Source organism: Homarus americanus, unplaced genomic scaffold, assembly GCF_018991925.1.
Source record: "Homarus americanus isolate GMGI-L3 unplaced genomic scaffold, GMGI_Hamer_2.0 scaffold6317, whole genome shotgun sequence".
NCBI classification, from domain to species: domain Eukaryota; kingdom Metazoa; phylum Arthropoda; class Malacostraca; order Decapoda; family Nephropidae; genus Homarus; species Homarus americanus.
The window spans coordinates 3644913-3717001 of NW_024730668.1; the positions used below are offsets into that span (position 1 = coordinate 3644913).

The 72089-nt window shown below is 40.8% G+C and overlaps 3 protein-coding genes across 4 annotated transcripts; all 3 read left to right on the plus strand.

Moving 5' to 3' along the window:
- Positions 1 to 24905: 24905 nt before the first annotated feature.
- LOC121867190 (extensin-1-like) lies at positions 24906 to 33060 on the plus strand. The gene is made up of 3 exons (XM_042366993.1): positions 24906 to 24940; positions 31402 to 31665; positions 31987 to 33060. Exons 2-3 carry the CDS (start codon positions 31402 to 31404, stop codon positions 32536 to 32538), a joined length of 816 nt encoding a protein of 271 aa, XP_042222927.1. The 5' UTR covers positions 24906 to 24940; the 3' UTR covers positions 32539 to 33060.
- A 15614-nt stretch (positions 33061 to 48674) lies between these two features.
- LOC121867189 lies at positions 48675 to 51634 on the plus strand. 2 transcript variants are annotated; one of them, XM_042366991.1, is made up of 4 exons: positions 48675 to 48776; positions 49475 to 49653; positions 49757 to 49897; positions 50256 to 51634. In XM_042366991.1, the coding sequence occupies exons 2-4, from the start codon at positions 49477 to 49479 to the stop codon at positions 50853 to 50855; spliced, it is 918 nt and encodes a 305-aa protein (XP_042222925.1). In that variant the 5' UTR covers positions 48675 to 48776; positions 49475 to 49476; the 3' UTR covers positions 50856 to 51634. The 2 variants fall into 2 exon arrangements, with proteins under 2 accessions (XP_042222925.1, XP_042222926.1); XM_042366992.1 differs by lacking the exon at positions 48675 to 48776 and adding an exon at positions 48800 to 48897.
- Positions 51635 to 53267: 1633 nt separating this feature from the next.
- Positions 53268 to 56365, plus strand: LOC121867188. The gene is made up of 4 exons (XM_042366990.1): positions 53268 to 53337; positions 54240 to 54511; positions 54824 to 54964; positions 55274 to 56365. The coding sequence occupies exons 1-4, from the start codon at positions 53322 to 53324 to the stop codon at positions 56063 to 56065; spliced, it is 1221 nt and encodes a 406-aa protein (XP_042222924.1). The 5' UTR covers positions 53268 to 53321; the 3' UTR covers positions 56066 to 56365.
- Positions 56366 to 72089: the final 15724 nt, after the last annotated feature.

Genomic DNA, 72089 nt, shown 5'->3' on the forward strand with positions numbered 1-72089 from the left:
CTCCGTCTCTTTTGTCTCTCCTCCATTCATTATCTCTATAGTTCTCATCAACATTATCTGATTTACCTTATTTACTTATTAACAACACTCTTATAATTTATAGTTGTAGATTCAGCGGTGGTGACTTTCATACCTTTACCCGGACCTGGCACAAAGGAATACAGTTATGTCGACTAAATGTTTTTGTTTTTAAGGTAGAATGTTTATTGGTTTATTATAGATACAATATAATCTCGTTGTTTTAATCATTTTTTTTTTCTGACGCTGTTAGTTTAGTTGTTATATTACATAGTGTTAAACATAGGATAAACAGATAGGTTACATTTAGCATGGAAGCGTTGTTGTTGGTTTTTTGACACACAGATGATCTTTGTGTCGACACGGATCAGCCAAGTGTTAAGAAAGCCTCACGGACTTAAGATAATGAGTGTATATCACCTTCCTCTCACCTCGCCCTTACGATGGTCCATAGCGAAGGTCCAACTACGACTAAATCTATTATCTAGTCAACTGAACCTAATTGGAAGAAATAATCGATGACCGGGAAGCTTGTTACTCGGCAAATACTGAGTCAAAGTCTTAATTTGTCCAAAGGAAAGGGATCTCAGTGAACCTAAAGAGAAAAGGTCAGGGGTCAGAGGAGACACTGAGGTCAGTTTTAAGAAATTATGTCATCAGGTATCATGTAAGGGACGCGGGTAAGACGACAGGTTAAAGAATTTTAGATTAACTTTAATAGACTTATGAATAATAGTGTTTACAATAATTAATCTCGTCAAATGCTTTAGGACCATAAAACAGAATCTATCAACAACACGAGAATTAATTATCTTATTGTCCACCGAGTCAAGATGCCATAAAAACAGTAATAATAATAATAATAATAATAATAATAATAATAATAATAATAATAATAATAATAATAATAATAATAATAATAATAATAATAATAATAGTAGTAGTCTCAACACATTGGCCTATAAGTACATTACCTATATGGAAAAACAAATATATTTACTACACATCTTATATTATTAGTTAGAAGCCATCAGACAACACAAACAATATTCTACTTCAGGGTTACATTGAGGTAGTGAGAGAGCTTTACTTCTACCATTTTATTAATATCTTTACTCGTATAAGCAAATGAATTCACTGACATATAATTTAATCCAAAGACTCAGCTGGTGTTTCCTCTATAAAAGGAGGCATTGAGTCACCTTATAGCGGCCACCGTGTTGACAGGTGCGTGGAGTGATGTGGAGTATGTTAGTTGGGAAGACGTACATGTTGCACCCCAAATTTAAGTAATTTTTATTTAGGTGAACTATTATTCTCATTATTGTTATTGTTTTTTTTTACTTATTGTTACTATTATTATAATTTCTTTCTCTTCATCTTCTTATTATTCTATCCTATTATCATTTATCATAATATACTGTGCTTGTTACTATAGCTACACGTTCTTGGTGCTAACTTCCCCTCCCTGGCGTCTGGTACCGCCCACAGAAAAAGATTAAGATTCCCCAGACTCATTACCAACTTCCTGTGCAGCAGTGATAAACTATCTCGTCTTACTTACACAATTATAGCTTCTCTTATAGTCATTGTACTTTCTCTTTGCCTGAGGTCAGTAACTGGGTATAGTACCCAACCCAGCCAGGGTCGAGCTACAGACAGTAAGAGAGCGTACTGTCCTCCTTGTCTGTATCAGGTGTGTGTGTGTGTGTGGGGGGGATCTCCTCCGGGCGTAACCAGGGCACACGAAAAAGAGACAGAACCAAGTGCCGCTCCCAAAGAAGGTCAGCAGGTAGGATGATCAAACGCAGAGAATACTTTCACTTTTACTCCTCCCATGACCTGACTTACTGAGTGAGGTGTGTGCAGGTGTACTTGATGTTCCAGGTGTGCCACTGTACGCTAACTGTAGTTTGTTGAGTTCACATAGCGTACACTGTGTCTCTGAAGCTATAGTAGTACATTTCAGCAGCTCATATATAACACATTACTCGGGTTGAAGGAAAGATCTTAAGGTTCAGATACTTATTAGATGATATTCAAGATGCGGTGTAAGTCTTAGTAATATTAAATACGACACAATGACAAGACTCTGAGGTATTTTTCAATCCACAGGTATCAATCACATTCCTGGAATTATATGTTTTGACCTATAATTTTACTCTTGGAAAATCTTGATACTTTACCCCATTTATCTAATTTCCCAGATTCTAAGCGACAGACTCTGGAACATAACATAAGCCAAACAGCGACCCTCCCTCTGAGTTCCCCCTCCCCTTCCATCACCACTGTCTCTCACCCGACTCAATATCAGTTCAGAATATTTTAGTAATATTTTATCCGATAGCATCATAAAAATCCCTAAATTTCGTATAATAATTCAAAATTTGATTAATTTTTACCCGACTTATCCGCTGCAGGTGTTGGGAGTAAAATGGTAAATTCATACACCACTAAAACGAACCCCCTTCATATTACTAATGTCCCTGGTCTCTAACTTAAGACTATTGTGTGGGATTTAACTCATGAGCGACAGCAACAGCATCACTAACAGGAGACTGGAATAACCTGTGATAAAGTGTTAATATGCCTTAATTACCTCAGCTAAACAGACTCACGTTGGCTGCAGGTGATGGGAAAGAGTCTTGGTAAGGTGAGGGAGAAGATGGTACTATGGTAGATTCACGACCTTGAGACTATACGAGTAAAGTGAAAAAGATAAACAAAGGGGAATAAACTGAAGATAGACGTGGGTGTCGGAATGAGGGAATATTTAAGTGAGTAGGTCGAGTTGAGCGTTATGTTGGCGTAAATAAACAAAGAGAAGCATCTGGGTGGCCCTGAGAGAAGGAGGTATCATCATAAAATTTACAAGTTGAGAAAGGTTCATTGCTCTGAACTTAATTGTTTTGGCTCAACACAGCTGGTGATGTCATAGTTGTTTTGACTCAACACAGCTGGTGATGTCATAGTTGTTTTGACTCAACACAGCTGGTGATGTCATAGTTGTTTTGACTCAACACAGCTGGTGATGTTATAGTTGTTTTGCTGGTGATGTCTTGTTTTGGCTCAACACAGCTGGTGATGTCATAGTTGTTTTGACTCAACACAGCTGGTGATGTCATAGTTGTTTTGACTCAACACAGCTGGTGATGTCATAGTTGTTTTGACTCAGCACAGCTGGTGATGTTATAGTTGTTATGGTTCAACATAGCTGGTGATGTCACAGTTGTTTTGACTCAACACAGCTGGTGATGTCATAGTTGCTTTGACTCAACACAGCTGGTGATGTCATAGTTGTTTTGACTCAACACAGCTGGTGATGTCACAGTTGTTTTGGCTCAACTCAATCTAAGCAGATCATCAAAAGACTTTTGAAGATTTGCTCCTCTTTGTCAATCTTTTTGTCTGTTCCTGTCCTTCTCTTTACTCTTCTCTATTTCTCTTGCTCTCTCTCCCTCTTACTGTTACACTCTCTTCCTCGTCCTCTTCTCCACATTTTATATCTCTCTTATATATCCATACATAAAAACATAAGAATGGAGGAAACTGCAGCGGGCCTATTGGCTCCATACTGGGCAGTCCCATTTACACCCAACCCCTATTGCTCATATATCCATCCAACCTATGTTTGAAACTATCCAGCGTATTCGAGTTAATGATGGTGTTTGGTAACTTGTTTCACTCAACCACTACTCTATTTCCAAACCAATGTTTACCTATCTCACGCCTAAATCTAAATTTGTCTAATTTAAAACCATTACTACTCTCAAAATATTTATAACTTTCGTGTCTACCCTTTCCTAATTCTTCTTGTATCTTCTTCCTTTCTTTATCTCATTATTGTGGCCTTCAAGACAATCCTCATCTCCCATTATCCATGTAAATCCGTTTTCAAATTACTTAATCCAACTTGTTTGTACATCTTCATTATCCTAAATTATCACTCATGGCTAATCTTTGACACTTGCTGTTTTTGTGGTGTAACTGCTCCTTCAACCATTGTTATACACACCTGTCTACACCTGACTATACTCCTCTTAGACAACAACAGGAGTGCCTCTACGTGGTCAGTGCCCTCCTCCTTCGTCTCCTACCTTCTCCTTATTACAGTTTTTCTCTTGTTCTTTGAAATTCTTGGGAAACACTGAAGGATTTCCTCACAGTTCCTCACGTAAGAGTGGAGTAATACCGAGTGAAGGTATACGAACGTTTGTGGTTGATATATATCGCTGGACTAATTTTGATAATACGGTATCAGAAGTGTGGGTTAGAGACAGACGAATCGGCGCTCATTTAACACTATCATATGGTTAGGTTAGGTTAGGTTAGGTTAAGTTAGGTTAGGTTGTATCCTTTGGGGTATAGTCAAGAACAAATTTATGAAGTTGATATGTTAACCATGTTCTCGTGATCTATGGACATAAATTTCATACAATTGAATGTTTAAGGAGGTTTTAGTTTATTAAGACGAATCAATTATTGTATTTGAGAGAGAGAGAGAGAGAGAGAGAGAGCCAAGCAGCCTAGACACTTAAAGTAGACTATAAAGACAGATACACAATGGGTGCACACCAAACTTGTTATCAGCAAATATCTTTTTAACTTCCGCTAGCTTTTGTTTGGTCTTACTGTAGTGAAAAGACGAGTATGTTATATCCGCTATACTAAGGTGTTTACGTCACGGGGTAGGTGCCAGAGGTCGCAGGGTGAATGAATGTTGTGTTCTATGTGTTGGTGGTGCTCAGGGTAGGATGGTGGTGGTTGGTGGCATTCAGGGTAGTTGGTGGCACTCATGGTAGAATGGTGGTGGCACTCAGGTTAGGATGGTGGTGATTGGTGGCACTCAGGTTAGAATGGTGGTAATTGGTGGCACTCATGGTAGAATGGTGGTGGCACTCAGGGTAGGATGGTGGTGATTGGTGGCACTCAGGTTAGAATGGTGGTAATTGGTGGCACTCATGGTAGGATGGTGGTGGCACTCAGGTTAGAATGGTGGTAATTGGTGGCACTCATGGTAGGATAGTGGTGGATGACTTATACGATATCAAACCCGCAAGTAGAAAAAAAATACAAAAAACAGATCAATAACTAAATGAATAATGAACGAAGGGAAACATGATTAACCGGAGAGAAAATAAGAATAAAGTGGGAAGGAAGAATGAATTAAAGTAGAGTAATAATAACAACAGATAGTTTACAGGTCCTCTTGTGTAATTCTCGTCAGGTGACCTACATGACATAATAGCAGTGGTGTCATAACAAGAGGGAGGGTTATATGCAACTCAACACTGTCTGTCTGTCTGTCTTTCTCGTCACGTGTAGGTAATAACTCTGATGATCGTAAACAACAGGTCACACACACACACACACACACACACACACACACACACACACACACACACACACACACACACACACACACACACACACACACACACACGTGAAAAAAAAGAATGAAAGTAAACAAACCAATCATTGAAACATACTGATGAAAAATAATATATCGAAATGAAAGAAAATAATACAGAATTAACAGAACACAAAAGATAATATTTAACAAAGGCTAAAATAATAAACACGACATAAACATCACTCATTTAAATTTTCCTAACTGAAGTATAATTATTACAACGATGTTAACATTTCCGTTCATTATTTACCAAGAAGTAATTCCCGCTGCCGTCACCACCACCATCCCAGCCTCCGTCCCCGCCTCCGCCACCACCATCCCAGCCTCCGTCCCCGCCTCCGCCACCACCATCCCAGCCTCCGTCCCCGCCTCCGCCACCACCACCACCATCCCCTCCCAACACCCCACCACCAACCCATCCACCGCCCCTGCCCCCGCCCCCACAACCAGCGGCTACTGGGGTGGTTGAGGTCGAGTAACATCACCCCGTCAGCAGGTTCACGACTCCTGAGAGAAAGTTTCAGATGCGGAGTAAAAAAAAAAGAAAAGAAGATGTGTTAAATGTCCAATGTATTTTCTAAGTGCCAAAGGAAAAAGAGTAGGAATGATTACTTAAACAAAAATATATATGATGTCAAAATATAGGTAAATAGGTGTAATGGGAATAGAAAAAAGTGTTTAAATAAAAAAAAATAAACAAAAAGGTAAATGACAAATAAATAAGTTCCTTGTGGTGGACCTTCACAATCTAACCTAACCATACACGTAACGTAACCTAACCTAACTAGAGACGTAACCTAACCTAACCATACACGTAACCTAACCTAACTAGACACGTAACCTAACCTAACCAGTTACTCACAATAATACCACCAAACATAACACACACACACACACACACACACACACACACACACTTTTAATAACATGTTTAAGTTCGTTTATAAAATACCAATGTTCCTAAACCTCTGAATTACGCATTTTTTCCCTTCACGTCTAATTGAATTCGCTTTTAGTTTCCTTTTATTTCTTACTTGTTTATTGTTAACCTGCTGAGTCACCCTCGTTGTTGTCAGAGGCTCACTATGGTGTCAGGTTAGGTATGGTTACCTGTTTTAGGTCTATCATAAAATGTGTTCCTCCAGGCTGCATGGGTTTCTATTTTCTCTTGGGTAATACGAGTAATGTAAACCGAACTAACAGCCTCCGTCAGTGATGTCCGCTTCAAGAGACATCGTCATCAGGTCAGATTTCAACTAGAAAATAATATATACTTTTTTAATCCATTTTCCATCACACTTCTAATACAATATAATTCGATCGTCCATTCACCTTATCGTAACAAAATTCCCAGAGTTTGATATAAAAAGTTAAAAAAGAACAATGCAAGTTTTTCTAATGGACCCTGTCTTTTGTCCACCCTCTGGCTCGACCAAAATACAGTAATAGACAGTAACTTTGATGGCTATATCTTCCAGCCCCCCAAAAACAAAAACAGTTTTGTAACACACATGAAAGGAACGATTTTCTCAGGTGACGTAAAGCAAACAAGTGGATAACATGAAATCGGAAGTTGGTTGGTGACGCGCTCTTAGTTGACCGCAGCTCAGTCACTTAAACCTCTTCTGACTTTTATCACCGTAAACTAGACTATTACTATAAAAACACTATGGATTTTGACACGTAGAAAGACATAATTATACCCATATATTTCTATTTACCTGTGATAGTTGTTTATTTATTACGTTAATTATGTTACCACTTTACACCTGTACTTCACCTCTCACCTGTAATTTCTCACCTTGAGTTTACATTAGTCACTAAATATGTAGCGATAGGCTCTTTTTCCTCACAGTATAAACATCACACTAACTTTCCCGTGGATGTAACCTGACAACTTTACAGAGACCGGTAGATACAGGATCAGTCTGGACAAGTCTCGTTGCACGGAGTTGGTTATTTCAGGTAATATAATGATTACCTGGCGGCTAATGAAAACAGGTACTTAGAACAATTGGCAATACGTCACTTAACTAAAGGTTGAGCCACAAGACTGTTATATACAGAAGATGGAGGATTTTCACTTGAGTTACATAGATGGAGGATCTTCACGTTGTCTGGACAGTCACAGGAAACAGGTGAGGAAAACGCAAGACAAGAGAGAGGCCGGAGCCGTCTTGGGCCAGAAGAAAATTCATGATTTATATGACAAAGAGAAAGTGTTGTGCCCTGGCTAACATAACTGGCTTATGACCTGGGGAGTAAGAGGAAACGTCGGGAGGTGGAGGGGAGAACGAGGGGCGGGGAACCAGTGAAGAAATACATAGATATATGAAAAAACAATTATCCGTTTGAATTACAATTTACAGGAACTTTCATGACTCAACTGTTTGTGCATATGTAAAATTTGTGCTAAATTAGAATATATGTTGACCTTATATGAGGAATAATAAGGTCATGGCAGTAAGACACGAGTAATTACACTGCCTTGATGATAAACTTTCCCCTAATCCCTGTTCAGTCTTTACTTATCAAAAAGTAAATTAATTCTTATAACTACTGTAGCATGTCAAGGCAAGTTAGTACTCGTCTGATCACTTTGTTTGGCTTTACAGAACTTAAACTGATGCAGACCAACTCATACTTTCTGTTAGCTGTCATTAAGGCTTCCATCAGAGTCTTTAGCAAACCTTCTCACGTACTGTATATATCAATATTTTCATCTGCTGGGTATATATAGTGTGATGGTGCAACACATTTGCAACAAAACACAAATTGTTTCCTGTGGCACAATGAGACGCTGTATAATTCCCAGCTCTAAATTCGGCTTTAGAAATTTATTGACTATTACTGAACTTAGAGTGACGAGTCAGTGGGTACAACGTTGGTCCACCTCTAACCGACACACCTGTGAATTGTCAATTAACTTTACATTTGGGAAGTAAAGGCTGTCGAGTGCAGTCTTCACTATCTTAGCTGGTAAATACGTCTAACAAACACTATCAAGTTTTGAGCACCGATGAACAGATTTGAACTTAGAAGCCAAATCATCAATATTGAAAAAAAATTTCATAATAAAAAATAAGTTCAAGAGCTTCCTTACTCGACGCACAAATGACTGGCTGGTAACAACATCCATCCTTGACCACAGAGGCGGGGAGGAAAATTTTTGTCACAAGAATTACCGACAGGATTGTTATTATTGTAATTAAGGTTTATTAAATGGTAGATGATTCCTTCGTTAGTGAATAATCCCGGGTTTGATTCCCTGCCTGCGTAACACGGTGCCACACTATGTTTTAATAACCACAATGCGCAATTTTATGTTGAGGTTAAACTGTTATCATACCACTTGGACGATTCCCAGAAAGACTATTCACACATGGACGATTATAGTTAAAGATTGTCCATAAGCTTACATCACAAATTCTATTAAATTTACTGTGCTTATTATAAGAATACAATATGAATTATATTAGGTTTGTTATTTTAACTATTATTGTTGGGATTATTATTATTTTAACTGTTATTAATTTAATTATTTAATGTTATTCATTTATATATAAATAGTTCAAGTTATACCTGTATTCGTATTCATGAAAAAAATAAGTATTTGTAGATCCTTTCAGTAAATCAGGTTGAGAACCTTAATATTTACGAGGCCTGTGATCTTGCTATCAATGAGGTAAAAATATCTCGTTCAAGGAATATTTCGTAGTTATGAGTAGGTGAAAATTTTTTTGCCACGTTTTATAAACACACAACTTCATTGGTTCATGGGTGGGCGTACGTGCATGGGGGGTGGGGGGGGGGATTGATTTCCATAGGTGTCTTTATTACAAGGTCAACGACGTCAACATATCAAGGGCCTCGTGATAAGAACAGCGAAGGATCTAAGTGTAAATAAAGTATGGGAATAAATACTACAAAATCGAAGACCCCGAGAAAAAGCCTACAAACAAACCGGAAAAAAAATAAAGGTGTTTGAAAGAATTGGACAATATTGATATGAATCGTAGACACTCCAGATATTGACAGCCATGGATGAGTAAGCAAAAGTCTAGAATGTTTCATACTTGTAATGTTCTTTTTTTTGGGTGTGGTGGTGGGGGGTGTCAATTTCATGTCTTGTTTAATATTTCACAATCTAGAAACTTCACAATACCGCCTCAATCTTCCTTTCCTAATACAAGTTCTTGCCTGAAAATTTCCAATAAACTGGTTAGAAAAGTGCCAGGTCTCAGCGAGGGTGACGAGACGAGTCGGACTGAGCGTCTTCACCTCGCTACTTCCTCTTCCTCCCTGACCCCGTCGAGTTGAGGAAGTGAGAAAATTATCCCAAATTTCCCGTTTTTATTTATTTCTTCGGTTATTATGGTAAGAGAAAGGAATTTTTGTCCTATCTGGTAAAACTGGTTATTTCCTGTGGTGTGCTGAGAGAGAGAGAGAGAGAGAGAGAGACCAGGTTGTGTGATAACATGTAGCACCTGACTCAACATCTCTCTCTTTTAACAAGAACTGACTACTTTAGTTTCACGTACTCTGTTATAGAAGAACAAGTATTTGGGGGAAGTAAAGGACCTTGAATTAACCTCACTATGACGAGGCGAGTTTTATGTGAGCATCCGATGACAATTCGTACACAAACCAGAGCAAAATATCTCGTTATGTGAGGGACTTTGAGTAGTTAGGGTTGTACTTTTAAAGCAAATAGACGTCCTCTACTGGTGCAAGGGCTGTGGCTTATGGCAACGGGAAAATTTGATTGTGTGGTGGTAACGTAAAGATCGTGTCTGGAAATAGGAAGATTGTCCATAGTTTCAGTGAGGAAGATGAGACTTACTCTATGGTCGCTGGTAAGAATCTGGCGGCACCAATTTTTTTAACAAGAAATCTTAATTTCTTCAAAATCACGCCAAAAAAAAGTATTATTAACATATGTAAAATAAATATGTAAACATGTCCTATGATATCTGTGGTGTTTCCTTATAGGTCACGGAATTATGGAAAGTGTTAAGACTCCATCTCGTATTAAATATGTTAATTCTCCAAGATTCCTGCACGCAAATTCTATTAACATTTAGGTAGACACAGCTGACCTGGAAAGGGACGGGAGAGATAGTAGTCAGAGCAGAGTGTAGATTGACGATGTTAAAATTAAACGACTTTCACCCCTTTTTTGTAGATATATAGCTCGTCTGTAGGAAGGGCAGTGGCGCTATTATCGTGTGGATATTTCTGCCTAGAATTTACTTTGAATTCTCCAGTTACACGAGAATAACAGAACCGACGTCACTGAGAATTTTAGATGTCACTTCCCAACACACAACAAATGACCAGCGTGAAGTTTTGACATCATCATCATCACCCATTATTATTATTATTATTATTATTATTATTATTATTAGTAGTAGTAGTAGTAGTAGTAGTAGTAGTAGTAGTAGTAGTATATTATTATATTATATGGATATGTTTAAAGTTGACACCTAACCTAAATAGTAGACCATTCTGCACTCATAGTAAAAACCTGTGTTCGGATCAGTCTAAATTATTTTGAACATGTAGTCGGCTGGTAGTGCTAGACCTGGAGGGAAGACCAGTTTATGAAACCAAAATATTTTTAACTGTGCAAATAACGCTAACAGTCGTAACACCAAAACAAACAAAAAGGCAATAAATGTCTTAGAGTGTGAAGAACTTAAAAAGGAGAAACCTCTTTCGCCCATCTTATACAGAGAATAATAAGAGGGGTCAAGGCGATCGCTTTTAAGGTTGACTCGCCCACACCCGCGCCAGCTGACCTATAGAACCAGAGGTGATGTGAGGAAAATAGTTTTGTTTTGTATCACAGAGAACTTCATGTATCTCAGGGCGTAGTGCTGTATCAACAAGATCCTGCTTTATTTTTCTAGTTTGTGGCGTAAAACATTATGTAATATATGAGTTCTCTGTGTGTGGGTGTGTGTGTGTGTGTGTGTGTGTGTGTGTGTGTCGTTCTGCACGTTCGAGTTTATAATGTGTGATTATAATCGTCCCCCAGTCTGGATATAATTGTTTACAGGACACGTCTAATACCTGCGTCTACCTGAAGCTTGTCTAAGTCTGTCTGTACGTGCGTTTGCGTCTGTTTGTTTTTATGTCTGCGTGATTTTCTGTTTATTTGTCAGTGAGAGGGGCAGTGTATCCTCCGGGTCACCGCCCTCAAGGTGTTGGTAATTTCAGCATCAATGAATTTCAAATACTTTAAAAAAAAACTCCAACCCGGAAAAAAAGATTAAGGAATTTTTAGGTTTAAAGTCCAAAATTTCTACTTAAATATCTACTGAAATGTCAATTATATAGTTTCTAGGGAACGAAAATTAAAAAAAACCCTTTAACCTGACATAACTAGTGATCCTTATAAACATTGCTTATGAAAATGTCGGAACTTTCCTCAGGTTGCGTCATCCAAGGTGAATGTTGATTTCCCCAGACATGTTCCCCCTCCTCCCTCACCCCCAGTATTCATCAGGTTAACCACTCAACACTCGAACGCTGTGACTGCTGCTCCACTCAACACTCGAACGCTGTGACTGCTGCTCCACTCAACACTCGAACGCGGTGACTGCTGCTCCACTCAACACTCGAACGCGGTGACTGCTCCACTCTCCGCCTGCTGCTCCACTCAACACTCGAACGCTGTGACTGCTGCTCCACTCTATAGTTACACTTGCTACCTCCCCACATCTCATCTGGGCCAACTTTCTCATGACATTATTTATTCAGCTGACAACATCGTCTGTCTTAATTTTGGTTGTTTACATGACGATAAGTAAGACACACAGGTAACCAGCACACGAGGGTTGGTTGGCTTATCACAATGATCTTCCCAGTGGCGGTGTTGTGTATCGTCACCACCCTGTGAATGGTGGTTACTTAACTAGGAACACCACCGTTAGCTGACGACACACAGGGGGACGATGTGTAGTTTAGTATAATAAAAATTTCGTCATTACCTTACGACATGAGACCTCCTGCAACATTTGTAGCGTGGTGGAGGTGGTACAACTTTCCTTCTCAACAAAAACAAGTTAAATTATCGATAATTCATTTTACCAACACTGAAACACACGGGTAGGTACTCAACTCCGAGTCTCACCTCTGTTCCTCCCCTTGACCAACTTGTAAACTCACCAGTCAGCCCCTGTGTTCATATCTCAGACACCACAAGTCACGGTCAAAACTCCCCGAGATTCAGACTTGTGAATCCGAAGCAGCCGCGGATAGAATAATACATCGGTGTTATAATGCTTCGGGTTCACGGTTCTGAATCTCGGGGTTCGTGGAGCAGCAGGGGAGACGACAGGACTTTTGACTGTACTACGTTACGAGGATACTGATGGTATCTGACAGATACAAGTACTTCCCTCGTGGACTGACCGATACAAGTACTTTCCTCGTGGACTGACAGATTCAAATACTTCCCTCGTGGGCTGACAGATACAAGTACTTCCCTAGCGGCACAACGGTCACTGACACTTGCCAATTCTTTCCTCGAGGATGAAAGGAACAAGTCGCGTGACCTGATAACTCGCTTCCCATTTTTTTCCTTAAGCCGTCATTACCTCAGCATCATGAATAAGAAAATTATGACTGAAGATTACAGACCTGAATTGGACACTCCTTTCCAGATTACAGCCGAGGTACCCACATTGGTCACCCCTATCCAGTTAAATAATCTACTTACATTACGGTCGGTTACTTAGTCCACTACCTAACCTAACCAAATACAAACTAATACAGGGATAAACAACCCCAATTACAGTATTACAGTATATGCATAAAAGTTAGTTATTTTTTATCATGCATAGCTAAACAGTATAGGGTTTTCCCAGCCACACTGTTGAATGAAATTTCTCAGGTTATCTTCTGGAGCTAAAACACAAGAACGTCATTTTGTACTAAGGTAAAGTTAGTTCTTATGAGTAGATGGCACAACGTCGGCCAAGTCCTAAGTCCAGATAAGAGAGATGGGACATGACCCAACTGTATAATGAGAAATGATTCTTTGTCCTATATTTAAGGAATTGTAAGTTGTATGAAATGAAAAGACGTGAGATCAAGGAATTCCATAAACTAGAAGTACACGTAAGGAGGAAGGTGTTATGATAATATTTGAGACTAAATGAAACGTGCATAGACTTCTGGTGGGGTGGGGTGGGGTGGGGTGGGGTGGGGTGGGGTGGGGTGGGAGGGTGACATGACGGAAATTGGCGAGTGTTATGATTGGGAATGAAAAGAAAGTAGACTGGGATGCTGCCCATGGGAACTAGTGGTATGAAAGAGAAAGTGAAGAGACAGATCAGCTGACATGGAACGAAAAAGAGAAAGTGGAAGACTGGTTATTGGTGAAGTGAATGTTTAGAAGGGATTGTGTTTAATAATAATAATAATAATAATTATAATAATAATAATAATAATAATAATAATAATAATAATAATAATAATAATAATAATAATAATAATAATAATAATAATAAAAATAATAATAATAATCAGAACTGTAAACAACTATTTCCTCTTGAGGTTTATAAAATAATTCTTTTCAATATTAACATTTATAGTAATTCCGAGAGAGGACATTGGTCAGAACAAGAGAGCTATCATCTGGGGTAGTTTGTCTTTCAGTCAGGAACAGAACACGAGGATATGATGACTACGATGACTATGGATTAAAATTCTTAGAGGTTATGTTAGTATCAATGACCTACGCACTACAGAACTGCATCATTAGGTTTAAACGCAGTTGCGTGATTTAGCTAAGCAAGAGAGAAGGATTGTTCTTTGTAACGAGGTTTTGTATACTATATATGATTTATTATGGGATAAATTGTATGAAAATTATGGAAGAGAGAAGGTAAGAGGCAGATGATAGGAGAGAGTGTACTGTAGGTTGGCACAGAGGAGAGAGTGTAGAAGAGAGTGTAGGAAACATATGTAGTAAAAACAAGAAAAAAATCAATGTAAGGAAAGTACTGTAAGAAAACACATTACCATAAGAAACATTAAGCAAGTGAGTGTAAAAAAAAAAACAAGAAAGGAAAGACGAAAAAGGAAAAGAAAAAAAGAATAAAAATAGAACAGGAAAAAAAAGTTTGAGAGAACCTGTATAAACTGTCTTCAGCCGTGACCAACAAGCCGGCCGTGACCGCTACCAGCATCCTCGTCCCGTCACCGTGATAAACTCCAAACGTCTTCCCCTAGAAGAGCAGCGTCACTCTCAAGGCTCAAGTAACATTCGCATCATTATATACGTATACACGACTGTCCAAGACGTCCTTAACTGGTCCATTAGTGTTTCGTATTAGTCAGCTGCCAGCCATTACTAAGACAATAACAGTTTCAAGGTTTGGTGAAGATTTAAAAGGATTTTCTCTTGATAGATTTATACTTCATTACCCTGGTGTTCTTGGGACGTTTAGTTGTAATTCAGTGTAATGCACCAGTGTTAGGTTGATGTTATGTAGTGTGTATTTGATCATAGCCATGTTAGCAGGACCCCTTGCCTCTCTATAAAGGGTGAAAGATGAGGTGTGGCCATTTCTGTTAGTATGTATGTAATGTACTTTTGTCATTTAGTTCTTAGTACAAAATGCATCTCTAGATCAAAATATTACCTGGGCAAATGTTGGTAAAATTATACAAAAGAAGAAAAAAGTCTATAACCAATTCTATGACCGGAAAGGTTAGCAAAAGATGGCAGTGACCAAATCAAACATTGACCACATTGACCTATTTTGATATGTTGTGTATTTCATCTTGAGGTTTGCGATTATAAACTTTTATGATTATACGGATTATAACTTTGAGAGACAGGAATTTTTATCTTTGTATAGACGAAAGAATGAACTGGTGGATGCGGACGAGGTTGACGGTGTCTCTTCCACGTGTGGTTATGAGACAGAAATCTACTTGTTACTGGAGAGGACTTTCAGTACCATTATCAGTTCTTGCTTAAACTTCTCTCTGTTCTCAATCATTTCATCCTTGGTCACCTCGTGTTGTAAATAATCACAAAAGTTTCTCTTGCATCCCACTGTCAGTCTATTTCTTAATATACTGGGCCTATCACTTAGCTCCGTGTCTCATCACTCAACAACACAACCCACGTCTTAGGCTCTGGATCTGCCGGACATCGATGTCGACTTTATACCTTTCACTTGCCCTCAGATCACCTCTCCTTAACCTTAAACTTGTTTTGCTTAAAGTCAAGTTTCCAAGTTAATTTTATTTATCATTATATCACTCATTCTTTGCTGTCATCTTAAATACATTCACACAAGTTCAAACACCCAAGTTTTTTGTGTTTGTTTTCCTTCTAGTAATTTATAAACCGAACGTGAGGTTACTTGACCCAACCCCCAGTGGGCTGACCCATGGTTGAACGATAGAGAGTTTAAGCTCTACTCCACGATAGTATTTTTTTTGCTCATTAAAGCTAACAACTATCTATCCCTTTCACTAATCAACCCCAATTGAAAAATAGTTGATCACTATGACATTGTAATCCCGTAGCGTTGGTGATGGTTAAACCTCAGGTGGGGTATACTAAGGGGTGGGGGTGGGGGGTAACAATCTTCAGGTGGCTACAGAGATCCACCAGCGCCTGGAGATCTGCCCCAAAGTCACACATTCCTCAGTGGATCTTCACAAATGTCAACACAAGCAACCAGCAACTGACAACACGTAAGATAAATCCAGGTAATAGACGCTGGCCCTCCTCTGCCTATTATACAGGCACTTGTTCAGTAGAAGCCCATCATTCACTTTAATGAGAGAATGTGCATTATTTTGCATTCTTGTAACCACACTGCTTTAATAGCCTATTATGCATTCTTTGGTGTTGGGGGTGGTTGAACTTCAGGTCGGGTAAGCTAGGGGAACCAATCTACAGGTGAGTATTGAGGTTCACCATCACCTAAGATTAGCCCAAGCATCCCCCCACTCCCCACAGTCATCAAGTGAGCATTTTAGGGGGTTATTGTTCAGGTGATCTGCCTTTGGTTACAAGCTTGTGTGTAAGTCGTGTTTGGGGATAATTTTTAGTACGAAATTAGGGCCTAAAATATACAAGTAAAGATGGTCAAAATTATCTTAAAATGTATTAATAAAGTACCGTTTAAGTATCGTATTCCTGTTTTCCTTGGCAGTCTATACCGGCTGTTAAAACAATGTCCTAATTCTGTTTTTAAGCATCTTTTTTTTTAAGGTTTCAAGAGCTGGAGAAAAAGAAAATATCGAAATTTCAATGGTATTCTAAGTTTTCAGTTCCAGGTGTATGGAGACCTGAAATTGACACATAAGAACATAAGAAAATAAGGAGTCTGCAATAGGCCGGTTGGCCTGTGCATAGCAGCTCCTATCGAGAGTTACTACCACTCTCTATCATCCATGAATTTATCCAGTCTCCTTTTGAAACTTTCCCGCGTTCCAGCACTTACTACATAGTTGCTAAGCTTGTTCCACTCGTCCACCACCCTATTTGTGAACCAGTTTCTTCCTATCTCCCTCCTAAACCTAAACTTATCCAACTTAAATCCGTTGCTTCGAGTCCTATCCTGCTCGGGTATTATAAGAACTTTATCTATATCCTCTTTATTGATTCCTTTCACCCACTTGAATACTTCTATCATACTTCTATCATGTCTCCCCGCACACCAGTGACTATGGCATCATCCTCACTATTCCTGTGATCTATACATAATGGTCATCACCCTGGGTTGGGACACACCGTGGTATGGTGACCGTGGTGGTGACAGTGGTAATCATAGTGTGGTGAACGTAGTGACCGTTGTGTATTGACCGTGGTGACCGTGGTGGTGACCGTGGTAATCATAGTGTGGTGAACGGAGTGACCGTTGTGTATTGACCATAGTGGCCGTGGTGGTGACCGTAGTAACCGTTATGTATTGACCGTAGTGACCGTTGTGCATTGACCGTAGTGGCCGTGATAACCAAGGTGACCAGGGCGTGGCCTTGGTAACTGCCCCAGTTTAAATACTTTTACTCACATTCATCCAGTTAGGTCACAGTTAAGCAAATGGGCTACGTGAAAGGCAGTCATCTAGAACTCACTAGGGAGTGTTGGTTGATAAGAAAAACTCCTCATATCTCAGCTAAAGTGACGTTTATGGGTGATGGTTTATGGAGGAAATGAGAAGGTAGGGAGACGGTGACCCACGTTGATGTTAAATAATTCTCTCTCTCTCTCTCTCTCTCTCTCTCTCTCTCTCTCTCTCTCTCTCTCTCTCTCTCTCTCTCATTACTGTAAACTAACTGTACCACCAGTACTATTAGGTGGTGCCTCAGAACACTCGGAAACAAATGAGAGTTTCCCTTCTATTTTCTTCAGGTAAAAACACAAGTTATCGTGAAGTACTGTCGTGAGTCCTGTCTGTCTGTCTGTGTCTGTCTGTGTGTCTGTCTGTGTGTGTCTGTGTGTCTGTCTGTGCTCCGTCTGTGTGTGTCTGTGTGTCTGTCTGTGTCTGTGTGTCTGTCTGTGTCTGCCCGTCTGTGTCTGTCTGTCTGTCTGTCTGTTCGTTTGTCTGTGTGTGTCTGTGTGTCTGTTCGTGTCTGTCTGTGTGTGTCTGTCTGTGTGTGTCTGTGTGTGGCTCCTGGTCTGTGTGTGTCTGTGTGTCTGTCTGTGTGTGTGTCTGTGTGTATGTGTGTGTGTAATAATAATAATAATAATAATAATAATGAACGGTTTATTGAAAAAGTTCTGCAGCCCGAAGGCTGAAAATATACATTGGGCATAAATGACTTATTACATACATTGGTGGTTTAACAAAAGCCTTCATTAGAGAAAGGTAAAGGAACATACAGTGAACATACAGATTAATGTAGGTGTTGAACAGCAAAAACGTAGTGTAGTAGCTCCCTCCCAGATGGTGTTAGGAGGGACCTCACGTGGTGTAGTAGTTCCCTCACAGATGGTGTTATGAGGGGCCTCACGTGGTGTAGTAATTCCCTCACAGATGGTGTTAAGTGAGGGGCCTCACGTGGTGTAGTAATTCCCTCAGATGGTGTTAAGTGAGGGGCCTCACGTGGTGTAGTAATTCCCTCACAGATGGTGTTATGAGGGGCTCACGTAGTGTAGTAACTCCCTCCCAGATGGTGTTAGGAGGGACCTCACGTGGTGTAGTAGTTCCCTCACAGATGGTGTTATGAGGGGCCTCACGTGGTGTAGTAATTCCCTCACAGATGGTGTTAGGAGGGGCCTCACGTGGTGTAGTAATTCCCTCACAGATGATGTTATGCGGGGCCTCACGTGGTGTAGTAATTCCCTCACAGATGGTGTTATGAGGGACCTGACATGGTGTAGTAATTCCCTCACAGATGGTGTTATGAGGGGCCTCACGTGGTGTAGTAACTCCTTCACATATGGTGTTATGAGGGGCCTCACGTGGTGTAGTAATTCCCTCACAGATGGTGTTATATGAGTGAGGTGTGGTTCCAGGCCTTCCTATCGTAGACGGATTAACACATCGCTGGTAGTTGGGTCTCATGGGCCGTTATCACTGGGTACCTGGGACCTCACTGTGTGAAAGGTCAACTTGGGTACCACTGTTACTGTTGAGTTGTTCTCACTGACTTAAGCACTGTTCGCCACTGTTCACCTCTGTTTAACACTGGTTCCATTTCTTTCCTAAATGAAATAGTAACTTCTGGCGTGAACTTGTTGATATTCCGGTGGGGAGGAGGGTTCAGGGGAGGGAGTTGGTATGGGCCAACATAACAGTTGACCTGGCTGCTCTGAGAGGAGCGCCAGGTACGTCTTGACCCTTCGGTGGTCAAGGATGTAGTGTGTGTGTGTGTCTGTCTGTGTCTGTCTGTGTGTGTCTGTGTGTCTGTCTGGTGATGTGTAAAAGGGTCAATTCCTTAATGATAATCGTGGGTAATAAATACAATTTTACATCGTAAAGTTGATTTTATACTTAATATTGGAGTCAGACAAATACATAGCCATTATTATTTTTTTTTTTATTTACTTTTTTTTTTTTCGCTCAGTCTTTCATTCTCCAGTGAGTTATTTCGACAGTTTCGCTTAAAGAACTTTATACCAAGGGCTGGAGGGTTAAAGCCTGGCCACGCAACACGAGGCACATACCTCCATAAAGCCTTAACCACAGCCTTTACTCCGGTCACTTAGACGTCGAGTTTTTCCTTTGGTTAACGTGGGCCGAGGTTACGCTACATTTACGCTGTTTTTATATCTCACCTAACCTAACCTAACCTAACCTAACCCACTTTAGGAATAATTTGACTATCTTATGATGGTAAACGACGTCTTAAATGAAGCGGAGGAAATTTTTACCAAGTGGGAGTCAATTCCCATTAAGTTGTAGCAATAACAAGAAAAAGTTATCCCTATTTGGCATAAGCGTCAGTTGCTTCTTAAAACTTAATCGGCGAGTGTCCATATTTAGCGCAAAACACACACACACACACACACACACACACACACACACACACACACACACACGAGCAGATCTAGCAGAGGAACAGTTGATGGGCCTCACACATCAAAACATTATAGATGGATATTGATAAAACTAGATTATATCGTTTAAAGCTAGACAAGAGAAGACACAACGGCCGTATAGCTACATCATCGTCCACAAAACAAGAACCAGATTATCATTAGGTAAAGGGTGAAGGTCAAGGCTGCGAATAAAGGGTGAAGGTCAAGGCTGCGAATAAAGGGTGAAGGTCAAGGCTGCGGATAAAGGGTGAAGGTCAAGGGTATAAAGGTGTAGCTGATGGATGATGGCATGAACGAGAGATACATAAGCGATACAGGGATTAATTTGAGGCAGTGATGCAGATGAGAGAGAGAGAGAGAGAGAGAGAGAGAGAGAGAGAGAGAGAGAGAGAGAGAGAGAGAGAGAGAGAGAGAGAGAGAGAGAGAGAGAGAGAGAGAGAGAGATATCGGGGTAATAAAAATTCACAAAAAAAAATCTGAGTGTCGTAGTATAGGACCCACAGAAACTCTCATGATTTTGTGTCAGGGTTAGTGTGTGTGTGTGTGTGTGTGTGTGTGTGAACCATATGTCCCTCAACCATCCCCCCTTAGGACAGAACACTTACCTTTCACCTGTATTAGTAGCCTCCACCCATCTTTTCCCTCCTTAACCTTCAACCATTAACATCAACCTATCAACTCGACTTACAACCAAAATTATCCCCATCATTCGACAACCTCTAGAGACTTCAAGAGTTCCAACCAACATCTGTAGCTTTAAAAATTCCTCGATTGTCACACCCACATAATATCTCTGGTCTAAATCCTAATAAATCCTAATAAATCCCAATAAATCCCAATAAAATCCCAATAAATCCTAATGAATCCCTATAAATCCCAATAAATCCTAATGAATCCCTATAAATCCTAATAAATTCCAATAAAATCTAATATATCCCAATAAAACCTAATAAATCCTAATAAATCCCAATAAATCCTAATAGATCCCATTAAATCCTAATAAAGGTGTATAAAACAATAGAGACCTTCATCCCAGGTAACCATTTTAAGCGAACAGGAGACAGCGAAGAATAAGAAAACAAAAGCAGGATGATGGGGGAGAATTATAAGTGAAGGAACAGACCAACGAGCGGCTTGGCCCTGATGAAACAGATCGATGTATTGAAATTTACAACCAACAGGACTCCTTCATAACCTTTACAAGGGAAGGTTTATAAAGGTATCCTACATAACGAGTTGATCAGGAAAGTCGCTACCACAACTACAAAACCTTACTGGGATTAGATTAGTTTAGGTACGATTAACTATTAGTGAAATGTTTGGTTATCTATATTATATATCGTCGAAAATAGAGGGAACACGTGGTATTACTGTAGGGGATCTAACCTCCTCTACCTGTTGCCACATAGAATTGGTATAGCAACAGATATAAGGTCTACCAAAATCCCTTATGTGGAAGTCTGGTTTTTTTTTTACCGCTTTATGACCGCATCTTAAATAGGCAGCGGGTGATGTACGGCAAGCCTACAAAAAAAAAAATCCAGCCACCTTGAATCTTGCCGCAAAAACACGTTGGTATATCTTTTACACATACATTAAACTTGTTCTGTGTGTAGGTCGAGGACAAAACAACACACCATTATCCAAAAATTATTAGTAAAGGCTTTTAGACATAGTGAACAAAGACAATATACGAGATATATAGAGTATCTATAATGACGGCACAATATGACCCCTGTGGTAGATGAATTCCAGCACGAGTTTTCATTTCTCGGGCCAAGACTTAACGTTGAGTAATTAAAGTGTGTGTGTATGTGTGTGTGTGTGTGTGTGTTTGTGTGTGTGTGTGTGTGTGTGTGTGTGTTTTAATTTCTTGGCAACTATAAAACCCGCCTGAAGTGATCCACCGATGTATTTCCAGAACTCTCTCACTTGGAGGAGAACACAAGGCTAAACAACGAGTATTATTACGGTGGCAGTAAGAAGTGTATGGAGTGAAGAGGGGACATCCTACTTGTAGCCATCAGTGACCTGTAGCACCCTAATTATACCGGTGACCTGTAGCACCCGAATTATACCAGCGGCCTGTAACACCCTAATTATACCAGCGGCCTGTAGCACCCGAATTATACCAGCGGCCTGTAACACCCTAATTATACCAGCGGCCTGTAACACCCTAATTATACCAGCGGCCTGTAATACCCTAATTATACCAGCGGCCTGTAATACCCTAATTATATCAATCACCATTAGCACCTCATTTATATCAATCACTAATGTCAACAGCCTTGATAATTCCTTTCTTGGACCCATAATCATTTTACTTTCCAATAAAAGCATAACAAAAAGTACGGTACATTTTAATGGGTTCGTCTACATTTTTCTTGCTTACAACCTCTTGGTCTTGGAGGTATAACCATTTGTTTACCTTCACACTGAACTTCTATCTCTTGGGGTGGCGCTGTACAACTATTAAAATCAGCTCGTCTCTCCCCCCCCCCCCCTGAACCACGTACCCCGAGATTCAGACTCATAAATCCTAAGCATCTATGGATTTCACAAGTCTGAATTTCGGGGTTCGTGGTTCTTTGGGGAGAGAGGAACGGTCTTTAGTAGTTGACTGTACAAATTTGCTTCTCTTAACCCGTAATAGATTCTAAAGTCATTCCCCTTTATATATATATATAAAAAAAGTCCTCAAATGAACGGTTCTAATCACTTACTAGGAAAACACTATCAAATTAATAATCTTTTCGTGATATTCGGTCCAATAACTTTATGTGATTTCAGGACAGAAAAAATCCAATATGAATACCATGTTCTTGTAAGATATTGTGTTAATAGGAGAACTTTATTTTTTTTGTCGCTACATCAGAATGGAAATTAATTTATAGATGGTGAAATTTACTCCGTTTGATTTTTGACATCGTTTACCCCCCAGGAGAAATATTCCCTTTCGTTTTCTACAATAAAGCGCGGAATGAATTACGTTCCATGAATCACTATCAAGACAATGTGTGGATGTGAACCAGCAAATAGAAACAAAAAACCTGGTGACTTTTATCAACAAAACACGGATTTAATGTAAGTGTAAATGTTAATAGTAATCTTACAGAAAACTTGGTGAAAATATAAAACCTTTTCCCAGCCGCGCATTTCGTCAGTTTGATGACAGTCTGTGGACACTAGGATAGAGACGAACACAAAGCTGTGGTAATCCTGTATTTTCACCAAGTTTTTCTGTAAGATTAACACCTACACTTTAGATAATACTACTGATGAAAACATTATTATCTTTTTCCTATTGGTGGCTCATATCCACACATTGATTTGATAGTGGTAAACATAATTCAGTCCGCACTATGTAAAAAGGGAAGCACGCACTATATGTTTCCGGGATGAATCTGGCAACCAACGGGACCCGGCAGTCAGCCCCATCACCGCGACACTCCCCACTTAATAAAACACTCATTTAACATTTATATTACCATCTATATCACTCATCATGAATAATTACCAATGACGTGATGATCAAGCAGTGATGATCATGACTGCATTGATGACCGTAGAAAAATATCACAAATTAATTTAATCCATTTTGCTTGTAGTTTGTCATCTGTTACGTTGCTACCAAAAGCTTTCACTGGAGGGGTTTAATATCCGATTCGCTTTCAGTGTCGGGAAAATATGATATCAACGCCTTGGTTAACACGACGAGTTGCTTTATCTCTGAGAATTGGACTTTTTGGTGTGGGAATCGACCAAGATGCATAAGTTATTAAGTCTGTAAATGTGTTGAATGTATTTTTCTATCATTATGGCGATGGAGTGTAACGTACGTCGTGGTATTGTAAATGAGAATTGATGGGTTTAACTCTTCTAATAACTTATATCTGTTATTTACTGTATGTTAGTCCGCAGAGTGGGAAGTGTAACGGAACAACAATTACTAAGGTTGATATTTATATAGGTACAAGAACGTCTCTGACTTCAAACTTTATAACGTGACAGCTATCTTCTTTGTGTGTGTAACGGAAGGTGGGAGTAGCACGACCTCAGATCTTCACATAGAAAGTAAAACAGACACGAGTAAAGACGTAATCTGAAACAATTCATAACCTCGACTGCATTAGTTAGTTGTTTCAAAGTACATTATTCTATTTTTCGTCCTGAGCGATATCTGTTTAACTGATAGCAACTAAACCAGCAGTAAATCGAGAGTTAGGTTCCACCTCTTTCAGTCACAATAAGGTGCTGGAATATGATCACTGAGTCAGCTTCAATATATATTAAATAATATCATAATTTTCCTTTGACTATATGCGGTTCCTCTCTCCCCATGCCATTAGACAGTACTTGACAGCCGTTCACACCAGGACAGTGCCCAGATAAGCTACGTAAATCTATCTCTGTATTGATTAAAGATCATGAATGCCTTGGGTGTCGGCCGCATCTCTGTAATAAGTTTCCCTCTCACCATTGCGACTCGTGTTTGATATCCTCGCTTGATGTGAAGTGTTGTCCAAACATCTCTGGATTCTTTTTTTGCGGGTACTCTAGTTTCCTGCCGACCCTCACAGGGCAACTAGGGAGACTAATTAGACGTACCTGACAGACAGACGGGGCTATTCAGGTTAAATGCAGTCATTAATAATCACCACACACTCAGGGTCAGCTTCCCTGCCACCCTTTCCCGCCGCCGCCAGATGCCAACGCGCTAATATCATCTATGTATTGTATTACTTTACAACGTTCACTGGTTTTGTTTCTGCCACAACAATATATATATGTATATATATATATATATACAATAACTCTCACTGCATATTTTTTTCATCTGACAAAGAACGAAAAATAGAGTTATTATCGGTAAAATTTAGAAACTAGTTCCCAAACCTGTTGAATGACTGGAGCCAAGGGAGTATATAAGACGGCGTGGTGTGGTCGAAGTATCATTCGCTTACTTTCCACCCTCGACAGCTAAGGTAAGCTTGAGGTGACACACACTGACTGGAAACGTGTGCTATGAGTATTCTGCTTCAAGATAGAAGACTTCACCAGTGACGCCCTAACTAATACGTATTGAAATATCTTACAACTTTGTTTTTCGAAATTTAAAACATTTGAAACCCAGAAACTTCGGTATAGAATTCTTTCCTGAACAAATTTAGAGTAAAAGGGAGGTTTTCGCCATCACCGTGAGGTTTTTCTCTCAAGGAGTTCCCTCTGCCAGTACCTGTCTGATCACTACTGACGAGGTAATGTGTGTGTGATGTTGCGATTATTGTCAAGGTAACCGGGCCTTCCGTGTGTCAATCTTTATCAAACTGGTTTATTGTCTTTCCACTACGTCACTCTCACTCCGTTTTAATTTATCAAAGAGATCATTAAAGTCAGTTAAATTCTTGATAGCTTATAATTTACATTTTCAATAGACAGTGATTAAGGAGCTACCTATCAGCTGGACGACTCTAAGAGGACAGCCCGCCATCTTCCCTGCTATTATCATGTCAATAGACCAAGCAACGTGTCGATCCCAACTCTAGATTATTATTCTTTTCTTACATAATAATTTAATATTAGTTTTAAGCTCTACGTGTCAAAGCAAGAATAAACTCTGCAATATCTACTCGTGTGGGGCCATTGGTTGAGGTAAATGTTTGTATGGAATAACGTCGGGGCGTGAAGGTTGTCAGACGTCAGTGAGTAGTTAGATTATGACAGTACAGGACCAGAACGATCTCTACTGGTGATCTAACAAGGTGTTTACTTCGTGCGTAACAATAATAGGTTTTACGTCATAATAGTTGTAATTTAGAGACTTATATTCTATTTGAAACGCCAAACCCCAGATTTATTCATTAAAATCTGTACCACAAGCATTCTATTTACTTGTGTTTCTATTGGTTCAAAATCACGGGTGAGAAATATAAGGAATCTGTAGGTAAAGCCCTTTTAGCTAACACTCTCACTAATAGAATAGTTCATATTTAATTACTACAGTCTAGGAATATGGAAGATAATTTTCCATATATCTCGACGAAATGGCAGCGTTGAGAGAGACCACAACGCTGCCCTAAATAGTTATCCTATTGACATGTTATTGATACTGACGATGGCGTGTAAAACATCTCGCTTCTTATACTGTACTATTATACACTGAGTCATGACGAATACTCTTAACACTACAAAACTTCTCCAATAAGAACTACTATACTAAGACACCTGACGAGATCCTGAACGGCACCACCCACCCCTACCTCACTGTTACCAATTAAATTATCAACAAATCATTATCTCTAACACTATCGTCAAACATTACATTAAACAATACTTCCACCCATGAAAAAAATTTACGATACCTAACACTACTTATGGCTATCGTACCTCTACATAATTACAATGATCATAATACTACACGTAGGAACTAGACTTTACCTAAAGACAATATATAAACAGAACACAAAAGAAACGTAAGATAGTTCTATATTTTCTCGTATACTCACAACACTAAGTCTCATCTCTAGTACATAACTGTCTAGCCACATATAAGAACATTTTACCCATCAGGAAAAAAAAATAGACCAAGACTCAGCAACTATCCAATTAAAACGCCGTTGATATCGCATCCCTCTCGCAGGTAAAACATCCATCAACCACGTCAATAAAGAGCGGACCCTGACTTGATGAAACACAGGGAATTAAATATAGATCTCATAGCTTTCCTTTAATAAGTATATTTTAATAAGACCTTGACGAACCTCCCAAGCCTGACAGCTAACCATAAACTAAGCTAAATAAGGAGGAAAATAGTGTAAACCAACCAACTAGATGAGCTAGGTTAGACTGTAACATATTCTCTCGTCTCGCTGTGGGTGGTAGGAAAACACTTTCACTTTCCATATCCAAGCGTCGTTTTCCGTTTAGCTTATATCCTCCATTTTTTACCTACGTTGAAAGTAAGAGGGACTCAAGTGTGTGTGTGTGTGTGTGTGTGTGTGTGTGTGTGTGTGTGTGTGTGTATGTTTAGAAGAGAGAAAGAGGAATTGACAGTTTTGGTGCAGCGAAGGGCAGTGAAGCGAGGAGGTTTTGTGTCCAGAGCTCCCCTTTCAACCCTGACAACAACACACCCTCCCCTGCCACCAGCCCCTCTTCCAACACCCGCCCTGCTCCCAATACCCGCCCCGTTCCTGCCCCTCTTCCAACACCCTCCCAACACCCCCCTCCGCTGCAACACCCGCCCCCCCTCTGCTCCCAATACTTTCTACTTTTTGTCCACCATGAAAAAGTTGAAACATTTACATTCAGAGTCATTAAACTTATTTCATTACATAGCGTTCACGGTGTTCATTAATTTATGCACGAGAAGATAACGAGTTTTGTTTTTTCTTCAGCGATCACAATTTTAATCGGCTGTAAGTTTCTTCTTTCTTCACTGATGTACAAAGATAACACAGTTTCCCCTGCCAGCTCTTTTTTATTATTTAGTTTTTGCCACAGCCACAATATCTTACATTTCGTATCATTATTTCCTATTATCTAAACAGTGCCTTTCAATAACTCAGTGAGGACGGCATAAAATTTTCTCATTCCTTCATCATATTTCTGAAGTATTATATAAGATTTAAGACGTTAATGAACTGACTGACGCATGGTGGAGTCTTATGCATCAGAGCGTGTTCTTGTCTGAGGTGGGTAAAGGTATGAGTTAAGATCATCTTTCGTGTTCATCACGTCGCACGAATGCGTTCTCTCTCTCGTGCACCTGGCTCATGGCTTTTGTCTGATCTGATTTCTAATTCATTAATGTCAAAGGTTGTAAATAATGAAAACAGGAACACGGTGAAGGTAAAATTTGCTTCCTTGAACATATTGCTCTGATATACCTAGTTAAATAAAGACACTGAATATATATACTGTATATATAATAGTGTGTGTGTGTGTTCATTCCTGATGGATGTCCACAGTTTTAAGACAGATCGCTTGTGGCCTAAGACATGTCCCTCCATCCGGTCAAATACTCCTCCCCCCCTCACCCCACCCAACACCTGCCTGTCGCCCCCCAATCCTCTCCGTCTACTGTAACTAACAAGACATCGCTCACCTCCTAGCCTCACCTCTCCACCACGTTCGCAGGAGAGAGGCCCGCACCACAAGCAACTGTAGGTCAAGACAACAATACACACTACCGGATGTTTTGTGTCCCATTCATACTCACCTGGCTGTGTGTGTGTGTGTGTGTGTGTGTGTGTGTGTGTGTGTGTGTGTGGTTCATTCTTTGCCACTACATCATATTGTCAAATCTCCATTACAAATATAAATTGGTTCCATCATATGATATACAATTATCTACCGTATAAAAACATTACGCTGATCTATCTCGTCTTAAGGTAAAGAACGTGACAAATTATCATTTTTCAATTTAAAGGCCAAAACTTCCCACCTTTTTATCATGACTTTCCACACGATTTTAATTCTTGTACTTGTGTTGTGTTTTATTTTTCTACGTTTATTCATTAAGATCTATGTCTCTTTGAACGTGTGCTGTTTGTCCCTTCTGAACACTACATCGTAAACCTCACCTATTTCTCTCACATTAATCTCGCCTCAAACCTCATCCACCTGTGTGTGTGGTCACAGACAGCCAAGTTTATGGACATATAACATTTCTTAGATTACTCACAAGCAACATATGTCAAGCAGTTAGGTCTCAGATTACATTTAGTAGGAAGTATGTCTTCAGGGCTATGTGGCTTACTAAACAACATAGGTCGATATGTCTGACTCAACACATGAAGTAATATAATTCGAGCGTACTGAGACAGACAAACATGGCATCATATACAAGTTCGAAGAATAGTATTCAAGATGACGGTATATAATTAGGTGGGATGATGCAGTCACTACTTTCATCAGTAATGTTGTGGGAGAGTCGTATACTCAGTCAGTCCACGTGGTAACACTTATATTATACATCAGGTGTGGGGAGTGAAACGCTGTCACACTGTTACTACCTCCTCCCCCCCCCCCTCCATGAAGCGTTACTACCATTAACATGAACCATCAGTACCATAGCCTATACCACCTCCTGGACAGTCTTTACTACCACTACTACTGTAAGCAATCACCTATGGAACGAGACATATAGTTGTGTGAAAACCTCTTCACTCTCTCTATCTCTCTCTCTCTCTCTCTCTCTCTCTCTCTCTCTCTCTCTCTACTTCCTCAAACTACATTCTCTTTCTCTCCTTCATCAACTCTTCCCCAGTCTCGTTACATCCCCTCTCTTTCTCTCTCCTCCCCCCCCCTCCCTCTCTCTCTCTCTTCTTCCTCCTCTCTCTCTCTTCTTCTTCTTCCTATTCTCCCCCTTCCCTCATCCTTCCTTCTGTCTCCCTCCTCCCTGCTGCCCAGTAAAAGGCACTGATGAAAATAAACTAGTAAGTCACCGATACAACACGAGAATGTGAATGAGAGGAAGTGACCTGAGAACACTAGTGAGAGACATTGAGAACACCACCAAGAGAGAGAGAGAGAGAGAGAGAGCTATGACATCCCAAAATAGGGGAACGGGGGATGGACTTAGGTTAATTACTCCGTCTCGGCCAGCGGTCACAACAAAGGTCAAGAGAACTGGAAAGTAAAATTGACGCAACTGAAATGATTCTACAGGTTTTGTTTTGGACGATTTCTTCACTATTTCATTACCTTTTGATTATTGAAGGAATATTATCACATTATCACAGCACATAACTTCCACACTCTCACCTGCATCAATACACAACATGTGAGTCGAGCTGTCAGGTGAGGGAAGTAGCGGAACGTTTGTGAGTCATGGTGGCAGTGCTAGAGGTCTTATACCATTCTGGGACTTGTGATTATTACCTTGTGTACTTCCTTCATCCCTCACTGCTATCTCCCTCCCTCCCTCCTCCCTCACTCTCCTCCCTCCCCCTACCTCACTCTCACTCCTTCCCTCCCTCACTCTCTCCCTCCACCTCACTCACTCCTCTTCCTCCCTCACTCTCACTCCCTCCACCTCACTCACTCCCTTCCCCTCCATCACTCCTCCCCTCCCCCACCTCTCCCTTCCTCCACCCTCACTCTCTCCCTTCTCCTCCCTCACTCTCACTCCCTCCCTCCTCCTCACTCCCCCCCCTTCCCTCCCTCACTCCACTCCCTCACTCCTCTCACTCCCTCCCTCCCTCACTCCCTTCCCTCCCTCCTCTCACTCCCTTCCCCTCCCTCACTCTCACTCCCTTCCCTCCCTCACTCTCACTCCCTCCCTCCCTCACTCTTCCCCCTCCCTCACTCTCACCCCCTCCCTCATTCTCCCTCATTGCCAATTTCTTTATCTATCTATCCATCTATCTCTCTGTTTATCTGTCCACATAGATAAATTAAATGAATAACACAAACTAAATGATGTATATAATTAAAAGAATAATTTACCGAATGAACTTACGCTCAGTGAAAATAAACATCACGGAATTAAACTTATTTTTACTATGTTAAAAAGGTCCAACTCATTAACATGTTGTTCTTGAGACGAGGTAAAACATGCCAGGTGAGATCGTTACTACTATCATCTTATTGTTACTCTACTCATCTACACCTGTGCTTGCTACCCTGGCTCCCTGATTAGACCAAACGTAACCATCAGTAGGAGACTAAAATACCCTCTCCCTCCTCCTCCGCCTCCTCCTCTTCTCTCTCCCCCCCCCTTCTCCCTCTCTCTCACTGAAGCCATTACACCATGATAATTAATTTAGGTGGGTCAGTGTACAAAACCTGCACCCGCTCTACTTTTCATACTCTGAAGCCCTCCTCCCTCCCTCACTACGACCCTCAGCAGCTGGTGATTGTTGTTAGCGGACCTCCACCTTCACTTTCCCTCCATTATAACCTTCATATCTGTATTTAACCGCTTTTGTGACACCTTCGCCACCGAGCGACCAATAGCAGGTATGGCCTCTCACGTATAGCTACTGCACATTAACTTATTTATCATTCGTACATTGACACACACACACACACACACACACACACACACACTTCATACATAGGGCAAAACAATACACAAGAAATAGCTAATTGTATGTAGACTCAATAGCTAACCCATACGAATGATTAACTCAGAATTGTATACCTTGACCTTGTGTATAAACTACCATGAGGTATAATGCAGCATCAATTATTCACACACATGAGAATCTTAACAGAGGTGTCGTGATGAGCATAAAACTCACCTGTGTGTGGGCAGCTAATTACTGTACCTGTATACGTCAGCTAGATGGAGTTCTTCTGCCTCGATATTATTAACTTTTGTTTCTGATCCTTATATGATTCTGTAGGTCCTTCTCAACTGACTTCCAGGACTCTATATTAAAATCATTTTGTATATTATTCTACTCTGGGAGATGTTGATTGTATGTTCGTCACTCTACAGATGATCCGCAGTGTCGTGCTGGTGGTGAGCCTTGGGCTATGTTTTGCTGATCTGCCCCCGTCTTCAGGCTACGGCCCTCCACCCCATATCCCAAGCTACGGCCCTCCACCTGCCCCAAGCTACGGCCCTCCACCTACCCCAAGCTACGGCCCTCCACCTGCCCCAAGCTACGGCCCTCCACCTACCCCAAGCTACGGCCCTCCACCTGCCAAGTGCTACCCTCAGACTGAATATGTCACCCGGTACACGACCCAGATTCAGCAGGTCAGTCGACTGATTAATGATGATATATGACAATAGGATCAGTATCTTATAAACCTTACGCTCAACGTTACTGTTTACTGGATAATATTAGGGAGAAATGCCTCTTAACTATGTACCAGTTTTTGCAAGTCTATCTCTATTACGCCATTCAAGACTCTCTTGCTCTTCAGGATATTGTGTGTACTTTTTTACTTAATTTAATTAGAAACAAAAAAAAAGTCACCTGAACTTGGGATAATTAGTATGATTAAAGTTAGAGTATCCTTACATAGGTGAGGGATTACCGCTAGTGTGTTTTAACTGATGTGTTTCGCCCCACAGGTGCCAGTGTACACGACTCTCTACACAACACATGTAGTTCCCACCACCCTGTACCAGACTCACTACAGCACGGTGTACACGACACAGATCCAGCAGAAATATGTGCCACACTACGTCACCACAACCAAGTACCAGCAACAATACGTCACCCAAACGAAATACGTTACGAGCTACTCGACCTCTTACGTCAGCCAGTACGTCACCCAGACCGTCTACGACACTCAATACGTGACGGAGACGTCTTACCTGACAAAGTACGTCACCACGACACAAGTTCGGTATGAGACACAGATAAAGTACACTCCTTCATACGTGACCACCATCAGCTACATCACCACAACAGTTTACCACACCCAGAAGGTTCCCCAGTACAGCACCGTCGTGAAGACACAGAACCAGTACGTCACATACTGCCCTAAACCAGAGCCTGTGTACGGCCCACCACCACCTGTCTACGCCCCACCACCTTCCTATGGCCCACCCCCACCCACCTACGGCCCACCACCACCCCCAGTGTACGGACCTCCTACCATCACACCCAGTTATGGATAAGAAGTACCTGGAGTGAAGAAGCCCACGCGAAACGTCGAGCTTCCTAGAGTATGATATAGATCGACTTACGTATATATTCTCTGTGTGTCAAGTCTGAGTCTGGACAATTAATCACACGTAATAAGTCACCTAATATAAAACTTCTGAGTATATTTACAAAGAACCTCGATATAAAATGCGGCAGCCTCAAGTAAAGTTAAACCAGCAATAGCTAGTCACTCAGTGGATACACCAACAATAGTCAGACATGTGTACTGCTTCGCGTCACATCTCGGGGACCTGTTCAGACGTGAGGGATTAATATGAGATTACTCTTTGTTTTTCTACCCATTTTTAAAGAACGAAGCAACGCTTCTTTTATTTCTTAAACTTTATTTCTCTCTTTAATTTATTTTCCTTTTGTCCTGATCAACATCAAGTAACTCTTGAATCTCTCAGGACATTCATATTGTTGATTCGTCTATGAATATTTTATAATATTTGTACTAATGAAATTATTTAATAATAAAGTGAACAAAATAACTGTGTACTTCATTTTACTACCAATAACACCAAAAGGTCTCTACCCAACTATCTGAAACGTATTACATGGTAACTAAAGCAAACAGGCAATAGGTGTCTGGACTTAAATAAATAAATAAATAAATAGATAAATAAATAAATAAATAATAACAACAACAACTAGGGCCTTTTATATACAGGTTACATCTCAAGAACAACGTTATCAGACAGCTTTTACTTAATAATTGTCTTTATAATTCTTTTTAGACCTTTCCCCACTATGGCACAACAGCGTACATAGAATAAATAAAATAGCGACTGACATTCAATCACTCATTGTACACTATATAAACCACTCGACACTATATAAACCACTCGACACTATACAAACCACTAGATACTAAATAAAACCACTCAACACTATATAAACCACTCGACACTATACAAACCACTAGATACTATATAAACCACTCAACACTATATAAACCACTCGACACTATACAAACCACTAGATACTAAATAAAACCACTCAACACTATATAAACCACTCGACACTATATAACCCACTCGACACTATATAAACCACTCAACACTATATAAACCACTCGACACTATATAAACCACTCGACACTATAAAACCACTCGATACTATATAAACCACTCGACACTATATAAACCACTCGATAATGTATAAACCACTCGACACTATATAAACCACTCGACGCTATATAAAGCACTCGACACTATATAAACCATTCGACACTATATAAACCACTCGACGCTATATAAACCACTCGGTACTATATAAACTACTCGACAATATATAAACCATTCGACACTATATAAACTACTCGACACTATATAACCCACTCGACACTATATAAACCATTCGACACTATATAAACCACTCGACGCTATATAAATCATTCGACACTATATAAAGCACTAGACACTATATAAACCATTCGACACTATATAAACCACTCGATACTATATAAGCCACTCGACACTATATAAACCACTCGACGCTATATACACCACTCGACGCTATATAAACCACTCGACACTATATAAACCACTCGATACTATATAAACCATTTGACATTATATAAACAAACTCAATACTATATAAAAAACTCGACACTATATAAACCACTCGACACTCTATAAACCACTCGACACAATATAAACCACTTGATACTATATCAACCACTCGACACTATATAAACCACTCGACACTATATAAACCACTCGACACTATATAAACCACTCGACACTATATAAACCACTCGACACTATATACTTTCTCATCATACAGGTTCCCAAGTGTCATCTCTTTCCAATCTAGTACTTCCCTCACTTCTCGAATTCAATAGTTCCCACAAGCCTCCACAATCATCCAAGTCGTCTCTCTCTCTCTCTCTCTCTCTCTCTCTCTCTTGTACAATCTTTCTGTGAATCCTAACTCTCGTATTACCAACAATTCATCATCTACAAACAGCAGATGACTCACCTCCCATTTGCACCAATCAAACAAGCTGGTGTCCCTCCCTCAGCTATATCAAGGTTGTGTACAATAGTGACGCTTCTATATAACGTATTTCTATCTCTATATAATCCGTTAGATAGAAGTTTTACATCTAATGGACTTTGGATATAACAGACTTTCATCTCAATATTCGCTTAAATACAGGTTTCATTGTATTGTCATGGCTAGTTACATAAAATAATGAACAACTTTGACAATAATACACATTCTTCTCTTATTACTTAACATAAACAATCTGGCCACACACACACACACACACACACACACACACACACACACAGGCGCCTTTATATTAAGATTAACGAGAGATACTCTGTACCACAAGAGAGATTAAGGAAAAGTCACAGGTCAAAAATGAGGTCAAGAAAAGGGAGAACGTTTAACCTTTTCTGTGTGTGCCCTTAAGGCTGTAGCAAGTGATATATGATAGTGTGATAAAGACAAACAAGATGTACAATATATTCAGTACGACGAGATGAAACAGTTCATTAATGTTATGTGTTTATGAGGGGAAGGTATAGAGGGTGTAAAGGCTATGTTGGTATGAGACATTATGAAGGTGGCAGTGAGCTGGGCATGGACGCTTCCCCACCGGGTGAGTGACTGGCGGTGGTGACCAGGAACCTGCCTCTCACAACTCCACATACCTGTACCTGATACCGTAATAATATATTGAGAGAAAGTTAAGAGTAGGAAAGAATGAGAGAAGAAAGAGAAAGCGTGAGGTAGAGAGGGGAGGCAGAAGAGAACTGTAGAGAGAAAATGAAAAAAATTGACAGTAAAGAGGAAAAAAAAAGGCGGAACTGTTAAAGTAAAAAAAAAAAAAAAGAACAAAAAAGGAAAGATGGATCAGTAGTTTTAATGATTAAGTTCAAGCCACCGAGAGTACGTAATACAAAGAGAAGAGGAACACTGGAGATGACTCGGGTCAACCACGTGCCCAGTGAAAGTAAAAGTGAGAGAAAGGCAAAAATGTTGGATGGATGCCAGGCAGAAGGAGCTAATCAAGAACCCAGTAAACCAATACCGGGTTCGTTCCTGTCACACACAGGTTAAATAAAGTTAAGTTAAGTTAAGTTAATTTAAGTTAAGTTAAGTTAGATAGACGATTATTAGGTAAAATCTGCCAGAGAAAGCAGGGCGTGAACTAATCTTTGCTAGAATAACTTGTAATGAAATCTTATCTCTGTTTCTGACTCGTGAGGTAAGTTTTTGTGTGCATGACCCATTGCAGTTTATTCCAATTGTTTTACGTAAGTTAATGATACGTTATATTTTTACCTCAAACGAAGAATAGAAAGCTAGAAAGGAGTGATGGAATGGGTGTGAGGAACTTAGCGTGAGGGTATAGCGAGCAGGTGGAACTCAGCGTGAGGGTATAGCGTGCAGGAGGAACTCAGCGTGAGGGTATAGCGAGCAGGAGGAACTCAGCGTGAGGGTATAACGAGCAGGAGGAACTCAGCGTGAGGGTATAGCGAGCAGGAGGAACTCAGCGTGAGGGTATAGCGAGCAGGAGGAACTCAGCGTGAGGGTATAGCGAGCAAGAGGAACTCAGCGTGAGGGTATAACGAGCAGGAGGAACTCAGCGTGAGGGTATAACGAGCAGGTGGAACTCAGCGTGAGGAACTCAGTGAGGAATAACGAGCAGGTGGAACTCAGCGTGAGGGTATAGCGTGCAGGAGGAACTCATGTGAGGGTATAGCGAGCAGGAGGAACTCAGCGTGAGGGAATAACGAGCAGGAGGAACTCAGCGTGAGGGTATAACGAGCAGGAGGAACTTAGCGTGAGGGTATAGCGAGCAGGTGGAACTCAGCGTGAGGGTATAGCGTGCAGGAGGAACTCAGCGTGAGGGTATAGCGAGCAGGAGGAACTCAGCGTGAGGGTATAACGAGCAGGAGGAACTCAGCGTGAGGGTATAACGAGCAGGAGGAAGTCAGCGTGAGGGTATAGCGTGCAGGAGGAAGTCATTGTGCAAACACCATGATATTACACCCCTCCTCAACAAGCACCACACTGCCTTTCACTACGCTATTCGTATGCTAAGAACACTAACACTAATCACAGGTGCTCAGGAAGTCCCCATGTATGCAACCCAATCATGTGTGGCAGCTGTAACTTATCCCGGAAGAGAATAAAGACTTATTTACAACATCTTGGCAGAGGAACACGGTAGACTGAACCTTGAGTTGTTTATCTCGGGCAGGGGAGAGATTGGACTTAGATAGCCTCGATCATTGCCTTGTATACATTGATTCAGTGGGCTACAGTGCATACCAGAAGCAACGGAAACATACACCTGTGAATAATGTACTGGTCACATAAGGGGCTATCACTGTACAAGAGGTGGTCCATTGCTTGCAAGTAAAACATAACACAAGAGATAATATAGTTAAATTAAAAGAACGGAATTGAGATTATGAAACAAAAGGTTCTTAAGAAGATAATTACAGTATACGTCATTACTTCCCCAGCTTGTCCTAACAACTTAAGAACACAACCAGGCGTCGTTTAGTGTAAAGACGGTGTGGTAACGGGGATCTTTCACTCCTTGTTAACTCCTATAAGGGGCATTTAGCCTTTGACGTCATAAGGAAACACAAAAAGTAAACACAAACAAAAAGGAAAACAAATACAAAATGCAAACAAAATACAGAAAAGTAAAATAAGAAATAAACGAACAGCAACGACAATAACAAGAATAACATAGCTAATGATTTATTATTTAGACATACAAAGGTTTTAACACACACACACACACACACACACACTGCTTTATTCCGTCTCTACAAATATGAATACCTTCCAAATTTATCAAGATATTTAATGGCAGAGTAAATTTCCACGTTGAAGAAGTTTGTCTGTTACTCGACCTATTTTATCCGATTTATTGACCTCGTTACAACATTATCTAAGGAACTAATGTCTAATGAACAACTAAAATATTTCACCACCTTAATAAACTTTCTCATATATTTCACAGCAGATGATATAAAAGAGCTAGAATAATATTACGTTAAATTCAACAACACTTCCGGCAAGAAAATTCCTTTGTGAAATTTTACCCTCAACGTGACCACTGACAACGCTTACACCTCACACTGTGTTATGACATAGTATGTGTGTATGATGTTACCACCACACGATTCATTACTGACGTTTAGAGTAGTTGTTTTCGAGTTGGTAACATTGTTAGTTTTTCTGTGAAGTTCTTAAGTCTTAATCTAAGAACTAAACAATATTTTGACAGTATGTTTATTTTATTACCATGATTCATTCCATTTTTATGATCATCGGCTGTAAATTTATATGAAGAAAAAAATAGACCAACATTAATGACCATGTTTAAACTGCATCTTCAAGTCTTTCCTACTCGTATCTACTAAACATAAACATATAACATTCTTTTTATTAGCGAGTTACAAACATTGCATAAGGAGTCTTTATTGTTGTACCAGGAGGTAGGTTTTTTTTTCCCAGCTAGTATCTTCATGTCCGATTTACAGAAGCAACTACCACGTTCCCCCTAAAGCAAGTCAACGTTTCTCATGAACTTATTGCATCATCCTCAAGACACTATTCGCTTCTTTTTTTTTTTTTTTTAATAATCATAGTATTATATTTTGAGAGGTGATAGTGGGGTTGATACAGTACTCGTCTATTGTCCTTAGGTTCGTTAGTTTGCACACCCGGGGATACCGTAATCGACCGTACTGTGAATAGGGGTATTTAAATTCGGGGACATGATGTGTAGTATAGTGTAGTGTATTGTAGTGTCAACCATATTCTCTCTGTCTTGTGTACCGTGTGCTGTATCCAAATGACCACTAATGGGCTTTCAAGCTCTTATAGGCATATGACCCATTAACAGGGGTTTTCAAAGGCATATGACCCATTAACAAGGGTTCTCAAAGGCATATGACCCACAAACAAGGGTTCTCAAAGGCATATGACCCACTTATCACTGCAATTCGAATGTTACTGATACTTTCACTTTTTTATATATATAATCACACGTTAATTCTCACCTTCCCTCTCCAAAGTTCTTAAAAGTGTGTTGCTCACTTCCGCTCCTTTGTTGACATCTCCGATTACTGAATATTTCAAGTCTCGTTGTTGCTGTCATGACGTGTGTGTTGTGTCATTGTGCCGGTAGGTGCATAAGTGACCCTATTGTGTGTAGTGTAATATTCTGTTTATTTGGTCTTATTATGATTTACCATTTATTTCCTTGATTATTGTGGGTGTCCTACTTCTTTAATTATAATTGTTATTTTTTTCTTTCTCTTTGTGTTTTTGTCTTCTCAGTCTTCTTCCTTATTCTCTTCTTATGTTTTAATTCTTCTTCCTTTCTTCTTATTCTTCTTCTATAGTTTTCTTGTCTTCTATTTCCTCGTTTTTATTGTTGGTGTATATTTAAATTATTTTTGTTCTATTTAAATAACCTAACTTTCCGTAACCTAACCTAAATTAACTTAAATTAACCCAAGAAAAATCCACACGATAAACTTCTCATACAAATCATATCAAAATCCACCAAGAGTCACCATGGTAATGATTCTTGTAACACCATAAAAATTTCGGGAGTTAAAGAAAACGATGAAGTGATAAGTTTTACAGGGGTGACTATGTTAACTTAGAGCAACAGCGTCTATACTGCGATAATTTTTTCCCTTGAGAGAGTTACGCTTAGCTGATTTTGTTTATATTCGTTTGAGAAATGATTAATATTGCTGTGATTAATGTTGTTGTTTTAGTTGTTGTTCTTGTTTTTTTTTCTGTTTTCCTCCACTAAGTACTTTCTACTTTTTGTCTTTCATCACCATTTCCTGTTTTTCATTTCACTTTATTTGCTTTCTTCTGGCATTTCTCATCTCCTTTTGTCTTCCTTGTATTATTATTTTTTTTTACCATGTCTCATCAGCTTCCGCTTCTCTATCCTCTACAGCCATTTTATCTTCATTGTTTATTATATTCGATGATACTGTCAGCCATTGTTCCCTGTTCTGCTATTGTGTCTCTTCTGTTGCCTTTCTTTAAATGTACTTTCTCTCGTCTTTCCCATCACTGTGAGTTCAAACACTCAGTCGTCTTGTTATTTTGTTCTGTCTATGAATCCCATGATGTAAATAGATCCTCAGCTGAACCTTTTGTAATTCTTGCAATGTTGAGAATAAGATGTGTGTGTGTGTGTGTGTGTGTGTGTGTGTGTGTGTGTGTGTGGAGAGAGAGGCTAGATAGATTACTACACACGCCACATATATCATTTGAGTCCCCCTTGTACACTGCATGGAGAATATATGTATGATAATTTCTCGTACATTCAATGTATACAACGCTCCCCCTGCCATTCCATGAACAATATTAATGAGTAAAAACAAAATAAACTTTCTGAGATCTCGCCTAGGACTCAGAGACAGAGAGGGTAAAGGGGAGGGGAAGGGGATGAAAAGGTGGTGAACGAAAATTTATCGATGATGAAATAGAAGCACCTGGAACCAGTTCTTATGGAAGGTTAGTACATTTACAGGTCGTCTCAGGGTGTTTGGTGTTGGTTTTTACACTACGTTACAATCTCGGTCAGGCTGGCATGGTTCAGGCTTTGTTTTAGTTGTTGTAATAGGTTACGCGAACAAGGCACACAGATGGCTAGTACTAGTTTTTGTACTAGTTTTATAGTAGATTGACATCGGATAGTTAGTAATACTTCTTCTACTAGGTATGAGGTGGTGATATGGGTGACTCGTACTAGTTCTTGTGCTAGGCCATAGTAACATTGCTCAAGTAACTAGTGTTATTTGCTATCAGATGGAGTAGACAGGTTTGTTTAGGTGAGAGTAACACGATGAGAGAGGTAGTTACTGCCAGTCATCACAGCAGCGTGGCTCAGCTGGTGCATACACTTGGTCTTATTTCGCAAAGTTTACAACACATCTCGACCAAATTTAGCTGGCAGTTCAGGACACAAGTCAGCGTTCAGGTCAGTGTCTAAGGTCACAGCTAAAGGTTAATAATTCTTGACATAGACTTATACTTTCCAGCAGAGTTATATATATGTTGGTCAAAATGTTGATCCCATTCCTGCTCAATTTGTTTTGGAAATTCCACAGAAAATTCATCATTTCAAACATTATAAATTTTCTATTTTCTGTTGGGTTTATTTTATTTTCTTGTCTTCGTTTTACTTTCCTCTTTTTTTTTCTTCTTTAAAACATCTTCGGTTTTAGCCTCACGATATCTAGTTTCCTGGATATGGTCTGAGCCCCAGCCATTGTATACACTCTATGCAGTTCAAGTCAGTTTCAGAATGCTTGACTTCTTCTGTAAATAAATATATAATATATTCAACAGCAGCAGCCCAGAAGCCACGTTACAGCCTCGTTAAGATGTCGACTGCCCTTTTCTCTCCTTAGGTCTGCATTGGTTTACTTCAGGGAACGAGATCATCGGCCCCATAGCCAACAACAGTCGCAGAAATTGACTATGAGGCAACAGTCACTGAATGTCGCATAGATCTGCGGCTTAACTAACTCAACACAGCTAGGGTAGCTACTCATGTATTAGGATATTTAATTTTAAGGTAATAAAAGGGCGGCGAAGGTGTGGCTATTGGGCGAGGCTGGCGGCCACGTTAAAAAAGTAGTAGCAGTAGTAGTAGCAGTAGTAGTAGTAGTAGTAGTCGTAAAAAAATAATATTACACTATTATCAGCATCGTTTTTATTATCATTATTAATATCAGTAACAGTAACTATCTTGTTAAAGGTAATATTAGCAGTAGCAGTATGAGCAGCAATTATTATTATCATTACTATTAAGGTATGTATTACAGTAGCTAAAACAACTATCTGTGCATACTTTGTGGGAAACAATATGAGACCATGGACGATAAATATTGGTATATGAGGGCTGTCACTAATCACAAGGAAAATTTCGGAACACATCGACCCCCCACCTGCACAGATAGTAGTTTTAGCTACTGTACGTGAGTATGGAAGGTATAGCCTTGTATTGACCGACTGCTATTACTAAACCTGTCGAACCTTTCACTTTGATATTTAAATTTCAATCTATAATTCTATCGTTTTTGTCTTTCTTGTGAGGAAATTGTATCATTTGAGGTATTTTATAAGTGTTCCTTTTAATTCTCACATTTCAGCATTTTTGGACCATTTTTCTGTCTTTCTCTGACATTTTCTATTAAACAAAAATAAGAAAATAAAAATAGACGATCACCTCAGACTTGTTTTTATATCTCTATTACTTTCACATACAGACGTTGCTGCCCTAGACACGCCCCCTTTACTCTCATTGGCCAGTACAAACTCCGCCCAACAGCAAGGCCCAACCCACGACACGCCCTCATCCCCGCCCCTCACACCTGTTCAACCTCCTCCCTACTTTCTCCTCTTATTCTTGACTATTTCTCACTTAAGTCAATTTTTCTTATCTCCTCTCTGATACTTTCTCTTGCTTTCTTCAGTTTTGATTTCACTTTCTTTTTAATCTGCTTTTTCTATTATTTGTTTATTCCTTATTCCTTTCTTTATATTTTTTAATTGCTTTTATTTACTTCTTTGCATGTCCTCTTCTTCCTCCCATTCCTTCATTGCCTTTTTATTGTTTTTTCTCTTTATTTATTCCTTTATTTATTCGACTATTTATTTCCTATATTCGTACCTGTGATTTTTTTTTAATGTTTGTTTGTTTCCCTTTTCTTCGTTTCTTCATTTATTTCAAGTTAATGTTTTTTTCTGTTGTTCCCTTCTTTCCCTCCCTCCTTCCCTGTATTGTTCCATCCATTTCTCCCTCCACCCCTCCCTATACATCTTTCCCTCCATCCTACTCCTTCGCTCTACATCTACAACATACCCAGCATCTCTCTCCCCCACTCTCTCATTTCTTCCTTCCTATTTCCCTCACTCCTTCCCTCCACTCTTCTCTCGACCTCATCTTCCATCCTTCTCTCTACAAATCCTTCTATCCTCTTCCACCTGCCCCTCCCCTTCTCTCCACCCATCCCCTTCTCCCCGCCCTTCTCCTCTTCTCTCCCCCCATCTCCTCTTCTCTCCGCCCCTCCACCTTTCTCACCGCCCATTTCCCCTTCTCTCCACCCACTCCCCTTCTCTCCGCCCTTCTTCCCGCTCCTCCTTGACGTAAACCAGTCAGGTGTGGGCCGGTTCCCCGCCCCTCACCCACACCACCACATATATATATATGACACGACACCCCTGCCACCAACCATCAGTGCTCTCCAAGTCACCAGGAGGTCAACACGTCCGTGTCTCTCTCTTTCTCTCACTTTGTTTATGTCATTAAAATCTTCACAACAGACGGTTCATTCATAGAGAAAATAATACAATCTTTGTCGACCATGAAAGATTGTAGAGTACTTTACTACAAACATGAACACTATTGTATTACTTCATCAACAAACTGTACGTTGTATGTTTTGATAATGATTAGAAATGTTTACGTATTCTTATTCCTCTCAGTGATCTTTGTGTGTGTAAAAATAATAATATTAATAATAATAATAATAATATTAATAATAATAAACGGTTTATTAATAGAGTTGCAGCCGGTACCTGAAAATATACAAACTTACATGTGATTTAGACATAGTAATATACGCTCATTCGCTCAATACATTTACAGGGCTGTACAGTACATAAATCACGAGCTGGTTATTATTTTAACAATAGATGGGATGGTGCTATTCTTATATCTATCAGTAGCAGACTACGCGAGGTGGGCGGGGGACTGCAGGTGGCAGTAAGTGGCGATGACGAGGGTGGTGCAGTAGTCCACGGCCAAACCTTTCCAGTGCTTGGTGGTGGTCACTGAGAGCTGGCATTTCCAGGGTGGAGAGAGCGTTGTTGTAGCCGGAGTAGTCTGCGCCGAGCATGATTTTGCAGGCCCTCTTCTGTACCTTTTCTAGCTGACGTTGTTGGGTAGAGTCGAGAGAAGACGACCAGGCTGGTGACGCATACGTTAGTTTGGGGAGTATATATGCGTTGTAAATAGTCCTCAGCTCTGGTGTGGGTGCCCCAAGTGACCTGAGTCGTCGTAGTGTGTGTGTGTGTGTGTGTGTGTGTGTGTGTGTATGTGTGTGTGTGTGTGTGTGTGTGTGTGTGTGTGTGTGTGTGTGTGTATCTATCTATTTATCTATTTATCTATATATCTTTGTAAAACATAACACTTCCCTACCAACACCTTCTACTGCTGTGTCTCCTTCGGTACAAACGGAGGAACCAAACCCCACCTGAAGTGATCTTGAGGTCATCATCACCTAAAGGAAAGACATATGAACTCTGACCCTCCCAAGAACACGACAAAAACACAACAAAAACACATTAAAAAGAAAAAAACTGACAAAAACAAATCTAAATGGAATTAGTTAGTTAGTTAGTCTCAAAGGCCAGAATCTAATTTGAATGATAAATCTTGTTAAAAATTAGAGCTGTCCCTCTGCCCCCACTAATTATATCGACTGTAAATTAAAACGTTCGAAGGTTATGTAATATTAACAAAATTTAAAGAAGAGACAAAATTGATTGATTAAAACACCTGGTATCTTATCTATACCTGGTGTCTTATCTATAAGCGGCAGGTAAATAAAGAACGTTCATTCTTTGTATTGGAAGAGAAAAGAGAGACCTCCCCAAAAAATATATAGGAAAGATCATGTCACTTCTCTCTATCAAAGTAGAGACAAAGATCATGTCACTTCTCACTATCAGAGTAGAGACAAAGATCATGTCACTTCTCACTATCAGAGTAGAGACAAAGATCATGTCAACTATCAGAGTAGAGACAAAGATCATGTCACTTCTCTCTATCTAGAGACAAAGATCAGAGTAGAGACAAAGATCATGTCACTTCTCACTATCAGTAAGAGACAAAGATCATGTCACTTCTCACTATCAGTAGAGACAAAGATCATGTCACTTCTCTCTATCAAAGTAGAGACAAAGATCATGTCACTTCTCACTATCAGAGTAGAGACAAAGATCATGTCACTTCTCACTATCAGAGTAGAGACAAAGATCATGTCACTTCTCACTATCAGAGTAGAGACAAAGATCATGTCACTTCTCACTATCAGAGTAGAGACAAAGATCATGTCACTTCTCACTATCAGAGTAGACAAATATCATGTCACTTCTCTCTATCAAAGTAGAGACAAAGATCATGTCACTTCTCACTATCAGAGTAGAGACAAAGATCATGTCACTTCTCACTATCAGAGTAGAGACAAAGATCATGTCACTTCTCTCTATCAAAGTAGAGACAAAGATCATGTCACTTCTCACTATCAGAGTAGAGACAAAGATCATGTCACTTCTCACTATCAGAGTAGAGACAAAGATCATGTCACTTCTCACTATCAGAGTAGAGACAAAGATCATGTCACTTCTCACTATCAGAGTAGAGACAAAGATCATGTCACTTCTCACTATCAGAGTAGACAAATATCATGCGTCATCTCACCCCCACTGGCCATTAAAGCACCTCATGGCTGACCAAGACCAATGCTATAAGCTAAAGTAAACAGACACAAGACTTACCTATAACCACAAACCTCAGATTCTTATCAAGACTCTAAAGAACTTGTAAAGGAATATGTTAAAGAGTTTTCGGTTTTAAGATAAGTTGATGATAAAGGAAACCACAAGGTGATAAGAGGAACGATGGCATCAACAGACACATAGGCCTACGGGTTGAGACACAGTGGGGAGGAGTTGAATGACGAGCCCATCAGATTATACCGGCTGAGAGAGAGAGAGAGAGAGAGAGAGTCCAGACAAATGTAAACAATAAACATATAAACATCATGCATAGAGGGTAAGTGTATGGTGAGCAACAGCGACGTAAAGACAGTGCAGTGCCAGAGGATGAACGTACAGTAATGGTGCCAGGTAACGTTTCGCCCAGCTAGGTGGCCTATGTTAGAGATTTTTTTATTATCCCCTTACGTAAAATAAACTTGATCATTGGTATTACACAAGCTGGAACACACACACACACACACTGCTACACAGCGTGTGTCACAGGGACACGCTGGAACACACACCCTCCTATACAGATTCCTACACAATTAAACAGGCAAAAATACCCTTTGGACAGTGCCGGATTAACCATGAGACACTTGAGGCACTGGCCTCAGGCCCCCAAATCCAAACATTCTCGAAGTTGAAACATATAAAACATGAACTTGGGGCCCCCAAGTTGATCTGTGCCTCAGGCCCCTATTATACTTAATCCGGCCCTGCCTTTGGAGTAACTCTCACATGTTCCTGGCGTGACATTTACACCTTTAGTCTCTTCCACTGCCACCCCTAATGATAAACGTCACGAGGAATCAAACTTTATATCGTGTGGGGATGTGTGGCGCCACCCTGAGGACCTTCACTCAACACAGGTAGTGAGTTGTGTGGTTAGCTCAAGAGATGGCGCTGAGTGTAACACGGCGGAGGCTACAGAGACTCTCAGACTGGGAGTTGAACACCCGGGGACCTACACGAGATGAAACCTGTCAGAGATGCTTCATACTTCCTTTTTGTTCTGTCAGAGATTTTCCCTAAAGTATGAATATTATTTATGAATATTTATCACATCAGTAGTAGATAAATTCTTAACGAATCAAAGAATACTGAAATATAAGATTGATGTTAGTAAGATTTTTCAGTACATTCTCACTTTCTTTTATCCATTCTCTTCCCTAAAAAAATCCTCCCTGTTATTATCAGGTATACTCTTTACAGGCTGTTACTGTGTACTCTCTCTCTCTCTCTCTCTTATTGCTCTTACACTAAAACAACACGTAACTCCTGTGTATAAGACTTGGCAAAAGGTAGGTCGTGTCATCCCCTGAGCCAGCCTTCCCTTATGGCCTGGTAACACTCGTCCCATTATAACAACCATTCACTATAGAGTTAATGGGGTGGGCGTTTTCCTTTCACTCATGCTCACCTGACAAAGCTCACCTGGTAACACTCACCCGGCAACGCTCGCCTGGTAACACTCACCTGGCAACGCTCGCCTGGCAACGCTCGCCTGGTAACGCTCACCTGGCAACGCTCACCTGGTAACGCTCACCTGGTAACGCTCACCTGGCAACGCTCGCCTGGCAACGCTCACCTGGCAACGCTCACCTGGCAACGCTCACCTGGTAACGCTCACCTGGTAACGCTCACCTGGTAACGCTCACCTGGCAACGCTCACCTGTCATACCAGGATGCAGATGAAGCTAACACAATACAAATTAAACTCGAACATTATTATTACTACTCTAGGTTAGTTTAGGTTAGGTTATGATATTAAACGATATATTAAATAAATTAAAGAATGTTTTTACCATATATAAACCAATTCCTATAGTTATAATAATAAACACTAAAAGTCATCCTTATTTAATTCTCAATGGAATGATCATCAATAGTCAACGTGATGGCACATGTAAACCACCACGAATACCTAAGACACCTTGAGCGAGATCTTGTTTCCCTCCGTTGATACATAATAGTGAAGACATCATTTCAAAATAATACTTCATTCACAAAAACTTGATGCTGGATGAGTCACCTAAACACATCACAGTTCATGACTCGACCAGGAATGAAGTTTGACCTTATGACCGGGGCGAGGCGGGTCACTTCCCGTTTGTGCTGTACTGAGCGGACAGGTCACTGCCACAACCTGTACTGAATGTCTTGTAGTTTACGCTGCTGCCTATATAGAGGTCAAGGAAGCGAAGAATTATTATGTTTGCATATTTGTGTGTGTGTTGGGGGGGGGGATTGTTATTTTGTGTATACGTGCAATAACTGTCTGTCTCTGTAATTCAATGTGTTTGCGTATATTTAGGCGTATGGAATCGTTTTTGTTTTTGCCTGTGTATGTCTGGTTGGTATAAGATATTGATACAGCCACTTGACCGACAAGGCAAATACACTACAAGACTCTAATTATTAGTGGTACTTATATAAGACCATAGCAAATAACAGAGGGATAAGTTGGCTTAATGAGTAAGTACTTAGGTAATATTACTAACAGAGACACGTAAATACCAGCTTATCACTGAATCCAGGGTTAGTGGACAGTTAACAGTGAGGTTAGGTAACATTAAGTTCACTGTATCTTGCTCTATCCTCTTGTTGCTATGAAAACCAAATTTAATGTATCAGACAATGTTATCACTCAAGTTAAGGGTCAACAAGGGTCAACAAGTTCATCAGGTCACGTTACAATATCTGGCTGATGATTCACACTAAAGATGGCAATTGGATCTCTCTCTTCCCAGATACCATATTTGGGGTGAAAACGCGGAATTTCATGATTACAAGTGAATTAATTATCAGTTAAAAAATCCTTCCTTCAAAACTTTTAATTCCCGAACATAAATTGAACAGGTAGTCGGGAAGTCAATTCTCACGAGGTTGGTTGCACCGAGGGACACGGGAAGGGGGGGGTCATAGCTAGAGGTCCTATTATAATGCAAGGTAAAGTCTTCTACAACTACGAAAAATGATATAAATAAGTGTTCCTTGATAATGCTTCAGCTCCTCCTTCACCTGTTTATGGGGGTACTGCCCTAGATGAGCTGCGCCTCTTGGAGTGAGAAATAATCGTAGTATATAACACGACAATAAGGACAATACCAATTATAGGAAGACCAAAGACACTAAAGTTATAAACAAAACATCAAGGCTCCTGGGTGTCTGAAGGAGCCCGAATCAATGAATCATCGTGACTTGCATTACAAGAAGAATTCATACAAATGACATTAGCTATTAAAAAAAAAATCTATCCCACATTCAAAAATAAAAACAAACATCTATCACTTTCCTTCACAAGACAACAATGAGGGTCACTCGCTTTCTCTGGCACTTTCATATCTAACAACGTCGTGTTTTTAGCTACACTTCCAAAAGAATATGTGCTAACTCATCTACAACCTACTAGGAGACTGGTCATGTGGTATTTTGCTGCTACCTACTTTACTAAGCACTTGCCAAATAAAAGCAAACGCTGCTTAAGAGAAGGCGAAAGCGGCAGAAAGTGACCCGTAGTGCAAAAACTGGGTTGGAAAGAAGTTGTGGGAGAACGACACCCGGCCCGGCCCTGCCCTGCCCTTCACCACGCAACAAGCTTCAGTATCACGCTAGACGCCGTACTTGGAGGTGCACGGTGAGTATGCCGCTGCCTTGCCCCCACCTTAACACTATACAACATATACGCATGTTTGTGTGTTCATGTACGATCGTGTGTATGTACGTACCGATGTAAGAGTGTGAGGAAACAGGGGGAGGTAAGTTACCATTATATTTCATGACCGGGCACAAATACGCTTTTCACTAGTGACAAATAACGCTTATGTGTTACCAAAATGAATTAGCGCCTTTATACCCTTAGATTATACTTATCATCCTTGTCAACCTATACATATGTATTACTTTATACTATCACCAAACTAATACAATGTATATTAATCAATGACGACTTAAGAAAGTTGCAATATTTATAAGACTCAAGTTGTCTCCCTCCTTCTAGTGCCCACACCTTGAACTACCACACCTCTACCATGGTCTTGTAAACATTGACACTGCTGGCCATACTTATTACCACACTATGTTAACCCCTTTGTTGTAACCCAAGTGGAATCAGTGAAAAATCAATATATAGCAAGTTCCATCACGTGTGTGTGTGTGTGTGTAAACCTAACCTAACCTAACCTAACCTAACCTAACGACTTGTAGGGGAAGAGAATGACAGGGCATCTTATTTTTTCTCCAACAACTGAATATTTCTGCGGTAAACAACTTTAAGACTTTAATTTTTTATATCGTGTCTTATCCTGATGACTTATGTCCGGGCGTCCCCCACAGACATGGTTGGGGTCGCACTACTGCTGGTGGCTCTGGTGGCGGGGTCCCAAGCTGAACTCGCTGGCGTCGGCCCTGGAGGAGGAGGAGGAGGAGGAGGATATGGTGGATATGGTGGATATGGAGGAGGATGTTACCCACAGACGCATTACGAGACCCATTACCGAAAGAGACTTCAGGAGGTAAGTTTTTTTTTTTGTTACTAGATCATCAACACAAGTCAGGTGTGTCAGATGTCCACTACAAGGCATATATTCGTTAATCTATAATGTCTCTCTATCACAGGTGCCGGTATACGAGACAGTGGTGAGCCAGACTGTTGTTCTGCAGCCCTTTACTGAGGTCGTGTACAGCACCATCTTCAAGCAGAACATTCAGTACGTCACCAAGACTGAGTACGTCACCACCACTGACCACATCACTTTGGTGGGTATACGGAGTTGTGACGGTCGTGTATTACTCGGGTATTGGTGGCCCTTATGGGAGTTGGAGTTGGAGTTGTAGTAGTCGTAGTAGTTGTAGTGAAAATGTGAGAGTGGTTGCCAACGAAATAGCAGTAGTTATAGTAATAGTCGCAGTAATGAAGTAGTAATACTAGTAGTAATAATTGGTGTTACAGTAGCAGTAGTAGTAACAGTCGTTGCTCAGTCAATAAAGTATTTGTAGAAGTAAAATAAAATGGTAAAATACATTTCATTAACTATTATATATATAGAGAGAGAGAGTTTTCACATGTACAGTATAACTGGCGGACATAACAGCTTCACGTTGCTGCGGTTCACAGGTGTCACATCGGTACTACACGGAGACGGTGGAGAGCGTGATCTACGTGCCAGACTACTCCACCAGCACACGCTCCGTGACACAGTACCAACCCGTGGAGGTGACCAGCCACCTGTACACCACCGAGGTCTCCCCATACGACTTCCCCACACCTTACGTGGAGACCATCTACAACACCGTCACCGATGCAGTCACCATCACCCATAGGAGCCAGGTGCCACACCCCACTACTTACTTGGTCACGAAGACCTACACCGACTACTACACTGAAAAGGTCACTCTAAACAAGCTGCCTTACACCGCGCCTCAGGAAATTGTTGTTGTTACTAACAATATCGTCAACGTGAAGCCGACGCACGTCACGAAGACGTACCACGTCACGCAACGCATCACCACCACCAACGTCGAGCGAGTCCCTTACACAGTGACGCACACTGTGCCTGGGCAGTGTGGCCCTTCCGGCTACTCCTACCCCGAGCCCCACAACCCTCTCCAGTACGCCGGCTCCAACGTCAACTCTGTTGTTGTAGCGGATAGTGGCTCGCCTGTGGGATCCGGGGTGGGTGTGGGTGCGGGGTCAGAGGAAGGTGGTGGATACTGATGTGATAAAATCATCCAGTGGAGAGTTTCCCACTACACCACCTCCCTATAAACAACTCAGTCCATAACCAGTCCTGCTGGCTGTTCTTTTCTTGTGAACAATTTAACCTTGCCCACTCCCATGAGCCACCATTCATAACCTACTCGAGTGGGCAACACAAAACAGTTGTCGTCCCTAAGAGAGAACTACAGCCGCGTCCATTATAGCGAGTAGCCTCCTCCACACCCATTACTGTACATAACTCATTTTTTCTAATATTGTTTCAATACAAAGATAATTTCTATTTTAATTTGCCGGGTATAACTCTAGAATCGTCAGGTCTCTTCTGTCAAAGGTGAATTTCTTTTGTATGTTGAGGGAGCCGTCTCTTATTTCGATATACAGTATCTCTTGTATGGCCGCTGATGAAAAATATTACTGAAAAATACTGAAAATAACCACAAAACTCTATCCAATACTCAAATATACTTCACAATACCTATCACACTTCTCAAACTATAACCTCCAGAAACTAAACTTTAATCCAAGAATCACACAGAAATGACGAAACTCACACATTTCCCTCATTATCAGTTTATACAACAATACATACCCCAACAAAGACGTCACACACTGTTAACCATCACCAGCCAACGATAGAGAAATAGATCCACAGACAGAAGTACATTACGTGTGTTAGTTTACAGTCGTTGTTATAAATATGTATCACCATGTTATTCTTCAGGTATATTATTGTATTGTATCGTGTCGTTGTTATTGTAAATATATAAAGCTACTGATATGTTGTGTTTTTTTAATATTGCATGTGAACGAGAAGATCCGAGTGTGTTTATTATATAGATCAGTATTATATTACATAGATTCAGTATTATATTATATAGATTCAGTATTATATCATATAGATTCAGTATTATATTACATAGATTCAGTATTAATGAAACGATACTGTCAAGATGGTGACGAGGGGGGCGTGTCCTTCACCCACCACACCTACTGTATACCTGAGAGTGAGTAAATAAGGTACAGTTGAGGGTCACAGGATGGGGGAGTGAGAGACAGCCGGGTCACAACCTGGGAGAGACAAAGACAACCAGGTCACCCACAAGCTGATAGAGTGAGAGACAGCCGGGTCACAACCTAAGAGTGAGAGACAGCCGGGTCACAACCCGGGAGTGAGACAGCCGGGTTACAACCTGAGTGAGAGACAGCCGGGTCACAACCTGAGAGAGAAAGACAGCTGGGTCACAAACTGAGAGTGAGAAACAGCCGGGTCACAACCTAAGAGTGAGAGACAGCCGAATCACAACCTAAGAGTGAGAGACAGACGGGTCACAACCCGGGAGTGAGGCAGCCGGGTTACAACCTGAGTGAGAGAAACAGCCGGGTCACAACCTAAGAGTGAGAGACAGCCGAATCACAACCTAAGAGTGAGAGACAGACGGGTCACAACCCGGGAGTGAGGCAGCCGGGTTACAACCTGAGTGAGAGATAGCCTGATCATAAAATGGGGGAGTGAGAGACAGCCTGGTCACAAAATGGGAGAGTGAGAGACAGCCGGGTCACCCACAAGCTGAGAGAGAGACAGACAGCCGGGTCACACAACCTAAAAGTGAGAGACAGCCGGGTCACAACCTGAGAGCGAGATACAGCCGGGTCACAACCTGAGAGTAAGAGACAGCCGGGTCACAGCCTGAGAGCGAGAGACAGCCGGGTCACAACCTGAGAGCGAGAGACAGCCGGGTCACAACCTGAGAGCGAGAGACAGCCGGGTCACAACCTGAGAGCGAGAGACAGCCGGGTCACAGCCTGAGAGCGAGAGACAGCCGGGTCACAGCCTGAGAGCGAGAGACAGCCGGGTCACAACCTGAGAGTGAGACAGCCGGGTCACAACCTGAGAGCGAGAGACAGCCGGGTCACAGCCTGAGAGCGAGAGACAGCCGGGTTACAACTTGATTGAAACGAAATTATGGTCATTAAACAGAAATAACAGACATTGAACAAGTACCCGTGGACGTTATTAAGTACAGCTGGACATAATAAATAACGTATTTCCGGGTGTAGGTGAAGAGCCCAGAGTACTGAAAAGTGGCAAAGTTCACCAAGTGGATAAGAAATCACCTTAGGAACTAATAAGGGAACTCTGGATGGGAGAGACAATCTTTCACAGCTCACTATCTCATCACTGGACTGAGAGTGACCAGCCTTCATCTCTATCTATCTATCTATCTATCTATCTACTGTATGTATGTATATATGTATGTATGTATGTATGTATGTATGTACAGTATGTATGTATGTATGTATGTATGCATGAATCAATAGTATACCAAACACACTTATCCCCAACACCATAATTTTCTTTCCACAACAATGGCAAAAACTGGATCTGAAGAACTTGGCAACCGAGGAGTTAAAGGGACCTGCCAGCGGTGTAGAGCCACAGTCGCCAAGTGACCGCCGAGCAACATGGAGCTCCTTACAGGTTGGTGTGATCAGGTAGAGAGAGGGAGAGGAACTAGGAAAACAAAATTAGGATCTAGTATGTGTTTGTATATGTATGTATGTGTGATGTAATGTATTATATAATGGGGAATATTTACCTACGAAGATTATTCTAATTTGTTTATTTTAAGATTATGATTCAATGTAAGTGGCTTTGTATATGCCAAGATAATTATGTCTTACACTGGTTATCTAGGCTTTACTATATCCGGCCATAGTATTGCAACGGGGACATTCATAAGCTAAAGTAAAGGGAAAGTGAAGCTTACTGTAAGGTTTTCTGAGAGTTAGAAAAAAATTATCAAGTTAGAGAGAGAGTGAGACAGAGAGAGAGAGAGAGAGAGGGAATAATTAGCCACACTAACAAGATCATGTCAGGGGATGTGGTAATTACAGTTACTGTATATTCATTGTACTATAAGACAACTTGTTTAAGCTTTGGTGAGTTAGTCTCTCAATCAGGTATAACGATTTACAACACCTGTGCTCACGTGGTTTATGAAGGAGTCAGATGGACAATAGTTCACTTAGATTACAACAGCGTATCACCTGATGAACATAAATACTGCCAGGCGTGTGATGAAGATATTAATGTTTAGAAAGTCTCCTAGAAAATGAGAACATAATCTCTCACTTCATTAGAGTCTTCAGGTACGCGCCAGGTGATGGTGTGATAGGTCAGGGAGCTGTGAGAGGATGTACGCGAGGCTCATACAAGTTAATGCTGCGGTGTTCATCCTGCGGTGTTCATCCTGCGGTGTTCATGCTGCGGTATTCATCCTGCGGTGTTCATCCTGCGGTGTTCGTCCTGCGGTGTTCATCCTGCGGTGTTCCGTGTCTATTATTCTCCACTATTTAATTATCTTTGTATTCCTCCTTCAGGTAGGATGAGAGTCTGGCTCCTGCTGTTGGCCTCCACCCTAACCGGTTTCACTCAAGCCGGCGGAGGGAAGGGAGGTGGGGGAGGGAAGGGCGGTGGGGGAGGGCATTTTGGTGGGGGGTTCTTGGTTCCTCCCCCACCCATCGCCCCCCCCATAAACTTCCCCATCCCACCCCCGCCGCCCATCCACATCAACGCCGTGTTCGAACCGCCGCCCAGACCCTGCCACCCCGTCACCAAGTATGTCACCAAAGACGAGGTGGAGCAGCTCTACGTAAGTACTCTTTCCTTTTACTCCTCAAAACTTAACGAGATCTTTCTTGTGTTTTGATCGCAATGAGTTAATATCACATCTTTTGATATTGTACCTGAATGATAACTTAAGACGCATTATATAACTGATGAACACCCGAGGTTATTTAGAATTCATAAGTGTCACTCCTGAATAAGAGAGCACGTTGCGTCTTTGTAACCATTAGTTCCTCAGGGTACAGTGTTATGATCTCTCTCTCTCTCTCTCTCTCTCTCTCTCTCTCTCTCTCTCTCCCTTCACCCCTCTCTCTCACCTACTTCACCCGCCCTGCAGGTGCCTATCTACGAGACTGAAGTAGACCAAATAGTGGTGCCCACGACCTACTACGAAACCAGTTACGTCACCACTTACAACCTAGTCACCAAGCCTGTCTACGTCACTGTCTACCGTACCTACACGGATTACGACTCTTCGGTGAGTAACAATAACAATAAATACAATAATAACCTAAACAATAATATTAAAATTAACTTCATTTCAACATTAAACATAAGTCACGAGAGGTACAGATGATCGCTAGTAATATTTAACACTCCCTAACATAGTATTAGTTCTGTCAGGCTTCAGTGAGTGTCTAGGTTATCACGCTGCCTGGATGTCTAATGTGATTGATTTTATGAGAGTAGTGGGACAAGTTGTAATATATATGTGTTGTTGTATTAGCTGTATTATATTCCATGTATATATAGTCAGCCGTTACTATGATGTTTATTACGATGACAGGTAGCAGTTGGAACCCGTTATGAGAGCGTGACGAATATCCGGAGAGTTCCCGCCGTCACCACCGTCACAGATTTCAAGCTGAAGGTGGTGCCCTCTGTAGTGACCGACATCAAGGGGGTGACGGTCGGGTCGCCCAGGGTGTACCCCAACACCGTAAGGTTCACCTGGACCATCACAGAGAGGTCGGTGTTCACCTCTACACTCGGGATCCCTACCCCCTACCCTATCACCACCGAGTACACCACAGTTACCGAGGTCATGACTGTGCTTGATACCGTCACCTATTATCCTCCACCCGTTCAAGTCCCTCCGCTGATTACCACAATCGACCAAACTAAGTTGCATTATACCCCAGTGATCGTCACCACCACCGTATATGAGAGACTGGCTACCACCGTCACCGAAGAGCAGAAGGTACCTTACACTGTGGTAGTAACGTCTCCGTGTGGTGGCGGCGGCGGCGTGGCAGCAGGAGGGGGTGGTTTCGGTTCTGGGGTGGGCGGCGTGGCGGTAGGAGGGGGTGGTTTCGGTTCTGGGGTGGGCGGCGTGGCGGTAGGAGGGGGTGGTTTCGGTTCTGGGGTGGGCGGCGTGGCAGTAGGGGGTGGTTTCGGTTCTGGGGTGGGCGGCGTGGCGGTAGGAGGTGGTGGTTACGGTTCCGGGGTGGGTGGCTTTACAGGAGGGAATGATCTCGTTCCTTCAGTGGGCGGCGGTGCGGGAGGAGCAGGGACAGGGCTGGACGTGAGGAACGACGGACCGTCTCTCCAGTCTTCTTATGGAGACCCACTGTACTAAACCCTCTGATAACTAACTCCCCTCCATCACACATCCAGACCTTGTTAATACAGCCACCGTTGTCTGGTGATCATTCTCAACTGTATAATTCCTTCATCTCTCACTACGTATTATGGTTCACAACTATACATAACTCGCCAGCGTGATTAAAGACTTGTTAATCATATTAAACTCTAACTCCATTATTATTAAGCAATGTTATTACTGTTTATATTTTCTATGTTGTTCTTTCATTACAGGATTGTTTCTATGTGATAACTAGTCGTTCAAGTGTATATGTTAATAAATTTGTACCATAGATGTATAGCCTGTACTTTTGTTTCCTAGAATGCCTTTGTGTTACTTTTTAAGGGGGGTGAAAACTATTGTTAACAGTTTATTAAAAAGAGGAGCAAACATTAGCAAAAGTACGCAATATGTTTCTCCACCATTATTAAATGACAGTAAACTCCTGCAATATTCACAAAACAAATTCTTAACTACCTGGATATTGCTGGTAAAGAATTCACAAAGATAATATTTATGCAGTCATGTTACACTGGATAAAGAACATACAGACGCCAGGCGAAGATAAAACTGTGTAAGACGCTCCTTCAACTTGGACACCAATCAAGAAAAAAAAATACATATATTTTCCTCTTGTTATTTAGAGTTTACCTGTATGTACTGCTTCACCAAGGAGCTGCAGCCAGTATTTACTCTCATAGGTATTAAAGAACGTAAAAAGTGAATGAAGGTGAACATTCTATAATCAAAGTGTGTTTAGGATGACCGTCCCCATATAGGTACTTTATGTTTTTAGTCGATTGATTAGAAAAGAAAGAATCCAAATGAAAAGACATAGATGTTACTAAAAAAAAAAAAAGAGATAGAGGAATTATAGGACAGGTACAGTAGATGATGGTAGTGCTTAAGACCTCGTGTACAGGTGTGGGCGGTGGGCGGCGTTTAACCAATGTGACAAGAATACTGGAAACATATAACAACGAACACAACATCAACAACAACAAACACAACAACTACAAACACAACATCGACGACAACAACAGCGACAACCACATCATCAACAATAACAATATCAACCATCAACACAATAATAACATTAACAACAACAAAAGTAACCATTAACACAACAACAACATCAACTAAAACAACAACCATAACATCAACCACAACAACAACCACAACATCAACCACAACAGTAACCATCACTACATCAACAACAACAATAACAACCACCACCACCACGACAAACACAACAATAACAACCACAACAACAACATTAGGATACACCGAGAAGCCAGACACGTATTTCACTTTCATCAGAACAGTAAACTAACCGACCATCTCTTAGTATTTTAGATTAATGGCAAAAAAGAGTTCATTGCTCCTATAAGTGGCCAAAAAGAATTCATTGCTCCTATAAGTGGCCAAAAAGAGTTCATTGCTCCTATTAGTGGCCAAAAAGAGTTCATTGCTCCTATAAGTGGCCAAAAAGAGTTCATTACTCCTATTAGTGGCCAAAAAGAGTTCATTGCTCCTATAAGTGGCCAAAAAGAGTTCATTGCTCCTATAAGTGGCCAAAAAGAGTTCATTGCTCCTATTAGTGGCCAAAAAGAGTTCATTGCTCCTATTAGTGGCTAAAAAGAGTTCATTGCTCCTATTAGTGGCCAAAAAGAGGATTCACAAGACTTTAAAAGAACTACACTAATCTTCACTTGCCTTTCTCCTCAATTAATATTTTTCGTTACATTATTTCCACTTGGATCAAAAGGGTGTCATCATTTTCCCCTCTTCAGTTCTCTCTTAAGAACATTTTAAAGAATTGACGAAAGTGTTACTCAGATGAAAGGTTTTAAATTCTAATACCGAGGGATGACGCAAGTAAGAGCATGAAGGTGATAGATGGGGGTCAGAGGTAGTTTAGGTGTCACGTAAGAGGGGTACAGACGCCGCCATTTGCTCCGATGTATAAAAATTTTGAGGAAGTTGGATGAAGAAATTTATGAAACGAGGATAAATATAGAGGTTACAATAGAAGATATGTGAGGTAGTACCATTTGTTGATAGGGTAGTATTTGATGCAAGTTCAATAGGGTAATATAGTATAATACCCCGGGGCTTCGAAGTGTGAATTGATTCTTGGGATTGTCGTGGTTGTTTAGTTTCCTGTCCGTGTTTTTTTTTTTATAGAACTGTATAATCAGCATCAATAGGTAAACCAATATACCAGTCTGGAGACAACAGGACAGACAGGTGTCACCAGAGACTTTTCTTCTAATTGATGTTTTTACACCTGTTGTCGTTACTGATGAAACCAGTTTGTCCAGATCATCGACATGCAATATTTTTTTTAGTGTGAGTTGTTGACAATTTTCGAAAGCTATCTACGTTTCACTATGTGTATGCAGTTATGATTGCTGCGGCTTTTCAATCAGGGGAGTTATGAGCCACCGACTATGTACAGAACACCTCAAGCAATATAATCACTGCCCTCAGGTTTATATATACAAACCCAAATCTAAATTTCCACAAAAGATCACATGTAAGTACAAGACTTTGGTGGTTAACCCTGGAGGAGGCGAAGGAGGAGGTATAGCCACACCTCCTCAAGAGCCAAGAAGATAACTTATCCAACTTAACCACAATAAAAAAAACAATCTTACAAACTCCAGACCACTACCACTACTACCACTATCACCATACCTGCTACTTGTACCACACTCCCTGGCCCCATTGGCACAACTATGTTTACTTTTACTCTCGCCTCTACACGATCTGACACCAGTAACATTTCATAGTCTGCATCTCATTGGCGTTACGTCAGGGGAGAGGGGAGGACTGTGTTCACCCCTTCACCTTTATATTTACTGCTTTTAAGCTTTTTTTTAAACTTAGATTGGCGTTGGGAGCGTCAAGCAAGGGAATTTGGTTGCGTAAGCTTCCGGCCGGACCCTGACCAGCAGTTGGGGGTGTAGCCAAGTTTGGAGATTTCTGAAAGTACACCCGACTGGCATTACACCTTCTCTCCGTAACGAAATAAGACGAGAAGATAAGGCAGAAGAAGTAATTAAAATAAAAGACCAACTAGGAAAAAATATATAAAAGAAAAATAGTGGGGGATGGGGGAAGGAATATACCTAAGAAACTAAAATAATAAAAATCACTCAGAAAATATAAAGACAGAGTTACTTTCATTGTAGACAGGAGTAGATAGTGTTATAATAATCTATATTAATTAAGGTCCTAGTGATTCGTGTTAGGGTAGTAATTATGGCCTGTAATGACTCAGATCAGGTCATTACAGTCAGTTCACTCGTTAAGTCATCCTGTATCTCGGAGGCGTAGAGAGAGAGAGAGAGAGAGAGAGAGAGAGAGAGAGAGAGAGAGAGAGAGAGAGAGAGAGAGAGAGAGAGAGAGAGAGAGAGAGAGAGAGAGAGAGAGAGTAAACAATATATAAATCTCCATACAGAAAAATCAACATTCCATCAATTTTAATCTGAATAATAATAATCCTTAACTATCCAAAGGAGAAGTATTTACGGATAACCTGAAGAATCTCCACCCCCAGTTTATTTCACCTAAAGATTAACCTAATCTAACCTAACCTAACCTAACCTAATCTAACTTTCCCGGTGTTAAGGTTCATTACTTAAGGCGATATGATTTGGATGGCGAGACTATTTTCGTAAACAACTTTCACACAAACTGTATAATATATCATGTAATACAAAGACCATTTCGGTACGCTGCTCAAGGGCCTTTCACAGGAGAGCCTCAGGGTTTAGCCTCTATGCTCCCGTAATATCTAATAACTGAGCTCCTTGTCAAAAGTCTCTCCACGTTATGTGTTTTTAGATACGTTCTTCGAAATCCAAGGATGTTTTTATACGTTTCAGACACTTTTATTTTGGATGCCTGAGACCATCCCCCCCCTGAGACACTTTCCTTAATCCTGTTTGGTTATGTTAGCGACACTCATTGACTATACCATGACGCTGCTACAGGTACAATACAGAAGGCTGATTCATTAAACCTCTCCATGTATGTACTGTGTGAGAAGAACCTTAATGGAGAGAGAAAAACGCATAAAAAAAACAGGAGACGGGGAATGTTGTTTGGTTATATAATAGTATGCAGGAGGTGTTGCTAGTGAGTGTAAAATAAGTTAACGTTATAAATGTACGTAGATGGTATGTGTGTGTGTGTGTGTGTGTGTGTGTGTGTGTGTGTGTGTGTGTGTGTGTGTGTGTGTGATAATTAACGGTTTATTGAAAAAGTTCTGCAGCCCGAAGGCTGAAAATATACATTGGGCATAAATGACTTATTACATACATTGGTGGTTTAACAAAAGCCTTCATTAGAGAAAGGTAAAGGAACATACAGTGAACATACAGATTAATGTAGGTGTTGAACAGCAAAAACGTAGTGTAGTAACTCCCTCCCAGATGGTGTTAGGAGGGACCTCACGTGGTGTAGTAGTTCCCTCACAGATGGTGTTATGAGGGGCCTCACGTGGTGTAGTAATTCCCTCACAGATGGTGTTATGAGGGGGCCTCCCGTGGTGCTTGTGTTCCCCTCACAGAAGGGGCCTCACGATAATTATCAAGTAATTCCTCACAGATGGTGTTATGAGGGGCCTCACGTGGTGTAGTAATTCCTCACAGATGGTGTTATGAGGGGCCTCACGGCGTGTAATTCTCACAGATGGTGTTATGAGGGGCCTACGTGGTGTATAATTCCCTCACAGATGGTGTTATGAGGGGCCTCACGTGGTGTAGTAATTCCCTCACAGATGGTGTTATGAGGGGCCTCACGTGGTGTAGTAACTCCTTCACATATGGTGTTATGAGGGGCCTCACGTGGTGTAGTAATTCCCTCACAGATGGTGTTATATGAGTGAGGTGTGGTTCCAGGCCTTCCTATCGTAGACGGATTAACACATCGCTGGTAGTTGGGTCTCACGGGCCGTTATCACTGGGTACCTGGGACCTCACTGTGTGAAAGGTCAACTTGGGTACCACTGTTACTGTTGAGTTGTTCTCACTGACTTAAGCACTGTTCACCTCTGTTTAACACTGGTTCCATTTCTTTCCTAAATGAAATAGTAACTTCTGGCGTGAACTTGTTGATATTCCGGTGGGGAGGAGGGTTCAGGGGAGGGAGTTGGTATGGGCCAACATAACAGTTGACCTGGCTGCTCCGAGAGGAGCGCCAGGTACGTCTTGACCCTTCGGTGGTCAAGGATGTGTGTGTGTGTGTGTGTGTGTGTGTGTGTGTTCAAATGATGGGTTCACTTATCATTAAAGAAGGAATTACCAAGTGAAAGTCGAAATTTTAAAGGTTATATCCAACACCAGTACCCGAGCTCTCCATAGTAATTTAACACCTGTATACACCTGTCAACTGAGGGCCAGTTGGTGTAAGGCGAACAACTGTATAGGCGTCACTCATGATCACATAATCTTCGTCAGTAACTCACTCCCTTATTACAGTAACTCACGTTCACTAGCATTACTGACTTTAATCAAAGCGGACACAGATAATCCCGCTGACTGGGATTAACGACTTTAACCTATCCCAATGAGGTCACTGAGCTGAAGTAACTGGCTAATTAAAACAAGGAAAAAGAGAGAAAAGAAATATCTCCCTGTTTTGAAGCCATACTATTGAGCATCTACAGCGAATGAAAGCAAAACTAAAGATAGAATGTCGTGTTTATATCTGCACCCAAACCAAAAAAATAAGAGAGAGAGAGATGGAAGGGGAGGGAAATTAAAAATATAAGATGAAATCAATAAATAAGGTATTGTATGATAGTCTTGCAAATATAATCTGACATAAATTTTCATCTGTCTTAAAAATAATACTGTATAGTGATAAGCAGTTAGGTGTCGTGTGTAACCTTAGAGTATAGGCCGGGAGGAGGTGTTTGCTCAAGTGACTAGTGTTTGATGAAGCAGTGACGGAAGAGCTGGTCATGACCCCACACTGCATGACTCTACAAGGTCTTGGTCTTCTCTTGAGGAAAATCCTATAATATACGTTTTAATGTCTTGTTATATTAAAAAATTCCATATAATACCTATTGTTGGTTTTATCGTTTATAATGACCGTAAAAATACCTCTTGGATATGATTTATTTTTCTGAACTAATTAACTACATATTTTAAAGGAAAAATTATTCATGTGATTATTATTATTCTTTCTTGCCTGGGGATTACCTGCGAAGTTTATTGTATCAGATGAATGATTACAACCAAGGTGACGTCTTCCTGAGCTGCAACCTGTGTTACTGTGAGTGTGTGCTGGGTAAGGTTGTACTGGTATTAATCAATTGATGAGTTATGGTTGATCTGTACGACATTTAAATCTTCTGGCTCAAGATACAGAGATTAATGGAGATAGTTTATTAGCCCCTCTGCGCTGAATAAAATCGATAGCCAAATAAATACAGTAGTACAGAACACACCAGCCAGACTATCAAATACTTAAAATATCATCATATCCAGCAGCAGAAATTCCTTTATATTAGAATTAATTACGTTTTATCTCTTGACTATTACCCACTGGTGTATCTGTTGGTCTTTTTGGCGTAGTTGTAACGAAAAACATCAACGTTAACAATACAAACCACGATAATCACCAGTGTGTGGGTGTTGGTTACTTTAGTCCAGTCATACACGTTCAGCTCGGCCCGGCACACGACATAGCATAGCACTGATGATGATTCTACATTCCAGGTTTTCTCACATCTAGATTTATTACCTTGAATATAGTATCATTCACCGCAAATGTATAATACTTCAATTTCTTTATGGGTTAAATTGGGTCTTGTAGGCCGGCTTGGGTACCTAACTACCATTAAAAACCTGGCCACTGACCCTCTCCTCTCTCTCCCCCCCTCCACCACCCTCTGTTGCTACGATCACTGTCTCTTCCATGTGAACCCAACCTGTTTCTCTACCTCCATCCTCTTCCCCCCCTTATTACTTTCTCCTATATATATAACCCTCTACATCTTTCCCCCATTCCACATAACATTCCCCTTCCACCTTTCCTTTCTCTTGACCCTCTACATTCTCTCTACATTCCCTCCCAACCCCACAAAAAACCCTACCGAACCTGCGTGTGTACCTGGGAAACATAATCCAGATAAATCATACAGTGAGGCACGCGTGACAATTGTGAGGTGCGGCCATTACTTACTCCACTGATCGTATCAATGTCAGACGAGTAAGAACACGAGCTGTTCTCCAGATTATGAGAGTCATCATCAAACAACGTGGACGTCTGGTTGTTGTTATAAATCATTAAATTTTTATGAATAAAATAGTGTTTGGTAACAATTCTTGTTGCAGCACTATCTGATACACACACACACACACACACACACACACACACACACACACACAGCTAACAGGTAACTACTTGTAAAAATGCCGGTCATCATTGAGAATGTGCTGATGACTAGCGAGAACTCAGCCCAACATATATTATGCTCTGTAACTAAGGTAGACATGAACGGGTTTTTGTCTTGCTTATATCATCCTCATCAGTCCTCCTGTAATGCATCCTGTAAATATATCCTGACTACGACAACCAAATGGTGAACTGGTCAGGCTAAGAGCATAGGTACTGATAATATGGAGCTTTATACCAGAAAAAAAATTATATATATATATATATATATATATATATATATATATATATATATATATATATATATATATATATATATATATATATATATATATATATATATATATATATATATACTTTTTCCTCCCTAGAGAGTATCAATCTCTCCCACCACCCACAAAAACTCACATTTAAAATTGACTCGTTCACTGCTTCGTCTGGGGAGGACTTGTATAATTTTTATCCACATTTAAGTAACTGAGTCAAGAGACATATTCAAGTATAGAACAGTTGTGTCACCGTAAAACAGTTGCCACTTTGAGATACCAGAAAAAGATTTATTTATTTATTATAATTTTATTTTTTATTTTTTATTATTATTATTTTTTTGGGGGGGGGAGGGGGAGGGGGGTATGGGAGATGACCAGATGAAAAAACATTCTTCCCTATCCAAGATTTACTCATTGAATATAGGTTATATTATGTTAGGTTAGGTTTAGGTTAGGTAAGGAAAATAATGCTTAATAACGCTTAATAACACGCACGCACGTATTACATAATAACATACATTGACCTCACAGTACAGTACTCTAAACTACATGTAAAGGTGTATTTATTTTTTTGCTCTAGTATACACATCAACACCCAACCTAGACAGAAAGATGTATACAATACTAAGTAAATAAAGTCATACTGGGAACGTTTTCTGTGCCTTACAGCCTAATTAGTCATGAGGGTATATCTGAGAGAGCAAGTATACCCCCAGGAGGTTATACCCAGGAGGCTATACTCAGAAGACTACGATACCCAGGAGGCTACGATACCCAGGAGGCTACTATACCCAGTGCCAGTGTAGTATATCTGTGTTTGTTGTGTAGTGATGACAGCGCCTCCTCAACACCAACCTACCCTACCAAAATCTCCTTATACATACACGAGAAAAAAGTTGTCAACATTTTACCTTACACTACGACCTGTTTTTATAGCCAAACCGGAGTGCCTTCAACTATCATCTCCTCTGAAAGTTTACACCGGCATAAAAGTAAAAGTAGTCTGTTTTCTCTTTTGGTTACCTGATGAAAAAAATAAAATAAATAAAATAACGCTGATTGTATATTTATAGTTTGAGAGATGATCGTGTGCTGTGTAGATTAAAAAAAAAGGGGGGGGGGTTATTTATTGAACTTAATTAACCAATAGCGGACAGTGGGTGGGTGAGGGAGGGAGGGAGGAAGGAAGAGAACTGAGGAGAGAAAGGTGGGGAGGGACAAACGCTCATTGATCATCATCTACGCCTTAATCATGACTCGGCACTATGGAGAGGTCACCTGCTATAAGGAACGGCTGCAACATTCTACTTAACGTACCCATTATCGTCATCCTTTCACAACACCTGGGTACTGTACGGATAAACACACACTAGTGATATAAGTTCTCGGATAGTAGAAAGGTATATGATTAATAGCCTCTTTTTTATATATAGAGGAGACACTCACCTCCTCCTGCACCTGATGCATTACTCTATGAAACAAATGAAGGACGAATTATATAACTAAATTTTGTGTTCCTTTGTTATTGTAAGTTTCAATCCTTCCTCAAGACTTTCTCCTGGTCTTTTCTTATTCCACTTTATTGACTTCCTTGTTATTCTCATCAACAGTATACATGCTTTTGACGATAACAATAATCTACATATTAGTTGGTCCTCCCACACTAATGCCTCGGCTCGGTCAAAACCATTAAATACTACACCGTTGTACTGAACACTGGTCTCGAGTCTACAGCCAAACAGAGCAGAGACATTACCTTAGTACATTCAGCGTTACCAAGTAATAATATGAAGGGTGTTGACTTCCTAATGCTGATAAAACAGGACCCAGACATGTCTCTCACACACGCTCCCATTCCCTCCCTCTCTCCTTCGATCCTCTTCCCAGCTCCTCCTCCGTCTCTCTCAGCTTCAGCTTACGCCACACACACACACACACACACACACGCAGCTTCCTCACACCTGCGACCTATACATCACCAGCTTTCTTTTTCCCTCTCACTGCTCCTCCACCCCAGCCAGCTACCCCATACTCCAGCTAGCTACCCCACACTCCAGCTAGCTACCCCACACCCCAGCCAGCCACCCCACACCCCAGCCAGCCACCCCACACCCCAGCCCCAGCCAGCACCCCAGCCAGCCAGACACCCTGCACCCTTATACCCACTACCCCATTTTATGTAGCCGACTATCACCAGTTTAACAAAATCACCATCACCCCCCGACACAGTGCAATTATCACCACCACTACTACTATTACTAACACATTCTCACCAACACCTATACCAGCACTACCACTATCATCGACACATATTATCACCACCATCCCAACACCACCAACATCACTATCACCACCATCCCAAAACCACCACCACTATGACTATCACCACTACCCCATTCCCAACACCACTAACACCATTACCACCACCTTCAGTCTTGCAATGTCGTTCAGGTACTAATGAATGTGGTCTAAAGGGACTATGAAGAGAAAGTACAAATATAAATACCTGTAATGTAAGGCTATCGTCCTACAGGTAGCCTTTGGACAGGTGGTGACACTCAGGACTACCTGCTTCTCTCTACCTCCAAGTTACTATAGTTTGAAATAATATGAAATAGAATAAAGAATGACTGAAATAATACGAAATTGGATAAAAAATTGTGTCTACTAGGAATATGAGATAAACGTTTGGCTTAGCAAGGGGATGATATAGTTTAGAGGTACAGTATTGGAACATATACTTAACCAACTGATACACAAACACACATACTTAAACAAAATCTCTCTCTCTCTCTCTCTCTCTCTCTCTCTCTCTCTCTCTCTCCTACACACACCCCTCAACTCATTACAGAGCCGCCGTGGGCCAGTCATTGGGGTGGGTTTTTTTTTTAGCGTCAGCGTTTACTCCTCATAAGAAAACAGAGAAGAGAAAGGGAAAGTGACCTGGGTAGGTTTGGCCAGGCCTGACCCGTCTTGAGGAAGTGTATCGAGTCAAGTTTACCTTTCACTGGTTCCTCACCTCCTTCCCTTCCTCCTCTGCGTTGATGGGGGAGGGGAGGGGGGGGGTAGAGGGGATTGAAAGGAGGAAAAAGGAAAGAGAAAGTGTATAAGGGAAGTAAAGGAAGCGTAAGGAGAGGAGAGAAGGGAAGGGAGGATGTGTGTGTGTGTATGTGTGTTCAGCCGTTTGTTATGATTCAATCTTTTTATTTTATTTCTCTATCAGAATATTTACGACCCTCTGTCTGGCTCAACACTGAAGAGGAAATTTAGTGACGGTGAGTGAACGTATGTAAGTATGAGTATTGTTATATGTTGTTTATATTTTGTATATCATTAAGTTCTTGTGGCAATGTAGTCGTGTTTATTATCTTATTGATATACACATACGTCGTTACACACTTATACACAGAAACATACTCAGAAACACACAGACACGCACAGAAAAGGCATACATACATACATATATACATTAACTCCTCGTCCTTTTAACACTCGCTTGTATTTTAAACCATGATAACTACAATACAATACATACCTATAATAGATATATCATTTACAGTGAAAATCTTGATCTTCTTCTTGAAAGGTTCGGTACAATAAGCTTGGTCACTTTGTGTGTGTGTGTGTGTGTGTGTGTGTGTGTGTGTGTGTAAACGGGACAGCAGAACGAGAAGTCAGCCTTGGAGAGGAAGTTATGGGACAAACAAGAAAGAAACTGACACCTGGTTCGAACAATATGACTCATGAGCCAGACTTAAAAAGCCGCTTGTGTTGGCTTGAAAACTTCTTCCTCACGACTTCTTCGAAAAAAAAAAAAATACCCAAATTTGAAAGTGAATGTTAAAAAACTTGCTGAACCAAATCTTTAAAAACTTGGGTTGCAACATGAGCTTCAAGGTTCATTTCATCCAGTCCCATAATGAACAACTAATGCACAACTTTCTCGGAAATCTTCGTACTATGAGCTAAGAACAAGGAGAAAGATTTCACCAGGACATCAAGAACACGGATAAGAAATGACTTATTAAGGATGATGGGCCTTCAATATGATATATATTGTAATAACTGCTGATTACCGAAAAGAGAGACCTCCTGAAACGCGAAAACAACAACAAAAAGTTAATTTAGTCTCATATAACTTAATACTTATTCTCTGTAGTGAAAAATCCTGAACACTATGGAACAAAATTGACCTTAATTCTGAAATTCCCATTACAGAATTATCATATACCATAAAGTGACATAACATTAAAAAGTATTATATTTCATTTTTAATAATATTATTGAAATAAGGGAAATCTGAGGTTATCTGACACCACCAAATAAAAGATATCCAGATACATGCGCCTATCTGAGCTGTGTCTCGGTGATAACAGTTTCCCATGGGTGGAACTGGTCGGCGAGACGGGTGGTGATGGTAAGAGAAAGTCGTACAGCTGAAAGGAGGAAAGTCATATGGTGTAATAATAGTTAAAGCCTCAATGACTATACACTTTAGTGGGAAGGCATTCAATTATTAGAGTTTTCCAGTCGTGTTTAGTCACCGGTAGAAGTTACTCTGAAGCTCTCAGCCCCCTTGACCAGAGAGACTTACCAAACTACTGACATGTATCACCCAATATAATGTAAATCACACATTATCGCTTAGCAGTGTGTACAGTAGGATTGAAATATATAAATCGATAGAAAATCTTTATGTCCTCCAAAGTGGTGCAAATTTATAGGGTATTTGGGCATTTTATTTGGTGTAGGTTAATTTTGGTGGGGCATTTTCGGTTGGGTAATTTTAGTGGTCGAGGCGGTTGAGTCTTACGGCTTCGTAAACAAGATGGTGCAGGAGAATTCTTAAATCATGTGGTTAGTTAAGTTGAGGCAGAGTTACGGCCATGAGTTAGTTAAGGTCGAGGCAGGTAACAAGGCAGTATATGTTACGATTCCCTCGTTATAGATCTGATGTTCCTTCCTGGCTATAACTGCTACAGAAGAACGACCCGTAATCTGACGAACGTTCTGAACCACACTGATTGGTTGCTGCATCACCGAACACTCTGATAGGTTCCTCGATCTTCTCTATCTAGGGATGTTCCTTTCAAAGTGATGGCCACGAGAGGTACAATAGCTCTGTCATAAGTTTTATAGAGAATTTTCGGAAAGACATAAAATCACTTATACTTTTAGACTTATGGTATGAAAAAATAGTTAACCATCTCATCTTCCTCCATTAGTCATGTCTCACACCAGTGGAAAAGACGAGGAGAGAATTCCTAACCTAACCTAACCTAACCTAACCTAACCTAACCAAACCAAACACAAAAGAATACATAATTGTCATGAACAAAAACTCATTGTGAAAGGAAAAGTGAGATAGAAAGTCAGACATTTCTACAGACCAGCATGGCAAGATCCTCCTCCTCTTATTAATTTCTTCACTCTGTTTTTCCTCCTACCCAGTGTGTTTACTTGAGAGACAGAGCAAGAAAAAATCAGAGAGAGAGAGAGAGAGAGAGAGAGTGTGTGTGTGTGTGTGTAGCTAAACTGGAGCAATATAGCATAAAGACAGGTTTAAAATATTTAAGAAATATTGGCTTTTGAATATACCACTCCAGTTACTGCCTCTACCACCACAATCATCAGCTTCACCACTATAACAACTACAAACATTCAAACTAACAGCAACAACTACAACTACTATACTCACCACAACCATTACCACTATCAATGTCCTCCTAACTCTCTCTCTCTCTCTCTCTCTCTCTCTCTCTCTCGCCGTAATACATTAATTAACCTAAGCAACACACGGCGACCTCACATGACCCGGAAGCGAACTAACCCTGTGTTGTGAGAAACCTTGAGGTAAGCATAATACTCTTGACCTTTTTCCCCCGCCTCTACTAACTAAAGATTCTGTATCATCATTGACTAGATTGTTTCCTTGACTCTGAAAGCCGCATTACATCATCATTTCTCAAGTCATTTAGTAAGGTTGAAACTTCTGCTTCTTTTGGTATCGAATTAAAGCTTTTTTTGTCGATGCCATCTTGTTTCTGCTCTCCTCTTCAAAAATACTTCCAGATTACATTCTTACTCTTGTTATAATTACATATGATTACTATTTCCACAACTACCATAAATATAGTTTCCATAGGTGTGACTGGCCATTAGAGACAGCTCAGGTATTGTACATAAGACTAAATGCTAATTAGTCTTTGGTACGCTCCCCCCCCCTTCACTGTAAATTCAGGCATCCATTCATCACCGGAAGGACTAGAAGTGTCGCGGGATCGAACGGGCAACCTTTACTGTAACTACCACCCCATGTCCATCGTAAACACTAGTACAATGACCTCTATCATCACTACCAGTAACACCATATCACTATCACCACCATTCACTATCATCTCCACCATCACTATTAATGCCACTACCTCCTCCATCACCACCAGTATGCTACCACCTTCACTATCACCACCAATACCAACCCCCCTTGCACCATCACCATACATACCATTCCTCCACCATGATCATTGCTACCATCACCATAATCACGAACATAATACATCACCCGTTACCAACCAGTACCACCACCATTACCACCACTACCACCACTACCACCATCTTCAGAGTTATAGCCATCAGTAACACTTTATCCAGGACTACTCTCACCATATCACTGCCACGACCACTGCCCCACGTCATCACTACGTAAATCTACACTATTACATTGTTTAACGTTATCATCTACCACAATTACCACCATCAATATTCCTGCTGCTCTACCATATAGCAATCATCTTCATACAAAACAACCGCTTTAATAATTGATTCCACCACCATCAACACCTCCACTACTAACTCTCGGTTCCACCATAACTACCACCATAAGAACTCCACCATCACCACCATAAAAACTGATTTCACCACCACCCTCGCCACTACCGCCACCACCACCATCACCACCGCCGCCACCACCGCCGCCGCCATCTCAGTCCCCCACAATTGCTAAGGGCATTATTGCATCAAAACCACTACCTCTGGCATTGGCCTCACCATCATCACAACACTGGCCGGCACCGTAGCGTAGGTTGAAACAAGTTTTTATGAGTGGGAGCTGGAGAGGAGATGGTCGCCCCTCCCTCATGACGCAGCGGATGCCATGCAGAGAAAGCTAGCTGCCTTTCATTAATACTTCAACACTACACATCTGGATCATGTACTATACTTCCTGTAAACAGTAAGCATTCCTTATAGAGTTAATTTTGTTATCGTCTACTGTCGGGAAGAGGCGAGGTACGGCCAACGCCTCAACCTCGCGACGCTTGCCTCTGAGATCTGGTGCAGGAAAGGGACCCCGTTTTGTGAAAGGTAGCAGACTTTCACTCTCACTCTATTGCAAGGCGTTTGTATCTGACGGTGATGGTGATTAGTGCAATGTTAATATAAGAGTACAAAAAAATACAGCATAACTCCTTAAAGAGATAAAGAATACTACATTAACTTCAGTGAACTGTTGTCCATTTCTAGTAGCGTTGAGAAACTTTTGGACAAATTCTAAGTTACAGTTCGAAGGCGATTTAAGAAAAGCTTGTTTGATGCATCGAATAAATAAGCATACGCAACATTATCCTTACGTCACATGATTTAGGGATCAAACAATCTAGATGCTACTCTCTTGTCCTAGGGTTTACTACATGGCCCACTAATTCAAACATATGAAGTCTGCCTTTAATAATACTTCCACAGAGTGTATACACGAGGGACCACAGCTTCTAATTTCATTCATCCATCCTACTTTCTGCCTCCCCCTGGTTCTCATACCTTGAATTATTCCGATTATCTCTAAAAACTGAACGGACTCTTGTGAAACGGGGATAATAGTATACATGGTAAAACTGTCGCTAATATACTTAAGACGGTCTTCAATATCTTAAAATAATCAAGGTTTACTTAAATTGGGTAAGATAAGGCTAAGTTAGGTAAGCTGGCTGGCGACACTGTTCCTCCCTTACGCACACAACCTTTCCCATCCCTCATCCACCCAACCACGCCCCCCTCCCTCACGCACCCAACCACGCCCCTCCCTCACGCACACAACCCTGCCTCACCCCCACATACACAACCCTGCCCTTCCCTCACGCACCTAACCTTACCCTACATACACAACCCTACATTATACTCTCTTCCCCTCCCATCTCATAGACGTCACCCTGCCCCACTCCCCCCACACACACCACCTTACAACACCCCCACACATACACTCCACCTTGTCCCTCCCCACACACATATTACCATATACCTTCTACCAAAAAATACTAATCCGCCCCCCCCCCCACACA

What these genes read in the sequence shown, in the direction of transcription:
- LOC121867189 (XM_042366991.1), top strand. Translation starts at nt 49,477, where the DNA reads ATGGTTGGGGTCGCACTACTGCTGGTGGCTCTGGTGGCGGGGTCCCAA. An exon ending in ACCGAAAGAGACTTCAGGAG is followed by an intron (nt 49,654 to 49,756) that starts GTAAGTTTTTTT and finishes TCTCTATCACAG; the next exon opens with GTGCCGGTATACGAGACAGT. An exon ending in CCACTGACCACATCACTTTG is followed by an intron (nt 49,898 to 50,255) that starts GTGGGTATACGG and finishes TGCGGTTCACAG; the next exon opens with GTGTCACATCGGTACTACAC.
- LOC121867188 (XM_042366990.1), top strand. An exon ending in ACGAGGTGGAGCAGCTCTAC is followed by an intron (nt 54,512 to 54,823) that starts GTAAGTACTCTT and finishes CCCGCCCTGCAG; the next exon opens with GTGCCTATCTACGAGACTGA. An exon ending in ACACGGATTACGACTCTTCG is followed by an intron (nt 54,965 to 55,273) that starts GTGAGTAACAAT and finishes TTACGATGACAG; the next exon opens with GTAGCAGTTGGAACCCGTTA.
- LOC121867190 (XM_042366993.1), top strand. Translation starts at nt 31,402, where the DNA reads ATGATCCGCAGTGTCGTGCTGGTGGTGAGCCTTGGGCTATGTTTTGCT. An exon ending in ACACGACCCAGATTCAGCAG is followed by an intron (nt 31,666 to 31,986) that starts GTCAGTCGACTG and finishes TTCGCCCCACAG; the next exon opens with GTGCCAGTGTACACGACTCT.